The following is a 69493-nucleotide window of genomic DNA, read 5'->3' as shown; positions in this document are numbered from 1 at the left end:
ATAAAATGTGTCATCATACCGGGCTTGTTCATGCTTAAAAACAAAATATGTAGACGAGATATAAATATATGGAATAGGTAAGCAGTTTTTGCAACGACAATCCAATCACAATCAGTGTTGTTTATAATAATAGTATCGGCATCGGCTGATAAAATAATTAGTTTTTAGCAAATTTCGCACCTTTATGGACACTGGTACATAAAAGCAAATTTGTTAATTCTTAAGAAAACGTAGGCATTTAAAGTTTTAAAAGGTACTTAAAGCCAAAAATGAGACGCAAATTACAAGAGGAAGTAGAAATCTATTGTCCACAGTTCTAGTTATTAGGATTTTAGGATTAGAATTTTTCTTAAGCAACACCTCAAAGCCGCGTGCCTGAAAGGGAAGGAAATTAGCAAATATCTCATTGTATTGTTTCTCAAAAAATTAGAAAATAACTATTTCATTGTTCCCCGAAAAATTCCATAATTTTACCATTGCATACTAATGATGTGTCACGCACAACTGACAATCTGACATTCTTTGATATACACAGGTACCATTTGCCATTTAATTGCTCAGAGAGTGTTCTATTCATTACGTCTTCGAAATAGAGATTAAACAGGGTTGGTGACAGTATACACCTTTGTCTCACACCTCGCTTTATTTCAATTTCTTCAGTGGTATTATTCTCTACTCTCACTACTGCTTTCTGATTATAGTACATATTTGCTATTAGTCGGATATCTCGTTTATCTAAATTCTTTTCTGCCAGGAGTCTGATTAGATGATCATGCCGCACTTTAAAAAAGGCCTTGTTATAATCTATGAAACACATCAGTATTTTGTAATCAGTATTTGTACTCAGTATCTACCATTGAGACCCGGTATCAAAAGTAACCGTTACACGTCCGCACTGATTTTGCCCGTCCCTCTATTCGTTGCAGAGACAGCCAACGGTTGGGTTTTGTTGTGAACAATATGCGGTGCGCTAGAAAAATAACTACACAGGTCACTCGTCCCGCCGGTGCCAGGTTGTGCTCGCTTAGGTTCAATATGCGCCGGGGCTAATGTATGTTAGCGGTGTTTTTTTGTATGGTGTATGTTAGAAACTTATTGGGACCGTGCAAGTTCGGCAAAACGACCCCTATTTCTACGCTCTGTACTATTATTCGCACTTTTAATTATATTGGCCAATTATATTAGTCCTGGTTACTGGATAATTGTCAAGGCCATAGTCCAAAAAAATAATAAGAAGAAAAAATAAGATGCAGGTTATGTTAAGCAAACGTAAACAATTAGGGATTCCAATGAACTGTCAGTGGTGGTCGGTGGATGGCTAAACTGACATGGCCATAGACATAGTTAAGGGGGGTGGTCATGGCGTATCTAATGTTTACATTGAATATTAACAAATTTGTAAAGAGTATCCTGTTTGGTTTTGTTTTTTTGTTAATTGTGTAGCGAAATTTGTGAAATTGTGATAGCAAATTAAATATGAAGTGGTTTAAACATTGGATACGCCTATGGATGACAGTTTCGCCATCCAGCAGCCATATTATATCACGTGATTTGGAATGCCTAATTAGGGATTCCAATGAACTGTCAGTGGTGGCCGGTGGATGGCTAAACTGACATGGCCATAGACATAGTTAAGGGGGGTGGTCATGGCGTATCTAATGTTTACATTGAATATTGACAAATTTGTAAAGAATATCCTGTTTGGTTTTGTTTTTTTGTTAATTGTGTAGCGAAATTTGTGAAATTGTGATAGCAAATTAAATATGAAGTGGTTTAAACATTGGATACGCTTATGGATGACAGTTTCGCCATCCAGCAGCCATATTATATCACGTGATGTTTGTGGTATATAAAATTAGTTATTCAAATGCAGTACTGCAAGCAAAATACAATTAATTAAATTTACCTTTATATAATAATTGCATATCATATCAATATTGTGGAGCAATATATAATTTTTCTGCTTCAATGACAGAAGGTATGAAATATAAGTCAATTTGACAATTTCAATTGACAATATGAATTATTTAAGATAGTTGCAATATTTCTCCGCGACTCGCGCACAGTCGTTTCTCGTTTCCCTTTCCAAGTACTTGCACACCACGAATACAGTATGTCCCTGTAAGTGGTATCCATATGGAAAACTTTTTATTATTAATTTTACGAAAAAAAGTTATTCTTCATAAAAAGCTCTGCTTGGTTCAAAGCCTAAGATTTAACCATCAAATATCAAATTTTTTTAATGTTATACGAGGTATGTCAAAAAGTTTGAATTTCACTCAAGAGTAAAGTAGCTTTATTTTTCACAATATTGAAAATTGCTATTATAAAAAGTTGTTTGGAACTAAAAACTATATTCTAGTATGCAATTACATCCTTCTAATTAAAATTTTTTTTTTTGAAAAATTATGGATAACTAACATTATTCTCAGTTATTTGAATTCAGATAACTCTTTTATTATTAATTTTACGAAAGAAAGTGATTCTTAATAAAAAGTTCTGCATGGTCTAAAACCTAAAATACAACCATCTTATGTCAAATTTTATCAATTTTATACGAGGTATGTTAAAAAATATGAATTTCGCTCAAGAGTAAAATACATTTATTTTTTACAATATCGAAAATTGTTATTATGAAAAGTTATTTAGAATTAAAAACTATTTTTCAGTATGTAATTACATCCTGCTAATTTAAATATTCTGAACTATAAAAGTAATTTACTTTTGATCTAAATTTATCTTTTTTACATACCTTGTATAAAATTGATAAAATTTGATTTAAGATGATTGTATTTTAGGTTTTAGACCATCCAGAACTTTTTATTATGAATCCCTTTTTTTCGTAAAATTAATAATAAAAAAGTTATCAGAATTGAAATAACTGAAAATATTGTTAATTATCCATAATTTTTCAAAAAAAAATTTTTTCAATTAGAAGGATGTAATTGCATATTAGAATATAGTTTTTAATTCCAAACAACTTTTTATAATAGCAATTTTCAGTATTGTGAAAAATAAAGCTACCTACTTTACTCTTGAGTGAAATTCAAACTTTTTGACATACCTCGTATAATATTCAAAAAATTTGATATTTGATGGTTAAATCTTAGGTTTTGGACCATGCAGAGCTTTTTATGAAGAATAACTTTTTTTCGTAAAATTAATAATAAAAAAGTTTTCCATATGGATACAACTTACAGGGACATACTGTATATACGCATACATTGATTCATACTTGACTCATAAAATATATACGAATACGTATACATACCTATTTGTACATGCGTGTATCCGTAAATTTGGATATCATAATATGGATATGCGTAATAAAATTGGATTCGGATGATTTATGTAATGATAATTATTACGTAATATTATGTAATAATAATAATAATTATTACATACGACATAAATAATTCGTGGCGCCAATGCCCGGAGGATAGCAGGGATACCTATCGTGGAGCAAAAACTGACACCTGGCAGTAGGCATAAAATGCACACCCATTAATATGGATAATTATGGTTTATGTTTAGGGTCGCTGCCTGGGGATCGCCAGGGCACGTCTGGAGCCGGCGCTGGACGTGACAGCATGCGGGACGTCGGTGGCAGGGTGCTGAGGAGGCGGGCCCCTGTCATCCAACCAGCTACAGCCCCACAACAACCACAAGCTAGCCAAACAACAGCAGGAGTTCCACTCGCTGAAGGTGCTGCGCTGGAACATCAGCCGGCGCTCACTCAAGCGGGACGACCGAGGCAGAGCATGAAATGGACAGTGTCCATTAACGAAAACATTTTGCGCTTCTATTACAGGGTGATCAACCTCGGTCAAGAAACGATCGGCTACCGACAACAGCTGTATGCCGAATTTTGCAGGGAGTACCCAGATATTTACGTAACTGAATAACGAGTAGCAGATCAACATCGGGTAATCATTAGAAATAATCTTGTCCCGGGGACTGGACGCGATACCAATGAAAGCGAAGTCGCACGGGAGATATATCATATTAACCAAGGGCTAGTTTTAGATCAAGCTCCTAATGAAATCCGGGATCAGCATATTCCTGAGGTTCCCATACCAGAAACTCAACCTGATGATACACAGCAGGTAAACAACAAATTGCGCAGTCTAATAAACGAAATGGCTCGTGCCGTACAAGAGTTTAATGGAACAAATCCACTTAGCAGACCAACGCTACCAAGAATAAACTCTCGTTAAGAAACTACGTGCGCTGTTACAAATTGTGAACACCGAAGTCCTACCCAATTATGTCGAAGACAATGCTCAAACATTGGAACATTCGCATATTATGCTCATCTACTCTGCAGCAACAGCAATTGCTAATATAATGGGCATTAAAATCAGAACACGACGGGGTATTAATAACGGAAGGACCGGTAACAGAATTGCACCCTGGGAAAAAAGACTGCTCGGGAAGATTGAAATATTGCGTAAGGATATTGGACAAATTATATTCGAGGAATAACCAGTAGAAAAGTGATTAGAAGAGATGAAGAAATAATGTTGAATACCGCAAGACATTTACAATATGATCCAGAAAACTGCACAGCCCAACAATGCCTCGATACATTAAAACAAAAACTCTTAGTTTATTCAGGAAGACTACGGAGATACAAAGTTAGTAATAACCGGAAATCAGACAATACACTTTTTGAGCATTCAGAGAAGGCGTTTTATAGGAAACTTATTCCTGATTTCACCAATTATACCTAAACAGTTGCCTTATTAAGTAATTCTTATCGATAGGAACTTCCTAAGTCAATACTTAAGAACAATAGCGTTTCACATCTAAAAGAACTGCTTATCTAGGAAATTCTTTCCTAGATATTAATGCGGGTACGTTTGAACTATTTTTGATAAATAAAAAGAAGAATAAGATGGCATTACCTTACTTTTTTGATTATTTGTCATTATTGTTTGTTTGCCAAGTTGGTTTCAGTTTTGTACTGTTATAGTTATTTTATTTAGTAGTTAGTTATTTGTGAATTAGGTTTGTTAAGTTTTGTATGTTATTTGTATATGTACAGTGAAATTGAGGAAAAGAAAAGAGTTGTAAATTTCACAATGTCGAAAAATTAAAGTTAGTTGAATTGTCATTAATGAAATAATTTTAAAATAAATATCATCTGATCATACACCAGTTATTATGAACAAGAGTACCACAGTTATAACCAACACACCCCCTCCTCGACTAGCGTCAAAAAACACCAACTGGGCAGATTTTCAATACTACCTAGAAGAAAACATTAATCTTAATTTGCGAATCAAATCTCCACACGAGATAGATACAGCAGCTCAATATTTCACCACCCTTGTGCAAGAAGCGGCATGGCAATCTACACCACGAACTGAACGCAGACCGACACATACAACAAATGTTCCCCTACACATTCGGCAACTCATTGCTGAAAAACGTCGTGCGAGAAGAAACTGGCAAAGATCTAGAAACAACATAGATCAACATATATACAATAGACTACGTAGACAACTTGGAGTAGCCATCAAAGCTGCAAACAACGAAACCTTCGAACATTACATTACAAACCTTACAGCAAATGATCAGACGCTATGGAAGGCGACTAAGAAACTCAAAAAACCATACACAACTATTCCTCCCCTCCATAAACCAAATGGCGAATGGGCTCGTTCCAACAAAGAAAAAGCGGACGTCTTTGCTGAACATCTTACGAGTGTATTTCAAACCGAGCCACCAGACCTTGATGAAGAAGTGGAAGAACTAATTATCGCAGCATGTCAAATGTCCCTTCCAATCAAAAGTTTTACTCCTATAGAAGTCAAGAAAGAAATAATCAAACTCAACTCACGAAAAGCTCCATGCAGGTTATGACTTAATCTCGGCACAAGTACTAAAACAACTTCCTCGTAAGGCCATTATTATGCTAACAGTAATATTTAATCGCATGCTAAGTTTATCATACTTTCCAAAAATATGGAAATTTGCAGAAATTATAACGATCCTTAAGCCAGGCAAAGCTCCCAATGAAGTAACATCTTATCGACCCATCAGCCTACTCCCAATCGTTAGCAAAGTTTTTGAAAGATTGCTGCTACAAAGAATATACGCAGACCATGAATTCCTAACATTACTACCAGAACATCAGTTTGGTTTTCGGGAAAATCACTCTACTACACAACAAGTCCATCGAATAGTAAATGAAATATCAAAAACTCTCGAAGAAAAGAAATACTGCAACGCTGTATTCCTAGATATCTCACAAGCGTTTGACAAAGTTTGGCACAGAGGACTGCTTTACAAAGTAAAATTAGCACTATCTAGTAACTATTTCCTCCTAATCAAATCCTACTTATCAAATAGATATTTCTCAGTAAAATTCAAAGACCAACAATCCAGCCTCTGTCCTATTAACTCCGGAGTTCCGCAAGGTAGTGTTCTCGGACCTCTGCTTTTCTCACTCTACACAGCCGATATACCAGAGTCTCCTAATACTACGATCGCTTCCTTTGCTGATGACGTAGCAATACTAGCAGTAAATGAAGATCACATACAAGCCTCACAAGACCTGCAACACCATCTGGACATACTCAGTGAATGGTACACAAAATGGCGAACTAAAGTAAATAAAACAAAATCATCTCAAATAACGTTTACAAACCGCCACAACACATGCCCACCTGTAAGAATGGAAAATGAACGAATACCAACAGTAACAGAAGCTAAATACCTTGGCCTCCATCTTGACCAACGTCTTACTTGGAAAAAACATATACAGACTATAAAGAAGACAACTAGACTTGAAATTTCGACAAATGTATTGGTTCCTTGGACGCAGATCAAAACTCAACATCCAAAACAAAATTCTTCTGTATAAAGCAATAATCAAACCTATTTGGTACTACGGACTACACCTCTGGGGCTTTAAAAAGTCAACATCACTGAATATCATTCAAAGATTTCAGTCGAAAGTTCTAAGATCAATAGTGGATGCACCCTGGTATGTAACTAATCAAACACTTCACGAAGAATTAAATATACCTTTCATTAGAGAAGAAATCCATCGAGCCTGTGCGTAACAAATGATAGGAAAAAGGGTAAGTCCGTGATAATACACATTTATGACATTTATTCTAACATGACATTTTAGTTAAATCTGACAGTTGTCACATTTTATTTTCAATTTGGAATAAAAACAAATCCAAAGTGTTTCTTGCATTTATAAAATGGTATTTTCTTTGATTTGTATAGTCTTATAAATTATACAGATTATATTTGTAATATTATTATCTAATTTAAAAAAATTATTTTTTTATTATGGCGCCATCTATCGACAACTAGAATAACTAGAATAAATGTTATAAAAATGTCACCGACGAAATGTAATCACCGACGTGCCTTTTTTTCTGTCACATAGGTACAATTTAATGCGTTAGAAAGAAATCGAAAAACTGTGATGCACTGAAAGATGATCATGAGAAATACTGTACCATTCACCATGACAACGAATTAGTAAGGGAATTATTTCATAATGGCCCTGTCACAAGGAGACTAGATAGAGCCTGGCCTCAGGACCTATTTTAAAACTTTAAACATAAATAGAATAAGATGAGACATCATTTAAAGTCTCCTCTTCATGACCAAAAACATGGAAAAAATTTACTTAATACTCTTTTAATGATGTAGATTGTAAATAAACATAATTACATAAAAAAAATAAATATGTTGAAAATTGCTTCTTTTATTATTAATTTTTAATGACACAGTAGTGATATCATGAATGGGTTTTTGAAACACAACACTAGTTTGTTAGGTAGTAGGTAGACTACATAATTTTGTCAATAGACCTATAAAAAGCTTCCAAAGGATTTTCTATATTTTTTCAACACATATTATATTAATAATATAAAAGAAAATACAAAATTACATCTAATATACCTAATATTAGATACAGAATAACAGAAAAATTGAGGTAAAAAGCAAATTATTGACAAACGTCACAAGTACATTAGTCAAAATTGTAAAAAAATTACCTGACTGTCAACGATAAGTAATACCTAGTTTAGGGAGAGAACAAGAAGAAATAATAAATCCCACATCACCAAGAGAAATAAGTGAACTGATTCGAAAAAGTTCACCAAAGAAAGCACCTGGTCCAGACGAAATCACTAACAGAGCTCTGAAGTATCTTCCCTCGAAAGCAGTTGTGTATTTGACAAATATAACAAACGCAATACTAAGATACAGGCTCTTCCCAAATCGATGGAAGGAAGCCCATGTAATTATGATACCCAAGCCAGGAAAGAACCACATATTTCCTCAAAATTACAGGCCGATTAGCTTACTTCCAGCAGTCAGTAAGATAGTGGAGCGGGTCATCCAAACCAGGCTCCAATCAGAGACAGACAGGCTAGGCATAATCCCAGAATCACAGTTTGGATTCAGAGCTCAACATTCCAGCGAACTTCAAATACTAAGACTTACCGAATATACAGGGTGTAACGAAAATACAGGTCATAAATTAAATCACATATTCTGAGACCAAAAATAGTTCGAATGAACCTAATTTACCTTAGTACAAATATGCACATAAAAAAAGTTACAGCCCTTTGAAGTTACAAAATGAAAATCGATTTTTTCGAATATATCGAAAACTATTAGAGATTTTTTATTGAAAATGGACATGTGGCATTCTTATGGCAGGAACATTTTAAAAAATAATTATAGTGAAATTGGTGCACCCCATAAAAATTTGATGGGGGTTTTGTTCCCTTAAACCCCCCCAAACTTTTGTGTACGTTCCAATTAAATTATTATTGTGGTACCATTAGTTAAATTTAATATTTCTAAAACTTTTTTGCCTCTTAGTATTTTTGCGATAAGGCAGTTTTTATCGAGTTGCGGCTTCTTTTTTAATATGTTTACATAAAAATTTTATGGGGGTTTTGTTCTTTTAAACCCCCCAAATGTTTGTGTATGTTCCAATTAAACTTTTCCTGCGGTACCATTAGTTAAACACAGTGTTTTTAAAACTTTTTTGCCTCTTTGTATTTTTTCGAGAAGGCACTTTTTATCGAGATATTACTTCTTTTTTAATACGGTTCAAAATATACCTAAAAATGTAAATCGTAAATAAATTTTCATATTATTACCAAGTCTCCATAATCGTACTTAGCCATATACAAATATGTGGTGGATTTGACAAATATTCAAAATATCTCGATAAAAACTGACTTTTCGAAAAAGTACTAAGAGGCAAAAAAGTTTTCAAAATATTGTGTTTAACTAATGGTACTACAATAATAATTAAATTGGAACGTACACAAAAGTACATCCCTCAAAAAAAATATACAAAAAAAACTTCAAAACGGCTTCAGCCACTAAACAAATCAATAAAATATTAACAATAGGCGAAAGCCATAAAAAAATATTAGTAACAAAACCCAAAAAACGGGCATGAGGGGCCCACATCCTCGAGCGCCGAGTCGTCGAACTGGACATAGCCCAGAGCGGGGACTCGGCGCCCGAGCAAGCAAAACAGATCGAAGATAAGTCACTAGAGATAACGGGAATAGAGCGCCTCACGCTGGCCTGCATTGATCGGAGTAGGATTTTATATGGGAGTCCGTGTACCCAAGACTCCATTATGATAAGCACTTTGCTGATTGAGAGCCCCTATAGCGCATCAGAGTGCTATCGGGGGGTAAGTGGATGGTCTGGAGCATTGAAGCGGGGTGGAGTGATTCCTGCTTACGGGAGTTAATCCTCCTCGCCCCAATGAATTGCATCACCCGAATGTCATTCTCTAGGGGTGAGCAAGCCTCTCAGGCTGGGTTAAATCACTATGCTTGCTTGCTTGCTAGTTTAGGGAGATAAAATAATAAAAATAATAATAATGATAAAATAATAAAAACCGTATCCTACTGTAAGGTAATGCTTAAGCGGTTTAGGCAATTCTTATCGTATGGTGAAATCCGTTTTAGAGTTAGGAAATACCTAAACACACTTAGGTAATTCTTAAATATTTAGGTATCGTTGATGAAATCGGGCATTAATTCCACTGTACAAAATGAAAATAAATCATACCCAACCCAAGAAGAAGTTCATGAGTTTTTGGGGAAATCAACTTTCAACACCAGCTACGCATAACAACAATGCTGGATGAATTGAAGACACCACGAACAACTGTCAACATTACAATCATCAATCATATTCCTTATGAACCCTTCACCACTGAAGAAGTCTCGAATACTATTAAAGAGTTTCACAACTGGAAAGCCCCTGGACCTGACGGAGTTCAAAACTTCTGGATAAAGAAGTTCTGGAGTGTTCATGAGTGTTTGTCAATATTTATTAATCACATTATTTCTAATTCGCAGGAAATGCCATCATTTCTTACTCAGGGAACTACTTATCTAATACTGAAGGATCAAAATAACACCCAAGATCCAGCATAATACCGCCCAATTACTTGTCTTCCAACTTTGTACAGATTGGTCACATCCTGTGTAACCCGGCGCATCTACCAACACTGTGCTCTAAACAATATCATAGAGCCTCAACAAAAAGGATGCGCTAAGGGTTCCACGGGTTGCAAAGAACAACTTATCATCAACTCAGTCATTTCTAATCAAGCATATATAAAAAACGAAATCTCTTTACTGCTTTCATCGATTACAAGAATGCGTTCGATTCAGTGCCGCATGGATGGCTTATAGATATACTGAACATAAAACATACCTTTTTAAAGCATATTATGACGAAGTGGAAGACTAAAATTCACCTTCAAACTTCTGGTGAAAATAATATCGAAACTGAAGATATCTCAATTAACCGGGGGCTTTTCCAGGGGGACTCGTTGAGCTAGATCAGATGCTGAAAACATCTCAACATCAGATGTTGAGACAAGTGCCGTATTCTAAATATAGTGAGGGGAAAGGTTCAGCCCGGTGGTTTCGATATGCAAGATGGCCGAAACATCGAGGCCATGGGTGAAAATGACATGTATAAATATCTCGGAGTAAAGCAAGCATGGAAAATTGATCATAAACGAATGAAAACCGAACTAACTTCTGAGTTAGTACGAAGAGTGAGACAGCTAAAAAGGTCATATTTTAATAGTAAAAATTTGTTTAAGGCATTGAATACGTACGCCTTTTCCGCGCTTAGCTACTCATTTGGTATTCTAAAGTGGTCAAAAACGGATATTTAGAGTCTTCAGCGAAAAGAAAGAATACTAACAAAGGCACAAAAACATCATCCACGCAGTGAAGTAGAGAGAACAACATTACCGAGATACCTAGGAGGAAGAGGACTCATGGACATAGGTGAGCAACTGGATAAACAAGTTAGGTACTAATCGAAGAACTTATTTTCAGACACAGGCTGAGACATCTACTTTACATAGCGCAATATGCGCAGTAGATGACACAACACCGCTTAAACTGCGGGAACACGAAATGCGCATAAACTACCAATTTAATGAAGAAAAAATGCGCACCTGGATGGGTAACCTCATAGAAAATATCAAAAAGTTGGGTCTAAATGAACATCTTTACAAGACCATGCAGAAAGCTGTACTACTCGCGACGGTCAGAAGTGTACGAAAATTTTTGGGAGACACACCTGCATTCCAAGTCACCTACATAGGGCTCGATAACATGGAAAGAGTCCCACCAGAGCTCAATCCTTTTGATACCCTAGGTATCTGGGATGAGTCAATTTTCCCCTCAGAGGGAGTGTGAGCCGCATGGCTAAATCTGGACATAAATCATCCGAATCAAATTTTATCCTCCTAATAATAATAGGGAACTTGCATAAATTTTTAAATTCGAAAAAAATGTTATAAATCACAACACAACATAATTTAAAACATGTATCAAAGATAAAAAAGTTTTGTTTGTCTTTCGTTTGGCCCCTAAAGACGATTAAAAATTCAAATTACAACAGGTGGTCCAAAACGCGTCGTGACGTCACTTGGTTTTACATTTACATTTTTCCAATAAAGTAAACAGAATTTTAAATTAGACGTTATAAACGTCAGTAGAAAATACATTTATGTGACGTTACAAGTGTTTTTGATCGTTTGAACTATTCATAGAAAAATTCGTACTTTTACAAAATGTTTTTATTTTCAATAGTAAACCTTCCTTCATTTCCTTCAAAAACAGTATAAAACTACAATTTTAACAAACTGGTATATATTATTACAATGACATACGATAAATGTCATTAGAATATAAATATTTTTGACTTATTCCACGACGATGAGCTTGCCAAATACCCAAGTAGGTGGAGGTCAATAAACTAAAGAAGGAGAAGAAGAATATACCTAAATATAAGGTTGTGTCTAGGTATACGTTACCGTGTACGCAAATAAAAAAGTTAGAGTGTCAGTGATTTCTTATTTTTTATTTGTTTAGTGTTTGTTTTTAAATTAACTACGGAGTGTGGACAATTATATAGTTCTTTTAATGGGTTTAAGAACATTTTAAAACAGTACGAAAAAGATAAAGAGACTATAAATTAATACATATTTTTTTTAGTTATAAATGAAATAGTGTGTATTACCGTAAAAGATTAAAATAAAAAGAAGACCTAAAGCTTTCACAATAATAATTAACTTGTTCTGAAGCTTGTGATTTATCTTGTGGCATTTTTGTAATCAACTATTCTAAATCGGAACTAAGTCACAATTTAACCAAAAAATGATTTTATTAACGTTTCGACGTCTAAATCGGACGTCGTTGTCAAAATACAAAATATTATTAAATTAAACAAAAATGGTGTTGCTTAGTAAAAAATTTTTCTAATAATTTATTTAATCTGACTAATTTTTGTATTTTGACAATGACATCCGATTTGGACGTCGAAACGTTAATAAAATCATTTTTTAGTTAAATTGTGGCTTATTTCCCATTTAGAATAGTTGATTATAATAATTAACTTACGTATAAAAATTATTTTAACAATATTTTTACGTGTTATGTCAACTAAATACATATATTTATTTTGCTAACCTAAATATATACTTTAATACATTGATTTATTACAATTAAGTTTGAAACATCTGAATAGTTCTGCTTCCCTGCCTTTAACAAATATTTTTCTATCAAACACACGCTAAACATATCAAAATAGCATGCACCAAAATATACAGTCACTGCGCACGCTAAATAATAACGTCACTGGCTTGATGAAGTTTAATTCGCGTGTATATACCTAACTTCTTTATTTGCGTACACGTTAGCGTGTACCTAGACACAGCGAAATATAACCATAATAATAACTAATGTAAAACTATGTGACGTCACGGGTCGTTTGAACTATTTTATACCGCTGAAGACTTTAAATACGTATTTCTAAGTTACTACGAGTTTTTGAAGCGTGAAATTTTGGAAATCTCATTTTTAAACAAGACTGAACATTATTATGTAATAAAAAAATTGTGCAAGTTCCCTATTATTACATAAATCATCCGAATCAAATTTTATCCTCCTTATTTTTTTAATTAAGCATTTATAAACAATTTTGAGCAAATATAGTGGTAGTTTGCACCCTTAAAAATGAACTTAAGGTTCGAAATAGTCAATAAATATAGTTAGAGTATAGACAATCATTATTCATTATGTAATGCATATGAACAAATTTCACTCTTTTTAAGCTTTTTTATAGGTTTTAGCAAGAAGGGGTAGTATTCACCCTTAAAAAATAAATTTTTAAGGGTTGAAATACCTACTCAGAAATTATATTAAGAATTTCAAACCATTATTACATAAATCATCCGAATCAAATTTTATCCTCCTTAAATATTTTTGAGCAGATTTGAGCAATTAGGGGTAGTTTGCACCCTTACAAATGAACTTTTAAAGGGTCGAATTAGTCAATATAATAAATATAGTTAGAGTATTTAGGCGAGCGGCACACCCCTAATTTGAGGCTTAGAGATCGAAAAAGCGACCATGTGAGGTGAATGGAAACTTTTGGTCATTCTTTATATCTTAGAGGTCTCTGAATCCGAATATGACGTATGTTTTTATCTAGAATTGGTGGAACATATCCAAAAATCAAATTTTATGTAAAAATGCGAAAGATTAATTTTGATAATTTTTCAATTTTACCTCACTGTATCTTTAATCCCTGTTAATATTTTCCTTTAAAAATTTTACTCTATCATCCTTTAAGTATTTAGATAATAGTGAAATGTGTCTTAAATGTTTAAACAAATTAAAAGAGGAGCTGTTAATTTTTAAACATTTTGTCGTCAGATTTCGTTAGTTTCATGTTTACTTAAAAAAGTTAAGTGACAAACTTTTTAGTTTATAATAATTTTAACCAACGCAACATTAAAACGTATGTCATGAAGAAGTTTTCTGGATTATTTCATTCATAGGAGATTCTAACCAATAGAAAGCTACAGAAATAAAAATTAAAGTGAATATTTCTGTCCAATCAGATTAAAATTATACTGAGAATTATTATCTACTGTAGAAAATTACCGATAGAATTTTTTTAAGTAGATTGTTTCTGTTTACCTAATGGCAACCAGTTCCCTAGTTTTGACAACTGTCACATTTAAGAAAATATCCATAATATACGTACTAAAAAATAATCTTACGAATATATCACAGTAAGAATAAATAAGAAAATAATGCTTCAATTTTACTCAAATTTGTTGTCATTGGGCAATGGCCACTCGAGCCCTGCGGGTCTCGTGTCTATTGCCAGACAACAAATTTTCGAAAAACTGTCGCATTATTTTCAATTTATTCTCACTCTCTTGTGATATTATACCCGATTATTTTTTAATGATTTTAACTTCCAATCGTATAGTAAGATATTTGATCACGTGTTTAATTCTGTCCAATCAGATTAAAATTATACTGAGAATTATCTACTGTAGAAAATTACCGATAGAATTTTTTTAAGTAGATTGTATCTGTTTAATGGCAACCAGTTTCCTAGTTTTGACAACTGTCATGTAAGAAAATATCCATAATATACATATTAAAAAATAATCTTACGAATATCACACGACAGTAAGAATAAATAAGAAAATAATGCTTCATTTTTACTCAAATTTGTTGTCATTGGGCAATAGCCACTCGAGCCCTGCGGGCTCTAGTGTCCGTGTCTATTGCCAGACAACAAATTTTCGAAAAACTGTCGCATTATTTTCAATTTATTCTCACTCTCCTGTGATATTATACCCTATAATTTTTGATAATTTCCCGTCGTCATAGGTCAGATGCCCTTCGTTGCTTCGCAAAAATACATTCAGTGACATTAATGACAATTAATGTTTTAAAAATTATAAAAGTGATGACTTTCAACCGTCAAATATTTATAACAAACTATGTGTTTAATTGTACTAATTTGTATTAACATAAATAAATTACAATAAAATTTTGGTTTTGATCAGTTTTATTCATGAAATAATTGCAGCAAATTGCACTCGATCTCTAAAATTAATATCGAATTTTTTCCCTCGTGACACTTTGACATAATTTCACTCCCCTTCGGATCGTGAAATTAAAACTGTCAAAGTGTCACTCGGGAAAAATTCAATAATTTTAGAGCTCTTTTGTGCAATTACTATTGAAAATTTCAAGTCAAAATATGCAACAGGAAATAAGTTATGTGACTTTATAGACGAGCGGCACACCCCAAAAAACGCTTATTTCTCGAGGTATATGGTTTGGTGAATGTCTAATTCTGGCCATACTTTCATTATGTTTTTGATTGTGCTGAAAACGAAAATGAGGTTTATTTTGCATTTTAAATGGTGGAACACATTGTCAAAATCGCAATTTTGTCCTAAAAATTAAAAAAAAAAAATGAAATCAACTTTTTTGAGTTTGACTCGCTACAACTCTGTTCCGTTTTAAAGACGATGTTTCAATATTTCAGTCTTATTATACCTAATATAAGTTATGAATTATGAATTTTTTAAATAAGTGGTGCGGATTCCTGAATTGCAAAGTTTAACAGTAAAAATTGAGTGACAAAATTTGACGCGAATATCTTTGTTTTTTTATTGGCTACAATTTTGTTCTTAATGACTTTTTCTATAAAATTAAATTTTTATTCATTAGTTTTCTATAAAATTAATTTTTTATTCATTAGTTTATTCATAAGTTATTCATGAAAAACTGTTATAAAACGTGAGTTTTTTCAATGAAAAATGCATAGTTTCAATCGCAAATATCTTGGAAAGTGTCAATTTTGCAAAAAAATTTACTCAGAATTGATTACTCACTATCGATTTCCATAGTTATTTTGATTAAAAAATGTTCATCGCCTAGATAGGGTTGTTTTCACCCCCAGGGCAAAAGCGCAGTTCGGCATAGGGTAGATTTTGACAAAGGTTATAAATTACTACCTAAATCCAAATTTTCAAGGAAATCGACCTTGGTTCTCAAAATTCCACGAGAAAATGGCTGTTGACTGCAACGTTGCCAATTTTCTCATTTCACGGCTTGTTAGGATTACGTGGCTGTAGTCCTACTATCATAGACATTATACTGTCAAATGTGTCAAATCTCAAATGTTAGTTGACGTTTAATCTGCCAGTGTCACGTGTCACTGTGTACTGTGCATTGTTCATGATTGTTCATGATAAAATAATAAATTACGTTTGGAAAAAAAGCAAATTAAATTATCGGGTGAAATTTAACGTTTTATAAAAGTTATTGAGCATGGATTGCGCTATGTGTATGAGGGGCTATTCCCGTTACATGTTAATACTTTTTAATTTCATATTTGTGGTAAGTATTTTTATTTTTTTTTTAGACTGATATGTGACCTTACTATTATGTACTACTATATGTCTGCCGTGCCGGTATCTCTTTGTTTATAATTATAGAATTATACAATTATACATGATATTGACGTAGTGTCTTATTCTCCACTAGCTTCCAATTTTCTATGTAATAATAGTTCAATCAAATAAAATATTTGCAGTTTGTTGTAAATAGTTTTAAATGTACATATTCTTTGTTATCTTATCAAAAAAAATGTTTTGAAACATATGCACTATACCTGATAAGTGATGACTAACATTTCTTAGAATTGGTCAAATGTTTTTATAGGGGTATCTCTTAATTTAGGAGGCGTATTTTATAAACTTATTGTGAAACATTATTTAATATTTCAATAGCTTACATCCAATTAATTTATAATAAAAGTTATTTAGTTTTTAAAAATATTTGTATGGTAATTGATATGAAGAGGATATTGTGATAACAGCACATATTTATCAAAAATTTAACAGATAAAACAAATAAATTGCCAACTCCTGATTGTGTGTAGTTAATAATAAAATTTGTATTCTTCTTAGCTTTCTATTGTCCACGTTTGGATATTGACCTCTCCCAATTCCTTCAATAGGTTTCTATCCTGAGCAATATATTTCCAATTTGTTCCGGCTACTGTTTTAACCATTAACTACAGACATTACCAGAGAATGGCAGTTCTCGTCAGTGGCGCACACACACACACACACCTTCCTACACGCGACACTATATATACACGAAATTTTCGATTTTCTAAATCTGACTGAATTGAAAATTGGGCCAACTCCCATCTTAAACTTCAGGAAAAGACTCACCCATTCATATGTCAACCATCCATTTTGGTCCAAGGGTGTGAATTTTACAGCCCTTCCTATTTAGGGCCTGTTTTTCATTCTCGTCCCCAAAACCCCCAAAAACTTCGAAAATTTAAGTCCGACCTTTGCGGCTTCTAATAGTACTGATCATTACCTTTCCAACGAATGTCTAATTTTGAAAATCAGTTATACCATTCAAAAGTTTTGAGCTCAGAAATATGACTCAATTTCTATTTAAAAAACCGAAAATGTTTGTGGATATAATATGTAGGGTAGGTGGGGGCAAAAGTACACACGGGGCAAAGGTACGCACTTACATTTTTCAGTAACTTCTTATATGTTGGCGACAACATCTTGTGGCATATGTTTGTACTACTCAGTAGCATTGGATGAGAAACTTTGGCGCAATCAGGGCGAACACAACAACAAATATGAGATAAAAATTATTTTTGTACCTTTTGATCTAATTTTTCTTAAAAATTGATTGATTCTAATTCTTAATCTTTCAAACTCAGATTATTATTGGTTAGGCATGTTGAAAGTTTATTGTTAGAAGTCTTCTTCTACATGACAGTTTGAAGTTCATATGTGCATAGTTTCATATTGAGGTTAGATATATTATTGGTTGCCGGATGGGGCAAAAGTACTCACACAAATGGGGCAAAGGTACGTACTGCGAACATTGAAATGTGGCAAACATTCGCAGTGCGTACCTTTGCCCCCAGTGAGGTAGACTTGGCAAATGCATGTTTCAAGTCAATCTTCAAAGTGAATATCAAATTGAGCTTGATATTCTATCAGCTAATTTTGTCTCAATTGCAAAATGTCTCAAATCCGCAAAAGTACGCACATGCATACTTTTGCCCCATTGGGTGGGGCAAAGGTATGCATTTACATTTTTTTTTCAAAAAGTTATCAACACTACAAAAATAATATTGAAGAATTTCCATTTGCCTAATATGATTACAAAATGTATCAATTTCACTTTCATCTATACCCTGTGCCAATTCAAGCATTAGGAGATTCACTAGAGATGAAAATTTAGAAAATGCGTACCTTTGCCCCCACCTACCCTATGTATGTGGAAAAGTTAAACCGATCTGAATTTTTTTTCTGTGTTTGAAGAGGGTGTCAGGGCCAATTCAGAACCGGTGTAGTTTTTAAATTTTGACCAACCATAAGCCAGCTATAGGACTTGGTAGGCACAAAATCGCATATTTTTTGGGGGTATATATCTTCGGTTCAAGAAGAGACAGGAGAACTGTAAATACACCAAATCAATAGTGTTGAGTTATGCTTTCAAATGGTGCCTAAGAGGTCAAGATCATACCTACACACGACTCAGTATAGCCAAAAAACTGAAAAACTAAACTTTAAAAATTTTGGTTTTTAAGATACTACTTGTCAATATGTGTCAAAGTCATGTTTAGTGATTAAAATCGGTTAACCCATTTAGAAGTTATTAAGCTACAAAAGTAGAATCCAATTAACGATTATTCCTGAAATGGTTTATGTAGTTGAAGTGGTTACGACGCCAAATTTGATCTGGCAACGGGCAATCCTAGTATATTTACCGACCATTCCAATACTTTTTTCAATCTATTTCGAATAGAAAAAAATCTAGTGTACATTCGATGGACACTAGATCATTTGGGAGATAATGCGGCAAAGGCGACCATTTATAAAGCTTAACGTGTAATCTAGAAACATTGCATTCAACTTCATACATTTAATTTATAAATAACTTTGAAAAACTCCTGATACAAGAATAAAAAACTAAACGCTAAACGCCATAAAAATGAGTGGCGCATACAATATTTCAGCTACAAAAGATCTGATAAGAATATTACATGGCGCAAAAATGTATTTTCATTTTGATGCAAAACAAAATTCTAGTTTTATTTTAAAAGATTTTTCCATAATATTTGCTAAATTTTAAGTAAACGTGCCACAAAAGAGTTTCAAAATTCAAACTGTATCAAAGTTACTCTTTTGTGGCGCATTTTACTTCAAATTGAACAAATATGAAAAAATCTTTTAAAACAAAACTAGAATTTTGTTTTGCATCAAAATGAAAATACATTTTCGCGCCACGTTTTCATATCAGATCTTTTGTAGCTGGGATATTGTATGCGCCACTCATTTTTACAGCGTTTAGCAGTTTTTTAATCTTGTTCCATTATTACCACATAACAACAGATCCCTGTATTTATTACCGGTCATTATAAAATAGAGTCAAAATATCAAGTTAATAATAAAAAACAAAAAAATTATGCATTATGTGTTTCTCTGAAGTCTCTAGATATGGGAAATCTGGTGAAATGAGTGAGTTTAATAATATAATACAAAATTTTTAAAGAATAATCTATTAAGCAATAATTTTGGTAATATTTTTGGTCTATTGAAACAAATGTCCATAAATGCTATGAACAAAAAATTAGATTTTTTTAACAAACAAACGCAACATAGAATCACAGAGGAAACAAAATAGCATTTACAAAAATTTATGCATCCATGAGAAAAATCTGCAAGAGGTAAAATTGTCACAAAATTAAATGGCAATTCCATCTTTGCATAGTTTCCTCAAAATTTTTATCTTCAAATTTAGCCTTCATTGAAGGTCCAGAATGACTTCCACAGTCCATTTCTGTACTCTTTCCCTAAAAACACAAAAAATATTATAAACATTTCACATTTACAAATATAGTACCCATATAAAAATACTTACTTAAAACAGACCTCCTGTAATTTTTTCCGGTTAAGATTTTTGATGTGTGCTACAAAAGAAGATATTGACAAGAAGATATTGACGTTTGACTAGCACTATTAAGGGTCGTTTAAACACAGCGATAAATCAAACAACTTATCAAGGTCAATCGAGTTGTTGCAACTTATCATTGTGTGTAAACGGTGCATCGCACAACTTATCAAAGTTGGAGTTGGGTTGAAGGTGGTATCGCATTGAATCGCAGCGTCTAAACAGTGTTTCAACTTGTCATCACAACTAGTTGCTGTGACTTATCGTTGTGTTTAAACGACGCTTTATACAAACTGCCTGAGAGGTACAGAGACACACGAACTTGTAAGTTATGAGGTAACCACAAAATCCGCATTTTGGGAATGCCTACCAGTAAGAAATACCAGATTCCTGTAGTTAGGGTTAATATCATCAACCCATCTCATCTTTGGTTTTCCTCTCGATCGTTTACTCTCGTATGCTCTCCAGTGTTGTATTGTTGCATTCCAACGTTTAATTTTTACCATTAGGTCACCGGTAAAAGCTTACTTAACAATAGGGGCACAAGGGCTGTAATTTAATCTTATAACAATGTTGCGATCACTAACTGTTCAATACTCTTAACCCCTTCGGTACGGTGATGCACCCTTGTGCATCATGCTTGACTGTCTGCTCAGTCAGTGATGCACACAGGTGCATCTTGAGTTTTCGTTTGCCATAAGGCGGTGCCACCATCTTCATCATATTTCAGGTATTTTTGTTTCGCCCGAATTACCTTATTCAAATCTAAAAGTGGGGAAACCACTCCCAAAAGTGGGTGATGTCCAGAAGGAGATTAGATTTAGTTAATTTGATTGGTGGTAAGGTTGTTTGGATGTTTGACTGATGGGATTGTGTGAGAGGTGAAGTTACTGTGCTGCTGTTTGCAACTTACCTTACTATCCCTTGCAAGATAATTCTGATGGAATTTCTCAGATTAGGAGACTGGGACGATATCAAGCACAAAATAATCTGGGGAATTCCATCCGAATTATCTTGTTTATCTTTTTTAATAATTTTTGTTTAAAATGGTATTTTATGGATAAAATTTAATTTAACTCACATACTATGTAGAATAATAAATTTAATAAAAATAGTTTTATTTCTAAAATTAGTGTTATTACAACATTAACTTTAATTAGTTGTAGTGTGATACTGTATTTTAACCGATCACTCGAAGCCGCTCGGTAAACGATCGAATCCGTATATAGGAGCTGACTTGCCGAATGCCGGTCCGGCACGAAGGGGTTAAAGTGTTTTTAAGATTTTTGTTAACTATCACTGCTACATTGTTTCTGGATATGTTATCATTCCTTAATAAATAAATATTCTGATTTATGGAAGTAAAGTGCTCCTTATCTGTCCAATGGGTTTTTGATAGACCTACGATTCCATATATTTTTTTATGTAATAAAACTCCAACAGGAATCTTGTGATTATTGCTATCTGATCAGTCATTGATCATTAAGAAAGTTAGTTCTAACTACAAAATATTACAAAAAATATATCGTATGGTCATATTCAGTAGTAATCCTTAGGCTCTAATACATAATAGTACTACTAGCTAACATGTACACTCTAGCCGCACTTTGCTCTGCTATTTCACTCAACACACTTATTTAACTTATAGCACTAACTCAAACGGCTTCGTTCTCTTAAGTCTTCTTATCTGGTTGGCGTTGTCTAGGAGTTTGATGGCCTCGACATTCACATGGTTGGAGAGCCTTTATTCATGACTCTCGGCAAACTTACTTATTGTCTGACTAACCGTATCCATTTGGAGGTCTCCATGAAGATCACAGTTTCTGAAGTACCATGGAGCGTTGACGATGTTCCTTAACACTTTATTCTGATATCATTGTATGATTTGGATGTTACTTTCTTTTGTACAGCCCCATAGCCATATTGTTGTATTGTTGTTTGTTCCACCACGATCAACAAGACAAATTCAAACCTTTCATATTTCTTTTCATAGAATAATTACTCATATTTTACTTTTGTTCCTAGAACACTAAGACTTGCTAACTCCCTAGGTGACCTTTTACTTTTTGGTAACTCTGTTGATGTTTTTAAGAACCATTTAACCAAATTAAATATTTAGCAATGTCATAACCTTGTTATTTGTTAGTAATTAATGTTTTGTAATTATTTTACTTTGTCATGTCTTTTTAAATGTTTTGTACTCTCTCATTTTATTCTTATATATTCAACACTGTAATTATCAATATCTTATTAATGTATTACCGAATTGGGCTTGCCCGTATAAATAAATAAATAAATAGCTGTATCCCATATGTCCATGATGGTTTAAGGAGTTGCTTATTTTAAGTAATTTTATTTATCAACGGGCAATCACCCAATTAAAATACAGTATAAACATTAATCACAGGAGATTTATAACCTAACCTAAAGTAAATTTAAAAATTGTAATCATACAAACTAGGAACATTAAATAAATACAAACATTAACAAAAAATGTACAAAACACCAGGATATCAAGTTATCACATACAGTTTTTAAGCTGAGCCTTAAATTCATTTGGAGAACTATAACAATCTAAACCTTCCGAATATTGGTTAGCAAACCTAGGTGTTCTGGACATGAAGGAGTTGTGTCCATAGTTAGTGCGATGGGGTCTAATGTAAAAAGGTTCGTTTGTCTACTGGGAACATGGAGGCTAATTTTCTCCAACAGTTGAGGACCAAAATTATTGGAGTGTAGTATATTATAAAACATTGTGAGATCCTTATGCATGCGTCGGATTTGGAGAGAGGTTATGTTGAGAGACTTTTCTATATTAGAATAGTTAATTTCATCAACCCCCTGGTTTTGTTTAAATGCAATACAATGTTTTGTTATACAATAACAATTTGTTATAAGTAGACAGAGTGGATTTTTTACCTATTAACCAGTACATGTTTCTGAACGTAATTTCTAATTCTTCCTTTTTTTCTTGATATGCGCTTTCCGACGTAGCTTTGAATCTAATGTCATACCCACATACTGCAATCGCCAGTTAACTTGGCGACTGCAGTAGACTGCAACAGAGACTGATGACCATCCCCTAAGCCACTCTGCAATTTTGGGTTTGTGGGTCTCGCCAAGTTAACTGGCGATGACTATATTTTGCTGTATTTGCATAAGGTACATAGGCGTAACCAGGGCGTTTTGGGGGTTATAACCCCTCCCCCCATTGGGATGTACTTTGAGCTCTATACGCTTAACACCATAGCCCTCAGAGACCTTCCAGTAGTTGTAACCCCTCCCTTAGGATGATCCTGGTTACGCCTATGATAAGGTATTTGGTTTCTATTTATACTGACTGGGATATGTTGTTCTCTTTTGTTAGTAAAATTGACATAAGATTTTGTTTCATTCAATTTGCCACATAGTTTCAATACACCATCGCCTGGTCCAGATGTTAATTTGTTCAACAGAGTTTTGTAGCGTAGTTGCTGCTTCCTCGTGGTTTTGTCCGACTGCTAGAATGCATGTGTCGTCTGCAAATGTCGCAATTGTGTTAGGTTCTAATGATGGGATATCGCTGGTATAGAGCAGATATAGCACTGGCCCTAGGACACTTTCTTGTGTAACTCCAGCTTTAACTTCTCTTAATTCTGAATATGCTTCCTCATTTTTAACTCGAAAGTATCTGTCGGATATATCTGATTCTAGGAGTTCAGAATATTGTTTTGGTAAGTAGCATCTCATTTTATGATATAATCCCTCATGCCACACTTTGTCAAAAGCCTGCGCTACATCGAGAAAAATTGCAGAACAGACTTTTCCGTCTTCTAGAGCTTTTTCTACTATATCTCTGTTATTCTATGCACCTGATCTATCGTTGAGTGGCTTTCTCTAAACACAAATTGATGATTAGGAATTAGATTTTTTGCTGCATAAAATTGGTTTTAGTCTCTTCAAGAGTAATTTTTCATATAATTTCGACATGACAGGCAACAGTGAAATAGGCCTATATGAAGAAGCTTCTTGTGGAGGTTTTCCTGGTTTTAATGTCATTATAATTTCTGCCACCTTCCATATCTTTGGTACGTACCTCAACCTAAAGGAAGTATTTATAATACTTATGTGTTAATTTTATTATAGTTCTCCTTGGTAGTTGCTTTAACACTTCTCCAGTGATAAGATAAAATCCTGTAGCTTTCTTTGGGTTTATATTTTCTTTTATTTCCCTATATACTTCTTTTGGAGTTACAGGGATAAATCTTGATCAGGGAGCTCCCAGGTTATTATTTCGTGTTCTTCATTTGGTTGCAGAGTATTTTCTAGGTGATCAGCAAACCTGTTAGCCTTCTGTATATTGCTTCTTGCCCAGTTGCCATTAGTATTTCTAATTAGTGGATTCTGTAAGATTGGCCTTTTTAATCGTTTGGTAGCCTTCCACAGTGAGTAATCAGTAGTACTATCATTTGATAGTTCACTTAGGTAGATGCTAACCGATTCGTTTTTGATTCTTTGAATTTCTCTTTTCAATTTATTGTTGTGTGGCATTATTTAATCTAGTTTAATCAACTGGTGCTCTAGACTGTTGCCACTTGCGTCTAAGTTTTCTTTTTTCAGTTATCATTTCTCTGATTTCTTTCGGGTAGTTATTTCCTTTTCTTCTTTCGACACTGTTTTTGCTGTTGTTCCTAGCAGCTTGTTGTACATTTTTATTGAGCGATTCTACTTCTGTCTCTAGTTGATCAATGGTTCTTAATGGAACTGAGAGGTTAATCTTCTCTTCAAGGTCTATCTGAAAACTCTACGATTCCATATGATTTTATTCAGTTTTCCACCACATTAATTTTTCTGTTTCGAGCAGAACACGAACGTTCCACGTGCCTATTTTAAGCTTGTTCCAAATTTTTATTCCAGGTTCCTTTTTTTCATGACGTGTCTGGTTTTCTACACCTCCATGGCCCCCATTTCACACCAATAGACTCGGAGTCTGAGAGGTTCCAATGGTTAGTTCAGTCACTCGGCAATTTCTTCGTCTTGTGGTGCATATCCCTTCCGGATGTCCTGCGATCAGCATGGCTCTGTTATCTTTGCTTATAGCGATACAGAATAGTCCGGTTGTAGCGTATTTAACCATCTTCTCAAGTTTTGAAAGCAAGTTTTCTTCTCCCTGGTCCCCTCTTTCCAAATACCTTGCCCTGAAGAATAAGTTGCAACACGCCATATCTCATGTTCATTTCCTGTACCATGGCCAAAATATTCTAAATTGCGCTCTTTCATCATCGTCAGTAGCTTGACAACCCTTTTTGGGTCCTGGCTTGTTCTAGGATTTTCCGCCATTCTGTTCTGTTCCTTGCTTTGTTCTTCCAGTGGGTAATCTCAATTGTTTTCAGATCTTGTTCCACTTGTTCCATGTATCTAAGTTTGGGTCTTCCCTTTGAACTTATCTCTACTGGTGCTTGCCTCATTATGTTTTGGTGTTTCGGTCTCCAACATCCGTTCAACATGGCCCATCCAGCGCAGACGTCCGATTTTTATGGATGTTATGACGTCGGGTTCGTTGTATGCTGCATATAGTTCAAAATTATATCTTCTGCGCCATACGTCATTTTCTTTCACCCCCTTATACATATATGTGTCTGAGGATTTTTCGTTCAAACGTACCTAATAAGTTCTCATCGCTTTTCGGCAGTGTCCATGTCCCTGATCCATATAATATAATATATTATATTATAAGGACCGGTTTTATCAGGGTTTTGTATATTTTGCATTTGGTTTTTCTCGTGATGTTGTTAGATGTTTAATTAGTCCATTATATGTTTTATTAGCAATATGTATTCTTCTCTTAACTTCTTCACTGATATTGTTATCTGCGGTAACTAGTGAACCTAGATATGTAAAAATTTTTACGCTTTCGATGTTATAGTCTCCTATTGTCAGATTATGTAGGTTTCTTTGGCCTGTCGATTTGCTGGCCTTCATGTATTTGATTTTTAATTCATTAATATTTAGGCCACTGTTTTGTGCCGCTCTTTCTATCGCATTAAATGCTTCTATCATTTCTCTTTTGCTTCTAGCTATGATATCAACATCATCTGCAAATGCCAATATTTGTACACTTTTTGTTATTATTGTGCCTCTGGTGTTGACTTTTGACTCCCTAATTATTTTCTCTAATGTGATGTTGAATAGAATACAGAATACAGGACAGGGCATCTCCCTGTCGTAGTTCTAACATGGATTGTATCTGTTAGTGCATTTTGAATTCGAATTTGGCTCTGTACTTTAAGTGTTTCTTTTACTATATCAATGAGTTGAGTTGGAATATTAAACTCTTTCAGGGAGTGGATCAGAAATTCTCGATGGATAGTCTTTTCTAAGATTTGCCTCAAGACAAAGATCTGATCTATTGTGGACTTCTGCCTGCAGAAATCACATTGATATCCCCCAACCATTTGTTCCGCATATGGTCTCAATCGCTCATACACAATATTTGACAGTATTTTATATGCCACAGTCAGTAGCGTTATTGCCCGGTAATTTTTACATTCAAGCTGATCTCCCTTTTTATGTAGTGGTATTCCTTTTTTTACTCCGGTATTCCAGCCTTGTGGCAGTTGTTTATCATTCCATATGTTCACTATTATTTCGTGTATCGCATTCAATAGGGAGTCTCCGCCTTCTTTTATTAATTCTTCGCTAATATTGTCTAATCCAGGTGACTTGTTGTTTGTCAGTCTGGTAACTGCTTCTTGCATTTCAACTACTGAAGGGGGGTTGTTTCTCTGGTATCCGTTTGATCCAGTATAATTCCATCGTATAGTGGATCTCCGTTTTGTTCAAACTTTTCTTTGAAGAATTCAGTCCATCTTTGTAGTATTTCACTCTGTTGAGTTACTATATCTCCTTCTTTGTCTCTGCACATCATTGTTCTTGGTTTAAATTGTTTTCTGCTTTTGTTAAGTTTTTGGTAGAATTTTCTGGTTTCTGTTTGTTATTTAATTCTTCAATTTCTTGGGAGTTCGTTTTCAATAGAGTTGCACAAGTTTGACTTGAATGTTTGAACTTGACTTAATTTCAAGTCAAACTCAAGTCAATCCTTCTGACAAATATTTCAAGTCAAGTCAAACTGGTCAATCGTACAGGTTTGAAAATTCAAACTGTTTGTCAAACTAGTTTGAAAGAGTTTGAAAAATAATTTATTTAGTAGATATACTTTTTTGTCGAGATTGACATGTTAGTTGCCAATTAAGATAAGAAAATTAATAATACAATGAGTGCCACATAAAAGTAACTTAATACAGGAAGCGATTATAATCAAAATAGGGTCGTACATTTAAATTTCTTTTTAAATGATTCCTGCATGCTTAGAACTGCTTGCTGGCAAGTTTCGTTTTATCCATATAACTTTTTTATATTTGAGTGTTACTAGATTAAAACAAAGAATTCGTTGGATAGTTTTCTATCATACAAAGTGTAATTTAATCTACTTTGGGAGCGTTCAAGTATTACGTAACGCAAGTTGGGGGGGGGGGGTCATGTAAAACGTTACGGCGCGTTACACGGGGAGGGGGTAGGATGGTTCGAACAGCGCATTACGTAACATTGTATTTTTAACTTAAATAAAAAAAAACTACCGAATCACAATCTTCCACCTTTTCAACTTTCGTTTATATTTTACATAAGTAGAACCCGTGGATTGTATTATATTGCCCCCTCACGCTCCGCTCATGTTACAATAGGACAAAATAGTATTCAAGTGAAAAAATCTTAAAATTTGTATTTAGCAGATCAAGCACAGTAACATGTGTCTCAATGGACAGCTCAAAATAAAATGATTTGGAATTTGTATGACTTTCTTTTATTAAAAAAGGCATTTATTTATCTTAGGGCCAGTTCGAAAAAACATCTGGTACCAAGCTGCTAGTTCACTCGAAAATACAATACAAAAGTATTGCTGTATATTCGTTGGTATTTCTTTAAAATTCAAAACTAACCATTGGGTTATTAGACCTGGATCCTGCGTACCAAAAAAAGTTGATTAATAGCAAGCTGAAAATTTGTTAATAGCTTAACGGTGTCTAGTCGGACAAACTTAGATGTACGGGAACACTGGAACGGTGGAAGTTTTAATTGTAGAACAGTTTAAAAATTTGGAACGTCAGATTACGAAAACGTCCCATGTATTTTGTCGGACATAACATCCAATTGATTTGTTACCCTTTCATTAAACTCTCATGCAAAAATCAGACTGCTATTACTAACCAACATGATTCCTGTCATTTGACATGTTCTTCATGTTCCACTCATTAAAATGCCCACTTGGTGATAAACACCAGTCTGATTTTTGCACGAGAGTTTAATGAAATGGTAACAAATCAATTGGAAGTTCTGTCCGACAAAATACATGAAACGTTTACGTAGTCTGACGTTCCAAATTTTTAACCTATTCCACAATTAAAACTTCTCCTATTCCAGTGTTCCCATACATCAAAGTTTGTCTGACTAGACACCGTTAAGCTATTAACAAATTTTCAGCTTGCTATTAATCAACTTTTTTTGGTACGCAGGATCCAGGTATATATGGTTTTATATCTACAATTTATATTTCTTTCGGATACAGGCTACAAATGTTGGGTTTAAATTTTTAATAAATTAATGTATAATGCATTAATAGTATGGTATAACTAGACCCAAACCCAGACATCCAAAGTGAAAGTTATCCTCCAACACCAAATTGTTCTATAGGTCCACATAATGTTAAGAAAAAAGTCACACCATTTTGACCGTCGGGTTTGGGGGGGGGGGGGGGGAGGGGGAAGATATCAGTAAATTCGGAGTTTTTTACGTTTTTTGTCAATATTTCTAAAACTATGCGATTTCTAAAGGATTCTACATAAAATTTAAAACAAAAAAGATCCTATACATATATGTATTTGTTATAAAATCAACGGTTTCAGAGTTACGGAGGGTGAAAAGTGGAAGTTTTCGATACTTTTTATATTTTTTGGGCAATTTACAATATTATTACTGATGAAAGAAATTTTCGTTAACAGGATTGTGTTTTGTAAATAAAATTTGCTATTTCAGTGGCATGTTAGTGATAAACCCTTGAAGAAACGTTAACCTCACCACCCAAATCATCATCAATTGCCCAAAAAATATAAAAAATATCGAAAACCTCCACTTTTCACTCTCCGTATTAGAATAATAATTATATATAGGACCTTTTTTGTTTTAAATTTTATGTAAGTAGAACAATTTTTATAGAACATTGTTTACGCTAAAGTATAGTTTTAGAAATATTGACGAAAAACGTAAAAAAACTACTAATTTACCGATTTCTCCCCAATCTCCCCTCCAAACCGGACGCTCAAAATGGTGTAATTTTTTACTGAACAATATGTGGACCATATAGAACAATTTAGTGTTGGAGGAAGACTCTTACTTTGAATGTTTGGGTTAAGCCTTTTTTGACCAATTATACTATACTACCTCCGTAACTTTTGAACCGTTCATTTTAGAAGGATTATGCATTGGGCCTTTTTTATTTCAAATTGAATGTAGAACATTTTGGTATAAAAGGTTGTTCATGCTAAACCGTATAGTTTTAAAAATATTGACGAAAAACCTAAAAAACTACGAATTTACTGATTTCTTCCCACTCTCCTCTTCAAACCCGACGCTCAAAATGGTGTGACTTTTTTCTGAACATTATGTGGACCATATAGAACAATTTGGTGTTGGATGATAACTTTCACTTTGGATGTCTGGTTTATGCCATTATTTGGATCAATTGTATCATACTATAAGACGCTTTAAGCTTTCTTAATAATTATTATCCTAACTGGCGCGTTTATTGGGTTTTATTTGTCTGTCTGCGGTTTAAATATCATATCAGCCAGTACATTTCTATGTTTACATTGAAATTTGACAAAAAATGTTTTTGGATCTTGTTGGGAGGGGGGACTTCCCCTACCCCCATTACTCCCCCCTTGATCCACCACTGAACAAATAAACACGTTGCATAATATTCAAACTGTTTGAAGATGTTTGAATTCGAGTCAAACCTAAACATATCGAAATCAAGTCAAGTCAAACTTTTTTATATTTTGATTTTCAAGTCAAGTCAAGTTTGTTGAGTAAAATCAAACTAGTTTGACTTGATGCATCTCTAGTTTTCAATGTATTCTCTTTTTTTTTGCGATGTATTTTCTTTTCTTCCCTCCTTAGCATTATATATTCCTCCTTTGCCTGTCTTGTTCTATATCATTGTTGTAATCGTTGATATGCATTATTTTTTCTCTCTGTTATGTTACGACACTCTTCATCGAACCACTTCCCTTCAGTTCATTTGACCTTTTTGTGTAGACCCAAGGTCTCTTTGGCAGCGTCTTGTATGATGTTTTTACACGCTTGCCATTCTCTGTTTATATCATCGTGCTTTTGTCTATTTTCTAGCCTTCCTTTTATATATTCTTTGTATTTGGCCTTTTTGCTGTTGTCTGCTAAGTTTTTTATTTCATATTTTTCAATTTTTGATCCCTTTTCTTTTTTTTATATTTGAGATTCTGGCTCTTATTCTACTTTTCACTAGGTAGTGATCTGAGTTGGCATTTGCCCCTTGTCTGCTGCCTACGTTTATTACGTCTGCGTGATGTCTAGAGTCAATAATAACATGATCGATCATGTTTACTGTAACCCCATCTGGAGATCTCCACGTTCCCTTATGAATATTTTTTCGCTGGAAGCATGTGCTGGCAATGACCATGTTAAGGGAAGTTGCTAGATTTATTAGTCTGCCATTTATTAGATGCCATTGCCATTGGATACTTCATGGAAGCTGTGTTTACCTATCTTTGGTAGGTATTGTTGCTCTTTTCCTATTTTTGCGTTGCGATCACCATAAATAATTTTGATGTCATTCTTTGGGCATGAATGTTATGCAGCTTTTGCTGCAAATTACGCTCTTTGGTTGTGTTAATAATCTCGCATTCATCGCCCATTCTACGTAGGAGCTAAACATTAGTCACACGATGCACCCATGAAATTCTTTAAATGAGTCACCACGTTTTGAAAGCCTCGAGTTTTCTTAAAGAAGCTTCAGAAAGTGTCCAGGCCTTTACCCCATATAATAACGTAGAAAATATATAGCATCTGATGAGAGAGATTTTGCTCTCAAGTTTCAAAGCGTGACTTCTGAAAAGATACTTCATTACGGACGCTGTATGATTAGTTTGAAGAGCTTATTATATGAAATTTACTATTTTTATTGGGAATAAGCAACAACTTTACTTTAAAATAAGTTTGTTTTGACGCTTTGATTTCCACTTCGGAAATCCTTCTGAAAATACAAAATATATCAATAACTTGAGAATCACATTATGTGACTATGTGAGTAAACTAACTAAAAACACATGTCAGATGGAGATTTATTATTGCATAGATCAGGGGTCACCAATTAGTTTCCCTGGGGATGCGTTTCGAAAACTTATGACACTTCCGGGGTCCGGATTTAATGCTACCTGTGTCTGGTTGTTCTGATTCGGTTTCTTTGCGGATTCTTGTTAAAAAAATATCCCCTATAAACAAATCAGAAGGGTGTTGAGCGAAATTGTTTAACAATTTTTTTTAACAAATTCAAAACATCACCCTTTTTATGTCCCTTTTTCGTTCCCGAAAATAAACTTACGTGCATAGAAATCGGCCCACTTAAAAATTTGGTCATTTTTGATGTCTCATATTTAATAAACCTGTTGCCCGATTTAAGTGATTTTTTGAACATGTTATAGCCTGATTCTTTAACAATACCACTGTAATAATATTGTTGCTAAACAGGTACATTTTCATTATATACCGAGTGTACCAATCAAACTGTGTTTTTTTTCTCAAAGTTTGCATCACCCTGTGGAATATTCTAGCATTTATAAAATACTGAAATTAAAACCCAACTATAGCATCAGGTTTTCTTAACATTCAGCTTTTTGATTTATTCGTTTATGTTGGATAATAAAAAAGTTAGATACTTTAACAACTAGACATGTTCTTCATCAATACACGGTGTTTTTAAATAAGTGCGACAAACTTTAAGGGGTAATTCTGCATGAAAAACTAATGACAGTTGGCTTTATAAACGTATGTCCGCAAATGTTTCGTTTCCGAGACACGGGATGTTGAATTTTTTCTTACAAACTGACGATTTATTTATTGCTTTAAAACCAGTTGAGATATGCAAATGAAATTTGGTAGGTTTTAAGAGCTAATTATTGCGGATTTTTTGACATAAAATTAAGAATTTTATATTCACCATTAGAGTGCATACGGGTAATATGATCGGTCATATTACACGTATGCGAGCTAATGGCGAATTTTAAATTCTTAATTGTATGTCAAAAAATGTGCAATAACTACGTGTTAAAACCCACCAAATTTCATTGGCATATCTCAACTGGTTTTAAAGCAATAAAATAAATCGTCAGTTTGTACGAAAAAATTAAACATTCCGTATCTCGGAAACGAAACATTTGCGGACATACGTTTATAAAGCCAACTGTCATTATTTTTTCATGCAGAATTATCCCTTAAAGTTTGTCGCAGTTATTTAGAAACACCGTGTATTGATGAAGAACATGCCTAGTTGTTAAAGTACCTAACTTTATTATTATCCAACATAAACGAATTATTCAAAAAACAGAATGTTAAGAAAACCTGAGGCTATAGTCGGGTTCTAGTTTCAGTATTTTATAAATGCTAGAATATTCCACAGGGTGATGCGAACTTTGAGAAAAGAACACAGTTTGATTGGTACACCCGGTATACAATGAAAATTTACCTGTTTAGCAACAATATTATTACAGCGGTATTGTTAAAGAATCAGGCTATAACATGTTCAAAAAATCACTTAAATCGGCCAACAACTTTAGGAAATATGAGACATCAAAAATGACCAAATTTTTAAGTGGGCCGATTTCTATGCACGTAAGTTTATGTTTTTAGCATTTTTGAGTCATCTTAAACAAAAAAGATTGTCATTTTCCCAAAACGTGACAGAAAGTTTTAAGCGATTATAATTTGAAAAATGCGAAAATAAGCATTTTTGAAGCTTGAATGTTTGAATTATTATTTTTGCGGTTGTCAAATTGAAGTTTAAACTTCAATTTCAATATTCTAATGAGTAATCGGGGATTATTTCAATTATTTAGACCGTTGTTTTTAATTGTTAATTATGCGCTAGAATTCGCGCGAAATAAGCCCCGATTACTCATTAGAATCTTGAAATTGAATGAATAAACTTCAATTTAGGTACTTGGTCACCTGAAAACTAATAATTTGCATATGAGTTTTCAAGTATCGAAAATACCTATTTTCGCATTTTTCAGATTTTAATCGCTGATAACTCAAAAACTATCAACTTTTCAGAAATAATCTGACAGGAGAGCTTTTTTGTTTAAAATAACTCAAAAAAGGCAGAAAGGTAATTTTGAATTTGTTTAAAAAAATGTTTAGCCCGGCATCCTTCTGATTTGTTTAAAGGGGACATATTTGAACAGGAATCCGCAAAAAAAAACGAATCAGAAAATTTTTATTTTTGACACAGCAACAAAGTAATATTTTAAAAGTTAAGAATTTATATTGTGAATGTTAATGACCCTTTCTTTAAATCCAGTTATTGAAACTGAGAAATGTAAAATAAATAATCATAGTACAGAATGGTAATTAACATGTTATCTTTTCTACATTAGTTTCAATGCAAGCTGTTTGTTGCAAGCTTATTAAATCTGAAAACTATTTCAATTAAATGCACAGCTGAAAAGTACTCCCACTTAAATCTACTTATAGTAGAGAGGAAATGAATATAAAAAACTCACGTGACAATTTTATATAGGTAGCAGTTTACTTAAATTCAAAATTAATGATTATAATAAGTATGTACATAATATAACAATAAGGGGAAAACTCTTTACAAAATTAAATTATCAGTGAGAAAAATGACATTTTTTATTATGTACAACCTGTCTGAAGTTTTGAGTGAGTTTAGTGCAACTGATTCTTATTAATGAGTTAAGATATTCATCTGTTAGCTGAGATCTGTACCGATTTTTAATAAAGTCCATTCCTGATAAAGCGGCTTCGCAAACAAGAGTTGAGCCAAACGTAGTACACAATTTCATGGCCAAACATTTTCAATATTGCCAAGCACTATATTCTGAATTCGATGGCGGTCCGCACAAAACTAGCCCACGGTCCGGATGCGGACCGCGGTCCTCCAATTGGTGACCCCTGGTATAGATAACAGTAATTAATTGACTGTGTTAACCATTTTCTTTCTTATAATAAAAATAATGAAACAGTATTAATTATTCTTTAAAGGATAGTGTATTTTTTGTTAATGATCATGTATTTTTGTTTTAGATCACTGGTATTGTAATAATTTCTGTGGGTCTGAGCTCTAAAGCTTACTTCAATGAATTCGATCAACTTATGGATAACAAATATTTCTACATTTCCGATTTTCTGATAGTCATTGGAGTGGTAATATTTTTCATCGCTTTCTTTGGCTGCTGTGGAGCGATGAAAGAAAATGCATGCATGACTACCACAGTAAGTATATTATTGAAAGCTGCAGGAGTCTACCAGTACTCCAGTCAATGAGAGCAAAACACGATATTACCTCCGAATTCTATCCTACAGCATGGATTTTAATGAGATTTTGGGAATAGCCTCTACTTATCTCCTAATTCAAAGTTTACCCTCTGCCGATGTGCGCTGTTATCTTGGGGTGGTTTACACCCCTTCTCGGGATGGTCGGGGTTATTTTTGGTCAAAATAACCATGGGAGTGACTAGAGAACCTAATTCTAAGTAAAAAGTGTTCTATAATTTTTTTTGAAAACTCAATAAGTACGTTTTGAGTTATTCGTGGCTGAACATTTGCTATTTTCATTGAAAAAGTCACCTTTTCGGCCGGTTTTTTGCGAATATCTTCAAAATTATGCATCTAACGAAAATAACTAAATAAAATTTTTTGTAGCTCATGAAAAATCAAAGAGCTTTGTTTCTTCATAAATCTTCTAATGTCTGTCCCACCTTGACTTTACAGTACACTTTACAGTGGCAATGCAATCCTTATGGGAGTTTTTAGTGCGGCGATGCCGATTTTCTTCAAAAGAAGTTTCAATTGAACATTACCGGGGTCCTAAAAATGTAAAGCCCTAAAAATGTTAAATTAAAACCAACCCGTTAGTCAATAGCATTGTAGTAAAACAATATTTTTCATTGTTTTTTGTGAGTGATAGTCATTTTCGAAAAATCAGCAATTTTATAATCGATATGCGTAATAACTTTTTTTGGTTAAGAATGTTAGAATATCCAACATTAAAAGTGGATGTTGTTCTATGGTTGTTAATTTATGTATTGACAGTATAGACAGTTCTGAAGTAATGTCAAGCAAAATATAAAATAGATTGTCAGTCAAGTTTAAGTAAAGTTTTATATTATCCTACAGTTGAGAATAAATAAATTATAATAGGGAACTTGCACATTTTTTTTATTACATAATAATGTTCAGTTTTGTATAAAAATGAGATTTCCAAAATTTCACGCTTCAAAAACTCATAATAACTTAGAAGTACAAATTTAAAGTCTTCTTTATTTTAAAATAGTTCAAACGACCCGTGACGTCACAGAGTTTAACTATGTGGTTCCGTTTATGGTTATATTTAAGTATATTCTTCATCTTCTTCTTTAGTTTATTGGCCTCCACCTACTTGGGTATTTGCCCAGCTCGTCGTCGGGGAATAAAGGAAAAATATTTATATTCTAATGACATTTATCGTATGTCGTTGTAATAATATATACCAGTTTGTTGAGATTGGAGTTTAATATAGTTCTTGAAGGAAAGAAAAGAAGGTTTTCTATTGAAAATAAAACCATTTCGTAAAAGTACAAATTTTCTATGAATAGTTCAAACGATCAAAAACACTTTTAACGTCACATAACTGTATTTTTTACTGACGTTTATAATGTCTAATTTAAAATTATATATACACTTGGTGTACAATGTAAACATACAACCCCGTGACGTCACGACGCGTTTTGGGGTGGCTGGTATAAGTTGAATTTTTAGTCGTCTTTAGGGGCCAAACGAAAGACAAACAAAACTTTTTTATCTTTGATACAGGTTCTAAATTATGTTCTCTTGTGATTTATACCATTTTTTTCGAATTTAAAATTTTATGCAAGTTCCCTATTGTTGATGGTCAGTTCACCTAAATTAAATTATAACAAAGAATATCAAATAAACTTATAATTATTACTGATAACATTGTATTGAGTAACTGATTGCTTATTTGGAAAATTTGGATCCTAATTGCAGTTTATTGTTATTCTTAATGACTGATTTTTAACCTGAAATTAATGTCATTTTAATGTGTTTACACCCTCATTCAAATTTTGTATAAATTTTAAACTTAAAATTAATTTTAGTTAGTTCATTTGATTCCTTGAAGTTCATTAATTGTTAGTTAGTTCAGTTATTTTTCGAAAAAAAAAAAAAATGTTTTAGAACCCCTGATACCCACAAAATGTCAATAATATTAATTAATAAGTTATCCTATAGAAAAAAGTATATTTGCTTAAAACCTGTTTCTGATAAAAGGGCCTAGCCGGGTAAGATGGTGAAAAGTGCCCCCAACCCAATTTAAATTCCATATAGGCCACTTTTTAGCACATATAGAGGAACTCACTTTCTGAAATTTTTAGCCCCCTAGGTGGTCACGTGACCCCCCTAGAGCCTAATTAGGCTTTTTATGTTTTTATTTTTTCTCTCAGCCGCATCAAGAGCTAGCCAAAAACTTTATTTAAAAAAGTTGTAAGTTTCAAAAAGATCTAGATGAAAAATTTTTTTTTTTATTTTTTTGGCGGGAAATTAGAATTTTTAGAACAATTTTAAACGTTTAAATACCTCTGAAAAAAAAAACTAAGACACTCGTTTTTACGAAAATTAATTATAATGTGTATTTTTGAACAATCTTTCACCCTTAATTTTTTCAGATTTTTAAAATTGGTGAAACGTACCTTTAAAAATAAAAAACCGCATTTTTTCGGTTTTTTTTTTCGTTTTTTGATACAATTTTATACATATTTTTCAAAAAATTTAACACTGTCACTAGAATAGGTAAAAAACTGAAAAATAATTGGGGTTTGCTTAATAAAAATTTTTTGTAACGATATCCATTTTCAAGATACAGGGCGTTGAAGAAAACAAAATTTTACATATTTTTTACGATTTTGCCGAAACTACTGGCAACATTGTAATAAAACTTGGCGGGTTTTAAGAGGTAGTTATTGTGCATGTTTTGACATAGAACTAAGGATTTGATATTCATCATTGGCGCGCATAGGGGTAATGGTCTGAATTTTTCAAAGAAAAAAAGATAGTACGCCACTGATATATTTCAAATTAACAATCATTTTTGAATTCCTCGTTCAATTTTCAATAAAAAATCTATCATCTCATTTTTTCATACGACGCGCCGTTTTGCTGCAAAAAATAAAATATCTTAACGCTTCCAAAGTATTCGAATTAATTTTGATAATAATGCATGTACGAGTTTATTATGTAGATGTAGAAAGTAATACTAGAAGTTCGAATACTTTGTAAGGGTTAAGATCTTTTATTTTTTGAATAAAAATGGCGCGTCGGATGAAAAAATAAGAAGATACATTTTTTGTCACAAATTGAACGAGAAATTCAAAAACCATTGTTAATTTGAAATATGTCAGTGGCGTACTATCTTTATTCTTTAAAAAGTTCAGACCATTACCCCTATGCGCGCCAATGATGAATATCAAATCCTTAATTGTATGTCAAAACATGCACAATAACTACCTCTTAAATCCCGCCAAGTTTTATTACAATGTTGCCAGTAGTTTCAGCAAAATCGTAAAAAATGTGTAAAATTTTGTTTTCTTCAACGCCCTGTATCTTGAAAATCGATGGCGTTACAAAAAATTTTTATTAAGCAAACCCCAATTATTTTTCAGTTTTTACCTATTCTAGTGACAGTGTTACCTTTTTTGAAAAATATGTATAAAATTGTATCAAAAAACGAAAAAAAAAACCAAAAAAACCCGATTTTTTATTTTTAAAGGTACGTTTCACCAATTTTAAAAATCTGAAAAAATTCAGCGTGAAAGATTGTGCAAAAATACACATTATAATTGATTTTCGTAAAAACGAGTGTCTTAGTTTTTTTTTTCAGAGTTATTTAAAAGTTTAAAATTGTTCTAAAAATTCGAATTTCCCGCCAAAAAATAAAAAAAAAAAATTTTCATATAGATCTTTTTGAAACTTACAACTTTTTTAAATAAAGTTTTTGGCTAGCTCTTGATGCGGCTGAGATAAAAAATAAAAACATAAAATGCCTAATTAGGCTCTAGGGGGGTCACGTGACCACCTAGGGGGCTAAAAATTTCAGAAAGTGAGTTCCTCTATATGTGCTAAAAAGTGGCCTATATGGAATTTAAATCGAGCTGGGGGCACTTTTCACCATCTTACCCGGCTAGGCCCTTTGACATCACTGTTGGTCATAAGAACCTGTACTGTAAAGTCAAGGTGTGACACACTATAGTTATAATACAAAAAGATTTTGGTAGGTAAAAATATTTTTTTTTTGGTATAATGCTATCAATATCTTTTATAGTGCTTGAAAAGACCTTTAAAATGAGCACTGTTAAATGTCGATTACATTCAAACTCAGCGAGATATAGTGCAAAAAAAATTGATGGCTAATTTATTTTAAGATAAAATGCGAAGTATATTATTTAACCCCTCATCCACCAGATTTAAATGCATCATTTTACTTCTACAATATTTTTTATTATAGTGTTATTATATGTTCAAAAAGTTGGATGGGTTTAAAGTGCACGGTTTTTGAAAAAATAAGATCAAATTATACAGCGCATTATTAAATTTTCTTAAAAATCTTCCCTTTTCTCCATATAACTTGAAAATGATAGGAGATAGGAAAAAGAAGAGATGTACATAAATGTAGGGTTTTTTTCAGATTTCTGAGAGGGTTTCTAAGAAAGATTCTCAAAAATCTTCCTTTTTCTCCATGTAACTGGAAAATTATAAAAAGATACAGTAATGGAAGAAAACACAAAATTTTTAGCTGAAAAAACCCTACATTTTTGTACACCTCTTTTTCCCATGTCTTACCATTTTCGAGTTACAAGGAGAAAAAGGAAGATTTTTAAGAACATTTTAAAAATGCCTTCTATAATTTGATCTTATTTGTTTCAAAACCATTCATCTTAAACCCGTTTAACTTTCTAAACGTGGAAATATTACTATAATAGAACGTATTGTAGAAGGAAAACGATGCATTTAGATTCTGGTGGATGAGGGGTTAAATATAGATACTTCTCATTTTTCCTTTAAATATTTTAGTCATCCATTTTTTGCATCGTATCTCGCTTAGTTTGAATGTAATCAACATATAACAGTGCTCGTTTTAAAGGTCTTTTCAGGCACTACAACAGCTATTCATAGCATTATACCACTAAAATCGACCATTTTTCTCTTATTTTAAGTTGAAACACTGATTTGAGCATGCACAAAAAATCTCTTTTCACCTACCATATCTCTTTTTGTATTATAACTAGAAGATTTATGAAGAAACGAATCTCTTTGGTTTTTCATAAGCTACAAAACTGTTTTATATAGTTTTTTCGTTAGATGCATAATTTTTAAGATATTCGCAAAAAACCGTCCGAAAAATTGACATTTTTGAATGAAACTGGCAAATTTTCAACCACGAATAACTCAAAAAGTATTTAGACAAGGCGAAACCGGCGGGTTCGTTGGAAAAAATATTCCCATGAGATTTTTTTTCATTATCATATTCGTGAGACATCCCAGAGTAAGGTTCAAAAAGTCGCCCACGTGAAAAGTGGTCCAATTTTTTTTTTATTTTTTTAAATCAAATTGCAAAAATCAATATTTTTGACCCGGACAAATTTTTTTAGGTTTTTTGTACCATTCTGGACAAAAAAGGTCTCTTATAATTTTTCTTTAAAGTTGCTCGTTTTCGAGTTATAAGCAATTTAAAATTGAAAAAAAAAACGAAAAATGGCGATTTTTAAGGCTTAATAACTCGGTTAAAAGTTATTATTATGAAAGTCAGAAAGTGATCAAATAAAAGTTTAAAGCCCACCCTACAAGATCCTGAAGAAATTTTTGTCATTATTTTATCACGAAGCTGTTATTTCTAAGCAAAAATAATGAGCGCCATGCACGGCACGTATTAGGCGGCCGGAAATGATGAGTGCGAGAGAGGTGCTATTCCGGCAGTCAATGGTGCATCTTACTCGCACTCACATTTACAGCCGCGTCAATACGATCTTACGGCTCATTATTAATAATTAAAAATATCAGCTTAGTAATAAATTAATGACACAAATTTCTTCAGGATCATGTAGTGGAGGCTTTAATCTTTGATTTGGTCACTTTCTGAATTTCATAATAATAATTTTTAACCGAGTTACTAAGTCTTAAAAATGGCCATATTCGCGTTTTTCAAATTTTAAATTGCTTATAACTCTAAAACGATCAACTTTAGAGAAAAATTACAAGAAACCTTTTTTACCCAGAATGGCCCAAAAAACCCAAAAAATTTGTCTGGACCGAAAATATTTTTTATTTTTACAATTTTATTAAAAAAAAAATTGTTAAAAAAAATTTGGACCACCACTTTTCGCGTGGGCGACTTCTTGAACCTTATTCTGGGGTGTCTCACAAATGTGATTATGCAAAGAAATCTCATGGGAATATTTTTTTCCAACGCACCCGCCGTTTTCGCCTTGTCTAATAGGGTTTTAAAAAATTATAGAACAGTTTTTGCCTAGAATTAGGTTCTCTAGCCACTTCCGTGGTTATGTTGACCAAAAAATTTTCCACCTCAGAGAAGGGGTGGGAACCACCCCCAAGATAAAAGCTCAATAGGATATAGGGTGGACTGTTTCTTGAGTTATTTCCTACATACAGTGAAAATAACAAGTAAATTGATGCAGTAGGATAGAATTCGGAGCCAAATACCCTCACTGACTGCACTACAGATGTTTACATAGAAAACAAATATTTTAAAAATATAGAAAAATATTATTTACTTTTTATTATAAATAAATTAGTTCATTTTGAAACGAACCACATATATTTGATGTATTGTTGTGATCTTGATTATTGATATGAGATAATATTTTTATATGTCATTTAATTTAATCAATGCATTAATAATAATCTAATTAATTTACCAGATCACATATCAATATGTTTTCAATCTCAGGGCTTTTTATAAAATTAATTACTTACATACGTGGCTTCTAAGTATTTCTTAATGGTTCCTAATCGGGATAGGAAAGAAAAGAGTAAAATAATAACACATATGGGTTACAATTGTAATCAAAATATTGTTTATTTTATTTAAATGGCAATCACTGCTTAATATTTGCTATATCTTATTTTTCTTAAACATAACATTTACACATGGGAATCTTATTTTCTTTTGATTTCCAATTGAAAGTTTTTATTAACATTTAACTATTATGATTTATTAGCAACAATTCTATTTAAGTTTGATGAAGCTTTTCTGATATTATTGATTATGTTTCTTCAATTTTAAATGTGGTATTTACTACGAAAAACCCATACATTCATGTCCAAACAAATGAGACTGACCTTTTTCTGGTGCACTGAGAATGTCTTCACACAAGACCCGTTTCCTGCTATCCTTGGCTGCAATCCAAACCTCGTCCTGGCTTCCAGTAATGTTCTCCTCTGAAACTAGCTCGTATAGCTCTCGTTTCCTGCTTCTGTCGTGATGCTGTGTTCTACCTTTTTCGAAACTGCAATCAGCTACCGGGAACTCTTGGCTCAAGGAGGTTCTTTTACTCTCAACCTGGCCTACCTCTCGTTCTACGATAGATACTTCACACTCACGGAACTACACAGGCTTTCTCACTCTCCGTACACTACCGTCTACTACTCGACTTCACTTCTCGACAGCTCAAAACATTCTGATCTCTATTTGTCATTCATTCCCCTGCTTTCTAAATATCCCTTCCAGATTCACAAATCAAACTTCCACCACCAACTCTCATTCGCAGTATTCCTCAAAACCAATTTTTAAACTTTCTAAATATGCTTAATGGATTTCAAAGAAAATAGTTAATTCCCATTCTAAAATTACTTTCTACTATATACAAATTTTAATGACCTACTCTCTATTTCCACTTAGTCTTATTTAGCATCGGCTAATGATCGATCCTTCCGCGAACAAACGATAATGGCCTATTATCGATTTCACTTGAGTCTTATTTAATCACTTCTTAAAATTAAATATAACAATTTGTTGTATACAGGTTGTTTTAAATTTATATGCCCGTGGTTGAGAAAATTGAAAATATTTTATATTAAATTGAATTCTGTTTATAATTATCAAAATTTAATTTTCATATCAAATAGAAATATAACAAATCCCCGCCTTGTATTCGATAAAATTTATCTGCTTTTTTAAATAAATTTTCTCGAGGCAAAACCAACTCCCTGTATATTTCCTTACTTTAATCTACGTCTTATATCCTAACTTACTATCTACTTCATGGAATTCTGTATTTTATTCGTGATATTTGTATACATCGTGAATATTATAAATTCCTCGGATCTTTTCCGAGTTCCTGTGCCTCAACTCATAACTATTTATCCCATTTTCATTATTCACGATGTACGGGCCTTCGAAAACAGGCATCAACTTTGCGCAAATGCCCCCAGGAAGATTTGATACTCGTAATGCCCTCACGAGTACTTTTTCACCCTTTTGGAAAGTCACTGGTCTTCTTTTTCTATTTTGTTCCTGTCTTTGGATATATTTTTCGTTGCTTCGCCGTAATCTTCTATGTACGGTTTCAATCACCTGGTGATATTCTTTTGGCTCTTGGTCTTCCCATGGCCTTATCGGCAGTACACCCTTCATGATGTATTCTGGGGTCTCTTTTGTTACTGTGCTCGGAATTGTATTTAGATACCTTTCTATTTCCGCCATTTTCCTGTCCCAGTGGCGATGTTGACCATCTGTTGCAATGCGGAGAAATTTCGTCACTTCCTGTATGAATCGTTCAGAAGGATTACTCTGTGGATGCCTGATGCTGACAAAATTTGTCTCTATTCCTCGTTCTCGAAGTTGTCCCTTGAAACGATCATTTCGGAAATACGTTGCATTGTCCAGTAGAATCTTTTTTGGTGTTCCTACTATGGCTATAAAATTGTCGATTTTTCTTAATATTTCTTCCCCCTTTGTGGTGCGGCAACTATATAATTTTACGTATTTTGAAAACACATCCACCATTACCAGAATATGTTTGTTCCTTTTAGTGGTCATAATTAGATCGCTTAACATATCTATTGCTACAATGTCTAGTTTGTTTCGGGCTTCAATATTTTTGGCAACATTTTCGTTTTTGAAATTCCGACTCTTATATTTTTGACATACATCGCACTTCTGGGTAATTTCCTTTGCAATGCGGTAATCCTGTCGGCTTATGTAATTTTCTCTAAAAACGAGCCAAACTTTTCTGCTACCGATATGCCCATTGTCCTCATGTAATTTCTTTATTATCTTTTCGGCCAATGTCTGTGTCACTAAATATAGTTCCTTTCCGTCTATTCTCTTAAAATATATGTTATTTTCTACTTCCGCTCTTCTTTTCTCTCTTTCCTCTAGGTCTTCCTGGTTTGTCCTTATCTCATTTAAAGAATATATCCCTTCTTCTTGTATTAATCTATTTAGTCCCACCTGTAGAGTAATTGTTTCCTTTTTTCCGGTGTCCTCATCCCGTGTTAGAGCGTCGGCTATTATGTTGTCTTTTCCTTTTATATATCGGAACTCAAAATCATACTCCTGTAATAATAGAATGCCTCTATGTATTCTATTATTTACTAATCTATTCTTCATGATATGTACTAAAGCTGCATGGTCTGTTTCGATTGTGAATTTTGCTCCCAATAAGTAAAACCTCAATTTGTTTACGCAATATAGTACACTGGCAAACTCCAATTCTGTAACACTATATTTTCTTTCATGTGTTTTAGTCACTCGAGATATAAAACATATCGGTACTTCTTGGTCGTTTTGTATTTGAGACAGAACTCCTGCAAATTTTTGTATGGACGCATCAGTTCGGAGTATAAAAGGTAAATTGTAAATGGGGTGGTATATTTTCGTTCCTTTTGAGAATTCTCGTTTTAATGTTTCGAAAGCTTCCTCCTGTTCTTCTTTCCAATTCCATTTTATTCCTTTTTTAAGCAATTTTATCAGAGGAATTTCCTTTTGGCTCAAATCGGGAATCAGCTTTTTAAAATAATTTATCGTGCCAAGAAAACCTCTCAATGTTTTCAAATTCGTTGGTCTTGGGTATTCATCTATGAGCTTGACTCTGTCTTCGGCTAATCTTACTGTTTTGGTGTCCAATTGAAAACCCAAATAAATGACTTCTTTTTGAAAAAATTGACATTTTTCAATGTTTAATTTCAATCCCGCTGTGTCCAATTCTTTCAGAATTATTTCTATGTGTTCCAGATGACTCTGAGTATCTTGTGAAAAAATTAATAAATCATCGATATAATGAACTATGAAATCTTCATGGCGATTCAAAATGGTATGTAGAGCTCGGACGAGTGCAGCACAAGCACTCTGCAATCCAAATGGCACTACCTTAAACCGGTAGACAATACCATCAATAGAAAAAGCGGTGTAGTTTCTACACTTTTCAGCTAACGGTATCAACCAAAAACTGTGTTTTAAGTCAATTTTCGAAAATATGTGTGACCCGGTGATTCTTCCAAAAATGGCCTCGATGTTTAGAGGTGATTCATATTGTGATACAGTGTGCTGGTTGATATTCCTGGCATCTAAACATAATCTCAATTCTCCATTGCTTTTCTTTACTATCACAATCGGGTTAACATACGGTGAATCACATCTTTCGATGATTTGATCTTCCAACATTTTATTTATTTCTTCTTTCACCTCTTGTCGATACTTGTATGGAATCGGGTAAGTCTTTGATCGAAAATTTCCCAAGTTTTTCACCTCAAATGAATGTTCGTACTTTTTAGCCACTCTGTTTTCCTCATTGATCAAATTTTCGTAATTTCTTAACATCAACCGCAATTCTTTTTCTTTCCCTTCTCCACATATCAATTTTCTGTCTTTTTTTTCAGATTCTTCACACATGTTTACCGTGCATTCCGCATCCTCGTTTGCATATACCTCCTCTTCAAATACCACTGTTTCAATCATATTTTTTTCACTTTCATTTTTTTGCTTTATTTCTTCTTCTCCTGAGCTCGTCTCTTCTTTTGAGGAATCCCAGGTTTCCTTTGTTTCTGATACTCTCAAATTTTCTTCTTCTGGGCTCAACTCTTCTTTTGAGGAGCCACAGGTTTCATTTTCTTTTATCTTTTTCTGACCTTTTCTCCTTTTTTTTCTTTGTCCTTGCTTCGCTGCCAAATTCATTTCCACTGTTTGTTCTTTACCTGATTCGTCCGTATTTTGTTTCTCATGTTCCTTGTCCTGTTCTTTTTCTTCTTCTTCTGTTAGTTTCATCGTATTATTTTTAAAATCTATCACTACATGTTTTTCTGCCAATTCGTCAACTCCTACTATCATGTCATGTGACATGTTTGGCATTATTACACATTGTAGTGCATACATTTTCTTACCCAGTCGTACCATTACTCGTATGCCTTCATTTATAGTTGCCAATGTCCGTTTGTTTGCGCCCACTAAATTTACCCTAGGTATTTTGTAAATTAAATTTGTTAAGTTAACTTCTTCTATTAGTTTTCTGTTGACCAATGTTATTTCAGATCCAGTGTCTATCATAATTTTAATTGGTTTCTCGTTGATAAATCCATCCACAAATTTTAAATTAACTCCATTTTTCTTTTCGTTGTTTCCTGCCAATTTAATAAACTCCTTGGGGTGACAAAAGATTCCTGTTTGATTTTTGGTTTTTAGTGAGCGCCGTCGTGAAAAGACGCCGGTTGCTCATCGTTGTTTATATTTTCGTCATAATGTCTCTCTCCGTCATATTCATCTGTCTGGGTATTATTTACTTCTCTTCTATTTTCTCTTGGTCTGTCGGATCTGTTTCGGTTTTCTCGATATCCCTGTTCATTTTGTCTACCATTATTTCTGTTTTCTTGATTTGAGCGTGTGGTGGTTCTATTCTGGTATTCTCGATTTCTGTCCTCATTCCATTGCCTATTTCTTTGTTCATAATTTCCTCTTCCGTTGTCTCTATTTTCGTTTTCCCTTCTGGGATTAAAATCTCGTCTTGTATAGTCCCTCCTATTTTGATTTCTATCTCTGTACTCTTGTGTTTCTCGGGGCCTGTAATCTTCTCGCGACCTTCTTGATTTTCTTTCTCTTAGACGTGATTCTCTTATTTGTAGGAATTGGCATAAACTATCTATGTCTTTGTAGTTTTGCAATGTGATATGGTCTTCCAGCGTTTCCTCGAAATGTCTTGCAATCAGTTCGACTAATTGTTCCGATGAGTAATTATATTGTAAATGTTTTGCATTATTGTAAATTTGCAAAGCATATGTCCTTTCTGATACACCCATCCTATCATTGTATTTCCCATTTTGCAATTCCTTGTTAATTTCCAATTGTTGGACTTTTCCCCAGAAATAATTCAAAAATTTTTGTTCAAATTGTTGCCAATTGCCGAATTCTTCTTCTTTGCTATCGAACCATAGGCTTGCTTCATATTTGAGATGGTTTCTGATAGTTTCTTTTGCTGTTTCGAAATTTCCGATGTGCTGTATTTTCTTTTTCAGGCTATTTATGAACGGCACTGGGTGTAATCTTCTTACATCCCCGCCAAACCTTATCTTCACGTCATCTGTGCTATGTATAACCATTTCTCTTCTTTCTCCGACATTTTGTTGGGTATTGATTTCCGCAATCTTTCTTTCCACTTCTTCTATGTCTGCTTGAATAGCGTTTTGCAACTTGTTTTCCAAACTTTCCATTTCTTTTTTCTGGCAATTCGTTATCTCCTTTATTTTATTTTGAATTTTCATTTCTTGTTCTTTCATCTCGTTTTTCATTGTTGTTAAACATCCTTTTACTTCCTTTTCTATGCGTTCCTCCATTTTCTTGTTGTTCTCTTCTATTGCTTGTTTCATTTTTTGTTGTGTTTCATCCATTTTTTTATCCAATTTTTGTTGTGTTTCATCCATTTTTTGTTGTGTTTCATCCATTTTCTGTTGTGTTTCATCCATTTTTTGATCCAATTTTTGTTGTGTTTCATCCATTTTTCGTTGTGTTTCCTCCATTTTTTGATCCATTTTTTGTTGTGATTCATCCATTTTTTGATCCACTTTATCCATTTTCTTTGATGTTTCTTCCTGATTTTTATCCATTTTTTGTTCTATTCTTTGTGACTGGAGTTGCATCATTTGTAATAATTTATCTATTCCTGATAATTCTGGGTCTAGTACTATTCGGCGCCGCCGGTTCGGCGCGGCCGGTTCGGCGCCGCCGATTCGGCTTCGGCCGGTTCGGCGCCGGCCGGTTCGGCGCCGGCCGATTCGGCGTCGGCTGTTTTGGCGCCAGATTATACCTACGTTACTTTTTTAGAAATTTAAGAGGCTCTTGATTTATATCTATACCACACTAAAAAAATATATTAAATGTTATTTTTTCCAACTTTTGTAAATGTAAGCTATTTAATTGCACATAATTAATTAAAAAATTAATATATTATATATATTATATATTATACAGTACAATTTTCAAAGGAGGAAGACCTAACCCTTCGGTCCAAACCTAACTTTCGGGTATTATTTTACATCTTCTAAAATTAAAATGTCGAAAATTGTTCTCCTGACTCTACATTTTTTGTTAAAGAAAATTTCAGACTATCATACATTAACAACTATTTTTTTTCTCTCTCACTTTGCCAAAGTATCTGTCGCCGAATCAGCCGGCGCCGAATCGGCGGGCGCCGAATCGGCGGGCGCCGAACCGGCAGGCGCCGAAACGCCGACGCCGAATCGCTGGCGCCGAATCGCCGGCGCCGAAACGGGCCATCCCCGATAATTCTTGCTGTTCTGATGCCATGATTGTCGTGTCTAAAATATCTTCTTGGTCTGAATTATTCTCTTGATTTGAATGTTCTTTTTGTTTTTTGTTGTCTTTGCTTTGGCTTCTTGTCACAGACTTTTTTTTTTTTTTAAGAAGTACTGTCCCCGCCAAATATGAAATTTTACTAGTATGTTACCAAGACGACTTTTTCTCACCCAAATATTATAAATTGTCAATAAATATATCAAATGTAAATATCGTAAAAATAAAATATTAAATCAGTTATGTAAAATTTGTACCTAAAGAGATCTAAAATTTTATGTTATCAAATGTAAGTATCTCACTTTTTACCACAGGCATATAAATTTTCAAATACCGGCTTTACTCTTTCTATCCTTCAAATTTGCCACTAGAAATACTTAACAATGCTTTCCACGTTGGACGACAGTTGTTGTGATCTTGATTATTGATATGAGATAATATTTTTATATGTCATTTAATTTAATCAATGCATTAATAATAATCTAATTAATTTACCAGATCACATATCAATATGTTTTCAATCTCAGGGCTTTTTATAAAATTAATTACTTACATACGTGGCTTCTAAGTATTTCTTAATGGTTCCTAATCGGGATAGGAAAGAAAAGAGTAAAATAATAACACATATGGGTTACAATTGTAATCAAAATATTGTTTATTTTATTTAAATGGCAATCACTGCTTAATATTTGCTATATCTTATTTTTCTTAAACATAACATTTACACATGGGAATCTTATTTTCTTTTGATTTCCAATTGAAAGTTTTTATTAACATTTAACTATTATGATTTATTAGCAACAATTCTATTTAAGTTTGATGAAGCTTTTCTGATATTATTGATTATGTTTCTTCAATTTTAAATGTGGTATTTACTACGAAAAACCCATACATTCATGTCCAAACAAATGAGACTGACCTTTTTCTGGTGCACTGAGAATGTCTTCACACAAGACCCGTTTCCTGCTATCCTTGGCTGCAATCCAAACCTCGTCCTGGCTTCCAGTAATGTTCTCCTCTGAAACTAGCTCGTATAGCTCTCGTTTCCTGCTTCTGTCGTGATGCTGTGTTCTACCTTTTTCGAAACTGCAATCAGCTACCGGGAACTCTTGGCTCAAGGAGGTTCTTTTACTCTCAACCTGGCCTACCTCTCGTTCTACGATAGATACTTCACACTCACGGAACTACACAGGCTTTCTCACTCTCCGTACACTACCGTCTACTACTCGACTTCACTTCTCGACAGCTCAAAACATTCTGATCTCTATTTGTCATTCATTCCCCTGCTTTCTAAATATCCCTTCCAGATTCACAAATCAAACTTCCACCACCAACTCTCATTCGCAGTATTCCTCAAAACCAATTTTTAAACTTTCTAAATATGCTTAATGGATTTCAAAGAAAATAGTTAATTCCCATTCTAAAATTACTTTCTACTATATACAAATTTTAATGACCTACTCTCTATTTCCACTTAGTCTTATTTAGCATCGGCTAATGATCGATCCTTCCGCGAACAAACGATAATGGCCTATTATCGATTTCACTTGAGTCTTATTTAATCACTTCTTAAAATTAAATATAACAATTTGTTGTATACAGGTTGTTTTAAATTTATATGCCCGTGGTTGAGAAAATTGAAAATATTTTATATTAAATTGAATTCTGTTTATAATTATCAAAATTTAATTTTCATATCAAATAGAAATATAACAGTATATTGCGAAATAATCATTTCAATTCAAAAACAAGTTTGTAAAGTATCATGTTTATTAGCTTTGTTAACTATTAAATTAATGTTATCTAAATTTGAAATACCTACTGAAACAGGAAATTGACAAACATCTGTATGTTAAATGCGGTAATGACATTCAAAATCGCAATAACAAGTTTCAAGATAATGGCACCAAGTGCTAAATTGTTTATACAATGAGGACGTTTAGGTTGGAATAACTTTATTTGTTCAGGAATGGGCTATTTTGGAAATAAATCCCGAAACAAGTCGATTTTTATTTTTAAATTATGATTTTTTTGAATACCTATATTTATCATCCTACTGACGACGATTTTTTAAAATAATGAATAGGGATCGTGTGGTAGCTCATTTGAAAGGTTATTCAATTCTCTATTCAGTAATATAAACATTAACATAATTATTTATACAAGGGGCCCGAATTTTTCTTTTAATTAAATTAATTGAAACAATTATTTAATTCAAAATACATCTTACTGCTGTCAAACATATAAAAAAATGTTTAAATATTGAATGGGTTGCATATGTGAGTCCATATTAAATATAGTAATGAAACACAGACTTACTCACAATTATTTAATAATACTTTGACGACCGGTTTCGATCTCTACACTATTCAGATCATCTTCAGGTCGGCGTTACAAGTCGTTAAATGCTACAATTAAAGAAAGCCAGAGTTAGAACACTGTGTGGTTGTACAAATGCTAATAGAAAGCCAAATTTGAAAAAAAAAAATTAAAAAAGGGGAGTATGCAACTGCTGACATTTCAGAACAACAAACTGATACATACATATGCACACATATGAGAAACAGATACTCATAAGCATGTATTCGCGGTGTGCAAGTACTTGGAAAGGGAAACGAGAAACGACCGTGCGTGAGTCGCGGAGAAATATTGCAACTATCTCAAATAATTCATATTGTCAATTGAAATTGTCAAATTGACGTATATTTCATACCTTCTGTCATTGACGCAGAAAAATTATATATTACTCCACAATATTGATATGATATGCAATTATTATATAAAGGTAAATTTAATTAATTGTATTTTGCTTGCAGTACTGCATTTTAATAACTGATTTTATTTACTACATACAATTGTTTACGTTTGCTAAACATAACCTGCATCTTATTTTTTCTTCTTATTATTTTTTTGGACTATGGTCTTGACAATTATCCAGCAACCAGGACTAATATAATTGGCCAATATAATTAAAAGTGCGAATAAAAGTACAGAGCGTAGAAATAGAGGTCGCTTTGCCGAACTTGCACGGTCCCAATACGTACATGGATGCATGCGGTTTATGACTATTTGTTGAACGAGTAAAATCTTTTAAAAAACCATTAAAAACTATTAAAAAAACTTATTAAAAATTTTTTAATCAAAATTACAAATGCTTCTAAAATTCAAAAATAATAAATAGTAAAATATTATTTTGATCCACCTACATGCCGTTACAAGGGATGCGTTGCCAGTTCGTTGATAACATGTTTATACGTCCAACTTATGCTAATAGGATAGCTAGGTGAGGGACAGGGCAAGCAGACATGCTTCGTAGGTCAAAACATAGTAAATTTTTGAAATTTGAATGGATCCTGAAGGAAGATGTGTGTTGAGAAACAGAGAATGTTGTGTTAGAAATGAGAAAGACAACGTTCGAGTGGGTGTGTTTTTAATGTAGCTAAGTACGAAATAGCTTTATTGTAGACACTTGTACTGATGTGAAGGTCTTTGCTCGTAGATGTTATTGAGATATGGGCAGAGGTCAAAGTATGGAAAATGACAAATAGGAAAAATTTTTAAAAATGTATTGTTCCCAGTCAAAGGACTAAGGGATGTCATATATTTAATATAATTGTAGGTGCCTGACACTTTGAAATCTATGAAATTTAGAGGATTATAAGAAAACTAATTAGATAAAAAGATAGATAAAAAGATTGTCAAAATAATTTTGGTTGAAAAACTGTAAAAATTATAGGTGATCTGAAATGGAAGGGGTTTTTTGTTTGAGCTATTGTATGATAGAATATGTTCAGAAAGAAAAATATTTTTTTTGACCTCTGCCCATATCTCAATAACATCTACGAGCAAAGACCTTCACATCAGTACAAGTGTCTACAATAAAGCTATTTCGTACTTAGCTACATTAAAACACACCCACTCGAACGTTGTCTTTCTCATTTCTAACACAACATTCTCTGTTTCTCAACACACATCTTCCTTCAGGATCCATTCAAATTTCAAAAATTTACTATGTTTTGACCTACAAAGCATGTCTGCTTGCCCTGTCCCTCACCTAGCTATCCTATTAGCATAAGTTGGACGTATAAACATGTTATCAACGAACTGGCAACGCATCCCTTGTAACGGCATGTAAGTGGATCAAAATAATATTTTACTATTTATTATTTTTGAATTTTAGAAGCATTTGTAATTTTGATTAAAAAATTTTTAATAAGTTTTTTTAATAGTTTTTAATGGTTTTTTAAAAGATTTTACTCGTTCAACAAATAGTCATAAACCGCATGCATCCATGTACGTATACATGCTTATGAGTATCTGTTTCTCATATGTGTGCATATGTATGTATCAGTTTGTTGTTCTGAAATGTCAGCAGTGGCATACCTCCCTTTTTTCAAATTTTTTTTTCAAATTTGGCTTTCTATTAGCGTTTGTACAACCACACAATGTTCTAACTCTGGCTTTCTTTAATTGTAGCATTTAACTACTTGTAACGCCGACCTGAAGATGATCTGAATAGTGTAGAGATCGAAACCGGTCGTCAAAGTATTATTAAATGATTGTGAGTAAGTCTGTGTTTCATTACTATATAAAAAAATGTTTATTTGACAAATACATATTGTTTTTCGCTTAAATTCAATGTTAAAGCGGTCATCCACCTGCCTCTTGGCAGTTTAAACATTTAATTTAAGCCTAAAGCAATGTTTATTTGTGAAATACACATTTTTTTCTGTTTTCTGATAACAGTAATTGTAACAGTAACAGTTAAATTAAATAAATTACACACACTCTTCTAGGCCTGGATCCCGCGTACCAAAAAAAAGTTTATTTATAGCAAGCTGAAAATTTGTTAATAGCTTAACAGTGTCTACTCGGACAAACTTTGATGTATGGGAACACTGGAACAGGGGAAGTTTTAAATTGTGGAACGTGTCATCCTGACAAGCTTAATTCATACTCTGTTTATAGTAATTTTCTATTCGTTTTTAGTACTCAACTTTATTGGTTATTATATTTATTCTCGAGTTGGCTGTTGGAATTACTGCTGTAGTCCTCAAGGGTAAAACCGAAGAATTTTTAGCTGATAAATTAGAAGAAACAATGCATACTTATAACAACCACAGCTTTAATGAAACTACAGTAGTTTGGGATACCATACAATCACAGGTAGGTAAAATTCTTTCATTTTAAAAACAGAAAAGTTGCAGACGAAACGTCAGGAATAAATAATTTCAGACCACTGTCTATAAGACGGCAACAAGTACAAATTGAAGAAACTTTTTATTTGAATAAACATTAATCACTTTTAATTTACATTGGAATTATTAGCAAGAGAATTTTCATAACTCTTTATGATTTTCAATTCAAGAGAATTTTCATAACTTTTATGATCTACATGTCTACAAGGTATATTTGAATAATTTTTCTCTAAAATGTTAAAAAAAAACGTTAAGTCAAAAAATGACTTTTTCATTCTACCTGTATAAGATTTTTTTCATGTTTTTTTCCTATTGACAAGCGTAGCGGGTTCCTGTAAGGGTAAATGTAAATAAAAAATGTCCAAAATTACCAGAAAAACCGGCTGCCGCACTATAGCTTAAAGCAGAACTATAAAAACCTACAAATCTGGTTGTTATTATATTTCTTACTTATACATACTACGTATGCCTAATATTGTTGTTGATCGAAAAATCTCATATTTTACATTTGTGTTTCAATGTTTTAAGTGGGTGATAGACGTAGAAATTTTAAGTAAGCGGTTTTTTAGATCGCGAACACCCAGCTCGTCGCGGCGGTCGTATTCGACCGCTGACATATCTTTTCAATACGAGTTTCAATATGAATCGTTAACGCAAAATAAACAGATCATGCCGCAGCATTCAGGTAGTTGTTATGACAGTAGGTCTTTAATCATTTCAGTATCGTAGGGTAAAATCGTAGAAAGGGTCAGGTACAGTATCGTTGAAAAATAAAGTAAAAATTTATTTTGACTTTCGTATGATTAATAATCGAATTTAACGTTAAAATAAAAAATTGGCGGATTGCATCAGCCATTTTGTTTTTTGAAATTTTGATTTCAGATTCGTAATCAGCAACCTAGATAGATAAGATCAGCAATCGTAGATAAGAGAAACACAGCAGATTACAAAGCGGTAAACAAAGCTATCAGAAGGAACATTAAGGAAAGTCAAAGGAGAGTACAGGAAGAAAAAAATAGAAAAAACCATTGAACAAAATAAAAATATGAAGTGCTTAAAACCACAGCTTGGAAGCATACAGATTAATAGTATAAAGAACAAAGAAGGCATAGAGACCAATAATATAGAAGAAATTACAGATAACACAAGAATATTGTAAAAACCTGTACAATACAAAACAGAAACAAACAAAAAAAATCCTTAAGCAACTACAAATAGAAATAAAAAATGTCAATTCCGACTTACAACCAGAAATCAGTAAGAATGACATCAAAAGAGCACTCAAGGAGATGAAGAATAATAAATCGCCAGGAAAAAACGGGATAACTGTAGAAATGCTAAAAAATGGTGGGAAAACAACTAGAGATGTTTTGTACATACGAGTACTTATGAATAAAATTTTAATGACAAAACAAATACCCAACACTTGGAACGAAGCAGTAACACTGTTACTATTTAAGAAAGGTGATAAAAGGATCTAAAGAATTACAGACCCATAACTTTACTAAATGTGATGTACAAACTATTAACCAAGATATTAACAAACAGATTAACAACTAAATTAGATGGATACCAAGCAAGAGAACAAGCCGGATTTAGAAAAAACTTCGGTACAAGTGACCACCTTTTAACGATGAAGATATTAATCGAAAAAGCTAACGAATATCATATCCCACTATACATGGCATTTATTGACTTCGAAAAAGCATTTGATAGTGTGGAACACTGGGCAGTAAATAATTCCCTACAAAACAGCAGAATAGACTACAGATATACCGACTTAATTACAAATATATATAATAAGGCAACAATAACTATTAAGCTAATGAAACAAACGGAGCCTATTAAAATAAACCGAGGAGTAAGACAAGGAGATACCATCTCGCCCAAGCTATTCAACCAAGCTCTAGAAGATGTGTTCAAACAACTACACTGGGATGGCTTGGGTATAAACATAAAAGGGCAATATCTGAATCACTTACGATATGCTGATGATATTGTATTAATAACAGAAAGAAGTGAAGAACTACAAAGAATGATGGAAGAACTAGATAGAGAATCGACAAAGATAGGACTGAAGATGAATTACAGTAAAACAAAAACCATGACCAATCAACAAGAAGAACTAATAATTACAGTGGCACAAACAAGAATAGAACAAGTAAAAGAGTATATATATCTAGGACAAATCACTAGATTAAATAAAGAAAATCAGACCGAAGAAATAAAGAGAAGAATAAGATTGGCCTGGGCATCATTCGGAAAACTGTCTTCTATTCTAAAGAACAGAAAATACTTGCAATATCGAAAAACAAGAGTCTTCAATCAATGTATACTCCCTGTTCTAATATATGGCTCTCAGACATGAACGTTTACAAAAGAAAATATGGAAAAAATAGCAAAGACAGAAAGATCCATGGAAAGACAAATGCTGAACATTAAACTATCAGACAGGAAAAGAAACGAATGGATCCGTAACAAAACAAAAGTGAAAGATGTCTTAACCTAAGTAGCAAAGCTTAAATGGAAGTTCGCCGGACACACCCTACGGCAGAATACATTGGAGACCGTGGAACCACAAACGAAAAAGGGGAAGGCCACAAATGCGATGGTCAGATGACCTGAAGAAGCACACTGGGTCAAAATGGATGCAAATTGCCCAAGATAGAGAGGCATGGAAGAAGGAAGAGGAGGCCTATATCCAAGGATGGTTTAGGGCTGATTAGATAGATAGAATCAGCAACCTCAAAAACCCCCGGATATCAAATTTTGACTGTATACATATATTTAAAATACATAAAACCGCCATATTACATCCGCCATTTTGTTTTTTTTTGCAATTTAGACTTCGTATTCGTAATTATCGACCTCAAAAACCCCTGCAAATCAAAAAAAGCTTTCATATTTTGGCCACCTTTTCGGGTTTTTGGACCACTGTCCGATGTTGCACTGTGGTTCCAAATGCCGAAAACGTGGTCAGGAACCTTTAAAAGCGTATATTGTTCAAACACTTCGGAATTACTTTCGTACGTAAGAGTTTTTGGCATCGCTGATTACGAATCTGCTATTATTTTTTTTGAAAAACAAAATGGCGGAAATAAATTGAAAATATCAATCAAAACGCAAAACTTTTTATCAAATTTGGTAGTTTAAGGTCGCTGATTACAAATCTAACATTATTTTTTTGAAAAACAGAATGGCGGATTCAATATGGCCGAAAGAAATTCGAAAATTTGGTGAAATGGTGACGTTTGGAGGGAGGAAATAAATGGATGTAATAGAGCCACTTTGACCGGTAATTTTAAATGAAACCTTATGTCAAGTGATATCTCGTTTGAAAGGTATTTTCAATACCTTTCAAATGAAATATCACTTGCCATAGAGTCCCATTTAAAATTACCGGTCAACGTGGCTCTATTACATCCGTTTATTTCCCCCCTCCAAATTTCACCATTATAGTACCTATAACCGTTCAAAAAATACGTGGGGGGAGGGGACTTTTAACTAGCAGTGGCGTGCTGGAACTTTTCAAGCGGCCCGGTGATTTTATAGAAAAGCGGCCTCTCATCCTCATTTTACCTTCTATTATCAGGATGTTTTACTCGTTATTTATAAAATCAAATAAACAAAAATATAAATTATTTTTAAATCAAACATAAAACTTTGAATTCAATAATTTTTTTAATTTGCTATATTTTTTTATTTAAGAATAAGCAATCTTACAAATAGTAAATGACGTGTATGACAATATTGTATGTAGTAAGGCAGAAACCATAATTTCCTGAATAAATATAATATTAATTTAAGTAAAATAAAATTTTGAGAATTTTTCAGTTATGTATTAAGTTTGAGTTTAGTAAATCAATTATACAAGAGAGTACAGATACAAGTATAGTGCAAATACTTTGATTTAACAATATTTAAGATGTTAATACAACACAATAATCTAGACATTCTTTTATAATTTCCGCATTAAAGCAAATTTTTGAGCAAATTCGTAGATTATTTCATCATTTTTAAGCTCATTCAAAGCTTCTTTTTTCTATAGCCATTAGCATAAATGTTTCCAAGTGATCTTGTGTTAAAGTACTACTTCTTAACCGATTTTTTTTTATATATTTCAACGTTGAAAAGCTTCTTTCGCAAGATACTTGTGTCACTGAAAAAGTTAATAAATGCTTATATACTATTTAAATTTGGATAAGCGCACTGATATAAGTTGTACTGTGCAAAACAGCGTAACAGTAAGCTATATAATCTTTTACACTTTTTAGTACCACATGGAGGTGAAGTTTTCACGATGTCAACAACATTTGTTACATGTTACATCCTTTATATTTTCTGTAGACTGAACATATTCATCATTAACTCGATCTTCTATAATTTCAGTATTTTGCAAAATCCTATTTTTTAATACAATCGATTTATCAGCAAAAGCACGAGTTCTTCTATAATTGCAGTCCCAGATATGGTAGGATAACAATTTCTGAATTTTTCAGTACATGATTTAAATGCCGTTAAAGGTATACCATTTTTTATTGTATCAAAATTTCTAGGATGTAGAGTGATTATATCATCATAAAACGATTTGTCTTGATCAAATCGTTTTTTGATACTTCCAATAATTCGGTCAAAATTGTGCAAGACGTTTTTCATTTTTTATTCTGCAGAGTAGGTACATACATCATACATGTTTTAAGAAAATTGGAAAACCATAAATTAATATACTTGTAGGGTTGTAGGCATGAAAATAAATATTATCTGTAGCAATGTTTATGTATATAGTCTTATTGAATTACCTACATAACTTGTATTTTACAATTAAAAAAAAATTATTTTTTTGAAATATTTTTTAATAGATACTATTAAAATAAATTAACATTCGGTTAGAAATTAAAAAAAATATTTTTTTAGTTACATCTAAAATTTTTTGTGAATCTATTTGACAGGCCTTAAGAGGCCGCGGCCTCTCGGTGATTGCACCGATTCATTTATATGGCCAGCACGCCACTGTTAACTAGCACTGAATATTCCATTCCTCTAAAATTTTCATTTGTTGCATGGAAAAACCTTTAAAAAGATTGTTTCATATAATTTTTGTCATATTTTATTAATACAGGGCAGAGATATTAAATTAGACTCGGCGCTTTGTTATTTTTTTAACGATTTATGAACAATGCACACAAAAATAAAATGTTACAAGAAAATGTGTAGTTCTAAAACCAAATTAATTATACTATTGGAAGAAGAATTCGCATATTTTAATTTTTTTTATTGCCAAGGTATTTCATAATACATTTTTTTTAGTTCCAATGTTGTGGGGTCCATAATTTCACCGACTGGAAAAATGTTCCTGCTGTCAATTATACTACAGGCTTACCATTGTCCTGTTGCAAAATTCCTGCAGGTTCTACGCAATTTACCTGCAATCCCATTTTTGCTTACCATAAAGGATGTTTGGAAAAGTTCGGTGATTTCGTAAAACAAAACATTTCGTATGTCGAAGGGGTTGGTATTGGGTTGGCCGTTATTCAGGTAAGATAAATAAATGGCTAATTTTAAAATTTAAATATTTGATTTAATAGTAAATTTATAGACAGCGTTTTGTTAAAATAAAGAACAATCACTAAAAAATTAATTTATTAATTAATTGATGGATTCGACCGTTACTTGATGGAAGTTCATTTTATCTAATAATAAAACACTGAAAACGTTTGTTTTCTATACTTCCACAGAATTTATTATAACTAAGTGACTACAGCTGTTTCGGCAGAGTGCCTTTCTCAAGTGATATAGTTTACAATGTGTTTGCCTTTTTAAGTCTTCAACTGAAGAGGTTGAGGAGTGGGGAGCTGTTTGTCTCGAGTTGGTCATTCAGAATTATATCTGTATTTTTCAGTTTATTAATTTCCCAAAATAAAGGCCTTAAGCTATCTTTATTAGAATCTATGGAAATTAATAAACTGAAAAATACAGATATAATTCTGAATGACCAACTCGAGGCAAACAGCTCCCCACTCCTCAACCTCTTCAGTTGAAGACTTAAAAAGGCAAACACATTGTAAACTATATCACTTGAGAAAGGCACTCTGCCGAAACAGCTGTAGTCACTTAGTTATAATAAATTCTGTGGAAGTATAGAAAACAAACGTTTTCAGTGTTTTATTATTAGAATTTATTATTTATTCGAGCCGTTTAAAAGATGTAATCCATGGTCGCGTGATCACTTTAATGCAAGCATTGACCGGTCGTTCGAAGCCAGACCTTCTAAGAACTCTACACCGTCATTTTTTTTTGTCTTGCAACTTCGGCTGGTGAATTTTGTTAGGCAGTGCTTAAAATTTGTTTTTGTTGAGCGGTGTAAACGTGGGAAAAAGTAGTGACAACGCAAGAGGAACGTTTAAGAATGCGTGCCGTTTACGTGATCATTTCATCTGTTCATCTGATAGATTATAGTAGGTATCTCCCCTACATATCGTATTTAAGGTGCTAATTATACCAATCATCCAGCCTACTATACTTACTAGCAAGCTATTGCATCGGCAGATGGTTATTACAGGCATACATTACGTGTGTAACTACTGCATAATCAGAATCAAAACAAACGCTCACATTTCAAAAACAAAATGCAGCTTTGAGAACGTTTCTGCAAACCTGCAGTATGGCTTTATTAAGAGTGTAAGCGCAAAATTACGAACTAATGCTATTTAAATGCATTAATTTTCTCGAATCCTGAGAAAACTAATACGTATTTTTGAAAAATTTAAACGCAGAATGAAAGCTTAAATTATTACCGATGCCGAAAGTGTAAAAGAACAGAAAATTTAGTGTAATTTTTAATTTCAAATATGTTTCTCACTCAAAAGAAACTTTTTGTTTATTCTTAGGGACCTTCGGCATTCGGTAATAATGTAATCTTTCATTCTGCGTTTAAATTTTTCAAAGGTGGCAGGTGCCACCATACAGTCATCATGTGAACAAGCCGATTTAGAGCTCAGATGGTACATAGAGCATATTACATGGAATATTTTGAACATCCATGTTTAAGTTCACATATTTCATCTATGTTTCCCTGAGGGATTAATTTTAAAGGGTTTTTACCCATATATTTTTATAATATTGTATTTTGGTGGCTAGCATGTTAGATCACGTGAGCACTGATGATGATTGGTCATCCAATCGAAAACTAGTTCTGTGATGTAGCCCTTTTTGGGATTTTTAAAAATATTCCTTTTATAAAGGATTCTAGTCGTTTTTTTTAATTTGTACTTCTCATATTTATTATTATTAAGTAAATATTGAAATTTTATTAGTGTTTCATATATCGTGTTCTATACAGTGCGCTGGAACAAGTACCTATTACTCCCCTATTAACTTATTTATTTTTAGCACATAAGCAAAACACTCCCACAGGTCGAGTTGTAAAATAATCGTAGTATATTATAGCATCAATGTTTCGAACTTTATGCGAATCCTCTTCAGGTGACAGTCATAACATTGGTTTTTTTAAATGGGAAAGTATATCATGTGACACCTCATTTAAAAGCTTTTAATTATTGCAAAAATGTATAATACTTTTAAGAGCGTAGGCGCAAAATATCGGTCCAATGCTTTTTAAATGCATTCATTTTTTTTTCAAATCCTGAAAATTAATAAGTATTTTTGAAAAATGTAAACGCAGAATGTAAGATTACATTATTACCGAGTGCCGAAAATCCCTTAAAATAAACAACATGCTTCTTTTGAATGATATAAAAACCTCCGTTAACCGAACCTTTTTAACCGAAACATCGTTTAACCGAAATGGATGACAGTTCAATAATTTCATCAATAAAAAGAAAATTTAAAAACTGTAATAAAATTAAGGAAAATGAACATGTTTGGAGTGTTTTTTTAAAGAAATCTTCTATTTTCTTTTGTGTTTTTCTTTGAAAACGATGTTTTACAGCTCTATCTCTGCAATACTATGTAATTTGATACAAAGAACAATACAAAAAACAATGTTATTTTTAACCGAAATTCTTGTTATCCGAAACGGCCTCCCCCAATTATTTCGGTTAACGGAGGTTTTACTGTATTTGAAATTAAAAATCACACTAAATTTTCTCTTTTTTTGCCCTTGTAACTTATTAAAATAAACATAGAAGTTTTCAGGGACTTTCGACCCTGAGCAATAATATAATCTTTCATTCTGCGTTTACATTTTTCAAAAATACTTACTAGTTTTCTCAGAATTCGAAAAAAAAAATGAATGCATTTAAAAAGCAGTGGACCGAAATTATGCGCCTACGCTCTTAAAAAGTATTAAAGTATTATACATTTTTGTGATCAGTATGTCAAAATCTTCTGAATGAGGTGTCACATGATGTAATTTCCCATTAAAAAAAAATAAAATTTATGACTGTCAACTGAAAAGGGATCACGTACATTTAGAAAATGCTATAATATACTATGATTATTTTAAAAATCGACCTGTCCGAGCTTTTGCTTTTGTGCTAAAGATAAATAAGTTGATGGGGGAGACGCAACACTTATTACATCGCACTTTATAATTTGTATAAATTATTTTAAAAATAAACAGTTTGTTATACATTATTAAATTATACTTTATTAAATTTTCAGCTTCTGGGTATCCTCTTTTCCTGCTGCTTATCCAAATTTATAAGAAGTGATTACGAGACTGTTTAAAAATGATGAATAAAAAGTAGTAACTTGTATGATGGCAATACATTACAAAATATTAGTTTTAGGTCTACTTGATAATTGAATTTATTAATTGCTCCATAATGTCAAGTATATGTCTATTAAAATATGGATGTTTCAATTTACAACAAATATTGTATCATGTTTTAGATTTTAGTATTTAGGGGGACTATCTTAACGTGTGATATTCTTTACAAAACTTAATTATAATGATTCATTAATAAACCATGTAAAATATTTTTGCTTTTTATTGTCAAAACTATCTTCCTTTTTACAGTTCTTTCACTGTATCTTTGCACATGAATGAAGTTATTCACGAATTTCTTTGTACAGTAGGTCTCTTTTTTGTACTTACAGAAACTAGTATCGCAAATTTAAGCCGCTTGTCCATAGGAATCACAATAAGTTAAACAAGGATAAATACGGCATATCTTTGATAAACTATACAACGAGCGATCCACAATTATTGGGATCAAAGCTAACCGTGCAAGAAATTACGTATGTCTTGTTTTAATCTGAATTTATTTTATCAATTAATTTTGATTAACATTATAAAACATAAAAAATCAGTTAAAACCTTTAACACAGAACTTTAATCAAAAATAAAAAGAAATAACAAAATTATAAGTAACAATAATAAATAAAATCAAACAAGATGCTGTATATGTCCACCAACAACATCTCTACATAACCTAACTTTTCTTGTTAAGTTGACGTAGACTGCAAAGTTGACGTAAACCAGTGGCGGCCCGTGAGGTAGTGCCATAGAGCCATGACATTACCTTGCTAACTATGCAGAAACATATTTTTTATCTTCAAAACTTTTTAATTCCTGTTAATTTTTTTTGTGTGTATTTCTTTTGATCTTCATAAATTATATAAAATATGGCAACTATGGGCGTAATACAATCCCTGCCGACAGCGGAGAGTATTCGACAGGAGAATCTCCTTCGTGCCGAAGTCAGTACTGGCACGACTAGAGAGAGAAAGATTTTACGAGCATTCTATGTAAGTGACAGAGAAAGAGCTATATCGGACTATTAGTATACCTTAAAATTAGAATCTCTGTGCCAGGCACGAGGGTATGATGCCAGGTCTATTTATTTTGAATTTCTTTACGTGCTGGTGTGTCGCTTTTATTATGTATATTTTCTGTTAAAAAGTTTTTGTATTTATAATTAAACTTTTAGTGCATCATGATCGTGGGTATTATGATAATATTTTGATTATTTCTTAAGTTTAATTGATTAATTGACAATGAAGATTAGTATCATAAAAAAACTTTTTGGTGGTTTTTCGCTAGAAAAAAAAAACTACAAATGTTATAAGGTGTTGTGGAGCTTTCGAGTTAGCTTTAAGAGGTCACGACGAAAAAGAAAATTCAGAAAATAGAGGCATATTTAAGGAGCTGGTCAATTTTAGCGCCGAATTAGACAACGACTTGAAAGGTTCATATTATTCAAAGTACCAGATCTTTCAAAGGTCTACCTTCTCCGGACATTTAGTTGCTTCTAATTTATTTATGTCGCAGAAGTTTTCTGCTTATAAGCATCAGTTCTCCGAATCATTTCTTAATGAAACATGGAGACAATTTTAATTTTAAACAAAACTCGGTTTAAAACTGAATTAGAAGTAGGTACTGTATTAGCGAGACGAATTAAGTACTACCTCTGGGGCTGTTTCGCTATCGGTTTTATTGTAGAGGGAAGGTTTAAAAAGCACATTTGAAGAGACTATTAAACTTTTAAGTATGTTATAGGTCTGGATCCCGCGTATGAAAAAAAGTTGATTAATAGCAAGCTGAAAATTTGTTAATAATTTGTTAAAGGGTGTCTAGTCGGATAAACTTTGATATATGGGAACACTGTAACAGGGGCAGTTTTAATTGTGGAACAGGTTAAAAATTTGGAACGGTCAGACCACGAAAACGGCACATGTATTTTGTCCGACAGAACAGACTTAAACTCTTCGAACAGAGATTAAACTCTCATGCAAAAAGCAGACTGCTATTTATCACCAAATGGGCATTTTAATGAGTGGAACATGTAGAATATGTCAAATGACATGAATTATGACAGGTGATAAATAGCAGTCTGATTTTTGTATGAGAGTTTAATCTCTGTTCGGAGAGTTTAAGTCTGTTCTGTCGGACAAAATAAATGTGCCGTTTTCGTGGTGTGACCGTTCCAGTTTTTTAACCTGTTCCACAATTAAAACTGCCCCTGTTCCAGTGTTCCCATATATCGAAGTTTATCCGACTAGACACGCTTAAGTTATTAACAAATTTTCAGCTTGCTATTAATCAACTTTTTTCTCATACGCGGGATCCAGACCTATTAGTTACCATTCCTATATCAACATCTGAAGCAGAATGCTGCGCTGTTTTTCGATGTTAAAACATAGTGCTTTAGGTATGCTATCTGCAGAAAAGCATTTTGTAAATTGTATTGATAATTTTAATTATAAAGTCATTCAAAACTTTGCAACCAAAAAATAGAAGAATGAACTTTATATATCGTAAACTTTAAAAGTGACATTACAAAAATGTGTGCATGTGTGTGAATAATGAAATAGTATTATTTTTATAAATTGGTAAATAGAGACTAAATCGTAATAACAATTTTCAAACACTATCAGCAGTAAATGCTGGTGATAGGTTAAGAGGTTTTTATTATTACTTAATTTACGGAACTGTTTTGATCAATGTTGGACAATTGCTTGGCACCTCAGATCAATAAACTTAAGATACATAAGATAAAAGTATCCGCGCACATTTTTTTTAGTTTTTGTTGTCAGTATACCTTTTTTTGACAATATCGTGAATCCGTCACTAAAAATTTTGGCGGCTGCCCGAGTTCTGGCACTATCTTCTTAAAGTGGTACGAGCCGCCACTGTCGTAAACTGGAAAGTATATCTGAATTAAGAATAGACATGCACTGTATAGCTATCTCTGTCGTTCAGAGCCACCTATGGTGACAATAATTTTGGATCACACGTTACTAATAATTTTGATGTTTGTCATTGTCAGTGACATTATCACTTGTTATTACATAAGAGCTCTAAAATTACCGATTTGTATCCCGAGTGACACTTTGACAGTTTTAGTTTATGTCAAATGGTTACTAGGGCAATACAAATCGGTAATTTTAAGATCTCGAGTGTAATTCGGTGAGGTTATTTCATGAATAAAATTGAATTTTATAATAATTTTAACTAATATTTTATTGATGTCTTCGTCTCAATATTCATTAAACCCGCTCATTATTTTCACTTTGACAATTTGGAAAACATTAATTGCGATACTGTTACTGAATGTTATTTAAATCTTCTTAACAACGAAGGACATATGTCGCGTTACTTAACGACGGGAAATTATCAAAAATTATCAACATTAATATCACAACAGAGTGAGAATAAATTGACAATCATGCGACAATTTTTCGAAAACTTGTTGGGTGGCAGTAGACACGAGGGAATGGAAACAAGTTTGAGAAACTAATTGGAGCATTATTTTCTTATGTATTCTTACTGTCGTATAATATTCGACATTTATCAAATATTCATACGAGGATATCAATAAAGTATTAATTAAAATTATTTGCTTACAGTTGCTATCTCTCTGTCTTGTTTCCCCATTACTGAGGATCGTGATTTCCTCCAATATTCCTAACAATGATTCTCCATTGGTCTCTATCTTCAGCTGCTCTAAGAGCTTCGCAGAATGAGTTTCCAGCTGAATGCTTTATTTGGTCAGACCATCTAGTTAGTGATCCTCTTGATCTTCTCCCCGGAACGTTTCCAGAAACAATTAATCTCTCCAAACTGTCGTCACCTCTGCGAATTACGTGACCAAAGAATTGCAGAATTCGTTGCAGACATATTGTAGACAGCCTTTTTTTAATATTGAGTTGGTTTAGAATGGAAACGTTTATCCTATGAGCTGTCCAAGGTATGCGCATGCGCAACATTTTTCTCCAGCACCACATCTCAAAGGCATCAATTTTTTGGCGCTCGCATGCGCGGAGAGTCTAAGGCTCTGCTCCGTATAGAAATATTGAGAATACAAGGGCATTCACCAGTCTCATCTTGATATTTTGAGAGATAGATCTGTCTTTCCAAACTTTAGTTAGGCGACTCATCGCATTTTTTGCCATACCAATACGTCTCCGAACTTCTGCTTCACAGTTATCATCGTTAGTTATACTAGACCCGAGATAGACAAATGTGTTTACTATCTGGTATTCCTGTAATATGTTAGTCAGTTGAATAGTGTCAAATCTGTCGACCACCATTATTTTTGTCTTAGCTTTATTGATTTTCAGACCAACTTTATTGCTTTCGTACTGAACTCTTCGCAGAAGATCAAACATTTCTTGCTCATTTGCTGCTATAAGTGTAGTGTCATCAGCAAATCTTAAATTGGAGATTTTCCTACCAGCTACTGTTACTTCACCGGCCCATCCTTCTAAAACCATCCTCATGACATGTTCACCATAAATGTTAATAAGTCAGGTGACAACACGCATCCTTGTGTAACACCTCTCTCAGTCTTGAATTGGTTTGAGAACTTATGATATAGTCGCTATATGGGACTGGTACAGATGTTTAATAAGTGTCACCAGGTGCATTGGTGCGCCCATTTCTATTAAAACTGACCACAGATTTATCCAGCTTACACAATCAAATGCCTTTTGGTAGTCAACGAAGCATATAATCATAGGTACTTGAAATTCTCTAGACTTTTCAATGAGTTGTCTCAGGTTCAGGATTTGTTCCCTTGTATCTTTACCCTTTACAAATCCCGCTTGTTCCTGAGGTATGTGGTAATGTAGATAGGTTTTTAATCTGTTTTTCATGATATGCAACAAGATTTTGCTAGCATGTGTTATTAGTGACAGTGTGCGGTAGTTTTCACATCTGGTAGTAGTTCCTTTTTTGTGTAGTGGGATATAAATTGAGGTACACCAATCAGATGGCCATTTTCTTGAATTCCAAACAGCGACACAGATAGAATGGATGATATGTCACCTAGTAACTGTAGTATTTCACATGGTATTGAATCAATGCCTGGGGATTTATTTCTCTTTAGTGATTTAATTGCATCTTTGACTTCAGCGAGTAAGACAATAGGTTCTCTAGGGTAGCCAGAAGGCCACTGATTTTCTGCTGGTACCTCGTTATTTTTATATAGCTCGCCACAGTAGTTTCGCCATGTTTCCAATATTTCATCAGTGTCGGTCTTTAAATTACCTTCCTTATCTATTACAGACCACGTTTGAGGTTTAAATTCTCTGGTAAGGAGTTTGATTTTCTGGAATAAGTCTCTCGGTTCATTTCGACAGCCATGTTCCTCTATCTCTCTGCATATTTGAGAGATGTAATCAGCTTTATCTTTGCGGCACTGTTTTCTGATTTCTCTCGATAACGCTCTGTATTCATCGTTTGTTCCGTATCTAGTTTTATGTTCTTTTCTGCGTTGAATCACAGTCCACGTATTATCGGATATCCATGACTTACGGCCAGTGGAAACCGCTGCCTCACAGTCTTTTGCAGCCTCGATTACCTTATCTTTGAGATAGATCCAAGTGCTCTCAGGGTCATTGATTTTTGATGGATTTAGAGACATGACTTTTCTCTGGGGTCTTCTTTTGGGGACTTTAAAACGAAGTCGAACGTTCAATACCAGGAGTTGATGATCGCTTCCACAGTCTGCGCCAGGATATGTTTTACAGTTGATGGACGACGACTTCCATCTTGATCTTATTAGGATGTAGTCTATTTGATTCCTTGTTCGTCCGTCTGGGCTGCGCCATGTGTATAATCTCCGTGGATGATCTTGATATAACATGTTTGTAATTGTAAGATGTTGTTCTGCACAGAACTCCACTAGACGGTCGCCATTCTCATTTCTCTGTCCCAGTCCATTTTTGCCCAGCACTCCTTCAATATTTTCATAAGATGGCCCCACTTAGGCGTTGCTATACATACAGTTTTATTCATAAAATAATCGTAGTACGAAGTACACTCAAGCGGTTAAAATTGCCGATTTGTGTTGTCCTCGTGATAATTTGACATTAGATGCAGGACTAAAATTCGTTACGGTCCATTTTCTTAAAAGTGACAGTTGTCAAAACTAGGAAACTCGTAATTAAACAAAAAATACCTAAAAATTATTTCCAGTATAATAATGTAGGTAGAATATACCCGGTATATCATTAATAATAGTCTGATTGGACAGAAGTAAACATGCAATGAAAAATCTTACTATACAATTGGAAATTAAAATACAGTAGAACCTCGGTATAACGAATCTGAAGGGTCCGAAAAAAAATTTGTTATATCAGGAATTTTTCAATAACGGGGTTCGTTATATCGAGGTTAAATGTGGCCAATATTTGTTAAAAGGGGGTTCTTAAATCTGAATAGTACCGGTATACTCTAGGAGTACACTAGGTAGGTATTGATCACAGTGTAAACAAACACAGTGTCAATACTGCACAGGTCCGATTGTTTTCATGTCTGGACTTGTCTGCGAGTCGCCACTATCTATACTCAACTAAGCTAAACCGAGGTTTGGAACGGAGAAATGCGTAATGCAGGGGTTGTGTACGTTATATAGGGGTTTGCTACACTCAATATTCATTATACAGGGGCTTTAATTTATCTCCGCAAATCGTAAAAATTCGTTATATCGAGGGTTAAAATTGGGATAATTCATTATATAGGGGTATGTTTTACATTCAGTGTTATGGACGTTTGAAGGGGATTTAAAAATATTCGTTATATCGGGGAATTCTCTATATTGGGGTTCGTTATATCGGGACTCCACTGTAATTAAAAAATCAACGTTAATATCACAAGAGAGTGAGAATAAATTGACAATTACTCTGGGCTAATTAGCAAAATACAAGGAAAAGTTATTTACCAGCAATTTTATTGCTAGAATCGAATCTTACGATTGTATATATTATTAATATAGGTATGCAAAGTCCGCAGATAGTGTGCTACTTTTTTATAAACAAAATGGCGCCCGAAAATCGTGTTTTTTTCAATT

At 33.2% G+C, this 69493-nt stretch overlaps 1 protein-coding gene across 1 annotated transcript; it reads left to right on the top strand.

The window, feature by feature from the left end:
* The first annotated feature begins 16541 nt into the window (after window positions 1-16541).
* Window positions 16542-62675, top strand: LOC114336234 (CD63 antigen). Its single transcript, XM_050644143.1, has 5 exons — window positions 16542-16760; window positions 34752-34940; window positions 53527-53703; window positions 59043-59270; window positions 62358-62675. The coding sequence occupies exons 1-5, from the start codon at window positions 16692-16694 to the stop codon at window positions 62421-62423; spliced, it is 729 nt and encodes a 242-aa protein (XP_050500100.1). The 5' UTR covers window positions 16542-16691; the 3' UTR covers window positions 62424-62675.
* The last annotated feature ends 6818 nt before the right edge of the window (window positions 62676-69493 follow it).

Source organism: Diabrotica virgifera, chromosome 2, assembly GCF_917563875.1.
Source record: "Diabrotica virgifera virgifera chromosome 2, PGI_DIABVI_V3a".
Classification (NCBI taxonomy): Eukaryota; Metazoa; Arthropoda; class Insecta; order Coleoptera; family Chrysomelidae; genus Diabrotica; species Diabrotica virgifera.
The sequence above is the reverse complement of the archived record's forward strand: the minus strand, read 5'-3'. Positions and strand labels throughout refer to the sequence as shown.

Excerpts from the sequence above, each read along its gene's own strand:
- LOC114336234 (XM_050644143.1), top strand. The coding sequence starts at position 16,692 with ATGGATTGCGCTATGTGTATGAGGGGCTATTCCCGTTACATGTTAATA. Across the intron at positions 53,704-59,042 it reads GGGATACCATACAATCACAG|TTCCAATGTTGTGGGGTCCA; the intron begins GTAGGTAAAATT and ends CATTTTTTTTAG. Across the intron at positions 59,271-62,357 it reads TTGGGTTGGCCGTTATTCAG|CTTCTGGGTATCCTCTTTTC; the intron begins GTAAGATAAATA and ends TTAAATTTTCAG.